Genomic DNA, 72,089 nt, shown 5'->3' on the forward strand with positions numbered 1-72,089 from the left:
ATTATAAAATATGCCAGTCTTGTCTTTTCTTTTTTCTTCTGTTTTCTTTCTTTTCTTTTGAGACAAGGTAGTTGAGGTTGGCCTTGAACTCACTATATAGCCCAGGCTGGCCTCAAACTCTAGGAATCCTGCTTTAGCTATCTGAGTGCTGGAATTACAGGTATGTGCCACCACACTTGGCTCCAGTGAATCCTTTTTTTTTTTTATTTATTTTAAAGATAAAAGGAGGGAAACATTAACAGACATACAACATTTTACAACATATCACAAGCACAATACAGACAATACAGAGTTACAAACAAAGTGGTAGGGAATTAACAATGGTGGTTGTATTACATATTGATATCTTCAAAGTGGCTTCTCATGAAAACAGATATAGACTGAATCCTTTAAAAGGTTTATGAACTATTTTAAACATTCAGGAAAACTCAAGATCACATCGGTAAAATCACCATTTAGAGTTTAAAATGTTCAGTGTTTTGCCATTTTCATGTTTTAAAACAACATACTTGAACCTCATTGTATTTTTTCTTTCTCCACTCCTGTTTTTCACTTTCTTAAGTATTATTCCTATTTATGCTTGCATAGTATCTGTTTATGCATTTTGAACTTTGAAAGTTTGTATAAACTTGTTTAAAGTTGCTGTGCCACTGAGCTGTCTCCCGGGGTCTGAAAACTGGTATAAAGTTGAAAGGATGCTTCCTATCCTGGAATGAGCCCATTCTCATTCAGCATCAGATGTGGTTAATAAGATGTGGAAGCAGAGGGAACAAAACTACAAATGTCTCAGTGAAAGCAAGGTTGTCCCATGGAGTGGCCAAGCCAAGCACTTCAGTTCTAATAGGTCATCAGCCCCCATTACAAAAAGAATGGCAGTTGTCTGACATGTTGGGTCTTTCCTAAGGGTGAAAACTGCTTAGTTTTTCCTTCCCTCATGAAAATATGAGAGTATATTAATAGTACCTGAGAGATTAATTATATTAATATACCAACATCCTTGTTATTTGTGAAGCAACAAGTTGTTCTTTTGACTTCTTCAACTCAGTCTTTGAAATGACCCTTTTTTGCTTGGGAAATTATCAATTTAAGCTGTAGGACTAATTACCACAGTTTCCTTTCAAAATGATATCTGGCTATCTTGCTTGGGAACTAGCGCTAAGAAATGAAAGCTGCCACCCCTGGGGGCCACAGATAACCAGTTGGACCATTTAGCACAAAGGCACTTTCCTCTTGATCAGTGGCATGTTGTAACAATGCTTTCATTTTCAAAGGATACCCACAGAACTTTTCCTGGGGTGGTTGTAGGGCACAGGCTTCTTAGTGGAGAAATATTTCATGTCCTGACTGGGAGAGAAATTCTGAAGGTGAAAACTGGACAGTTTTGTAGTTTAAGAGGACAAAGTGGAAGAACATGACATGCTCTTTTAACATAGCTCATGATTTGGCAACTATTTTCTTCAAATGGGAAGCACTTGATTTTATTTTGTTGTTTTATCTTCCTTGAGTACACCACTGGAGGTACAACTTTCCAAATTACCTAAGTTATGAAAGGGAAAAATAAAGGTTTTACTTTACTGACCTTTACTATGAGAGGATGTCACAGTTAAGTAAATGAAGGATTGAAGGTTCATTTTCCATGGTTATTTCATTAATTTTCCAAGAAATATTTTTTCACCTCTGACCATACTAGCCAACTATGTGCAGTTAACATAAACCCAAAGAAGCCATACAAATTATACCTACTGATCTCAAAATCACCTAAGTTTGCTTTTCCAATGTTGTAATGAAGTGCCTTTCATCCCTTTATAGGACTTTGTTATAGGGTATTGCAGTAATTTAAAACCTATGTACCTAGACTCCTGACCTTGATGTAACCTCACTTTATAATTCTCAAAATACTTGGCTCATGAAGATTTTTTTTAGCACCAGCTGTGTATTCTTAAATAGCCCAGACAATTCATCTTCAGTGTTATATTACCCATATATGCTCAGCTGTTAAGATGCTCTAACATTCTTATGAGTCACCTGACAAAAACTTTTCAGTTCTTTCATTATTTCACTGCTTAATATGACATTCAGTTATTAGCATTCTCCACTTGCAGTAATCCTTGCTTGGAACAATGGCAATGTACACCTTCATCAAGCTTGGGACGTAGATGTGGCTGTCTTGCTGTGTTCATTGTTACTTCATTAAGACTGCTGGTAACATGGGGAAGCATAGCTTTCCATATGTGACTGCATAAAGGTGATCATTGAAATGGGGGCAAGTGTGCAAACATTTAGCCTCTCAACATGTTATCCTTTGTTGCTGCTCAGGTGAACATTGATCTTTCCAGTTGCTAGCAGAAGTCTAGCATAGGCATTGTTCGCTGAGAGCTTGGCATTTGGTGGTTTGGCAGCCTGTTTATTTAAACTATATGAATAGAGTGTATAGCATTAAATGTGAGGCTTCACCTTTGCTTTGTAGTAAGATGTACCGTTTCAGAGCATCCTGTACTTGGCTGCCAGTTATAACCAAGGATTTTGCTTTTTGTCTCTTATATTGAAACTATCAGAAATTTCACTTGAATTCCACTAACAATTTGTGATAAACTGACAGGAGAAAAATAAATGAGAGAGGGAGTATATTTAACTCCTGAATAGTGAGTTTGTTATGGATATTAACAAATTGTTAGCAGTGGGAATGATATTTGGTGTGTACATTGAATGAGGCTTTGCCTAGAAACACCTCACTAGCTATTCACTTAGCCTGAATATTTCATCTTTCTGAAGAAACTGTCTGGAAACAATGAAATAGACTTACCCAAGTCTTCCCATCTGGTGATTCAGGGAAGCACCATGGAAATGTGGAGAAACTGGCCTCTGGGTGAATTGGGAAATCAGGACTAATGCAGAATTTAAATTTAAAACTTTAATTGGGTCAAGGAAAAATTTTAATTTGGCCACCAGCAAAACTTTCAGAAAAAGTTTTATTAAGAAATGACCTCAAAATAAATAGAACTGAGAGGGGGGTATTTTTTCTTTTGGAAATAATATGAAGACCTATTTGGCCAATATAGTTTCATTGAGTAATTTCTTCTTTTTAATCAAAATTGATTTCTCTCCAAGTAGAGCTTAGTGAGGTGGATGAGAAGAAAAATAATTCAGAGGAAATTATTTCTTAATACTACTTGTTACAGGCATCTAATTGTAGATTTGAAATTAAGGGGACAAATATGCTTATAAAAGGTCCTGCTTTCAGGTAACTCAGCAACATCTTGGCAAAATAGAAGAGGGTGCACTGGATGGAATGACATCTGTGCCAGAGTAGGAGTCTATAGTATTTGTGTGTGGAATTGTCATTTTTGTGACAGGATTAATCTTGTTTTTGTTAGCTCCCTAGAAATATCTAAACAGCATGAATTGGAAACTGAAGGAATCAATTTGAAATAAGCTTCCTTTGACCTGTTTTGGAACCTGCTGAACAAGGGGTATTCCACCTCCTTGGCCATCCAGAGAGTTGAGATCTAAAAAGCTCTGTAAGGCCTAGGCTATGGTGGCAGGCAAACTATAATATGCATGCCACAGTGGGCTGTTTGTATCATTGAAAGCTCTGAAAGGTTTGCCATCACTGGCCTAACTTTTTATTGAATGCTGAGGGTCTCATAGAAAACATGGAATCATAGCCATTTTTCTATTAGAATAGTTCATTGTTGCCAACTGCTTATTGGAAAAAATGCCAGTGGTCTTTCATGAACCCTCAGGGATTAGAAGCCTGTGCTAGACTGAATGATATGAAGACCAAGCCATTTAGGGTCTTATCTTGGCTGCGACTTACAGGAAGTCATGAAGATTGTAATTCAGGGCATTTAGTCTCCCTTTTTCCCCCTCTGTTCCTCTCTCTATGCCTTCTTCCTCTCCCCTGCTATTCTTCCTTTCAATCAACAGCCAGCCAAAGGCATTTGTGTAAAAACCGACAGGAAAATGTGGTATTGGTTAGTGGTTTTTGAAATAGATCCTTGAGATTCCATTGTGCCATTTGGTTCAAGTGGCAGTAGGTGGCAATAGATAAATCAGCTCTTTGCATGGATATGAGCCCACCAGTTGGATCTGGGGTATGTATGCCACCGCAGCTGGGCCTTTTGAAGCACAGTGACACAGCCCATTTTTATGGTCAGTGCATTAAGACCATAGACTATATAATGTGGGGGAGTTCCTCCAGGCAGTAGCTTAGGTGTGCAATGATCCTCACTGCTGGACCCAGATTCGGTTTAGCTGAATGTGGGTTTCCGGGGGACAGTGTGATGGGGCACACTGGATGTTAAAAAAATGCATATTAATAAGGGCTATTTAGCTGGTATATAGATTTTCCAAGTTGTCTAATTTTGAGGAGAGGAAGATGTTAGGGAAAATATTATGAGGGTTTTTTTTTTTGTAGTGGGGATTGGACCCAGGGCCTCATGCATACTAGGTAAGTGCCCTACCACTGAGCTATAGCCTCAGTCCTGTGAGTTCAAGTGAATTTCTACCCTGAAATGAGACATTATAAGAAAATGTGTAGTAGTGGTCACAGCTTTGGGCTAGTTGTCAGGAGACGTTGGCTCAGGACATCTTGTTTAAAGACCTTGAGTTACCTTGTGACCATATTTCAGTCATAGCTTTAATCACATCCTCAGCTGTTTGAATTATTTAGCATCTTTTTGAGACTACATTTTTATTTTTAATTATATGACAAAAATATATACCATGAAATATTCATTATATAATTATGATTAAAATGTGCAGTCTCCCCCAAAGATGTACTAATTTTTAAGTATTTTAAAAGTATTCTATATTTAAGTATTCTAGGAGTCTGGTTGTCTACTAGGTCAACTTGGTTAAGCTGAGAACTGCGCTTCCCAGCATCCCCGTTCCTGTTTGATTCTGGGGTAGAATTGGCTGGAAGGGGAACAGATACACTAGGAAGGCTGAAGGAAAGCAGAGGCTTTAACTTTGCCAGTGCAGTGATGGGTGACTGCAGAAGGGCCTGTGAATTCTTGCATGTCCTTACTCTCTTCTCTGGCCTGATACCCAACTGATGTCCATGGCCCATCACCAAACGCTTCACTGCAGACCCACAGGACATGAACTATACAGAGATCTCTCCCTAGGTCACCTTTGAAGTCTTTTTGGTGACTGGATGTGACTACGGATTCTCCAGCACCCTTCAAGCCCTTCACCCCACTCCCCCGCCCCCCACTCATTACCACCCAGCTGTATAAGGTCAGATTCCTATAGTGAAGCGCTACTCCAGAGCAGTTGGTGTCACCTGATCTTAACTCTGACAGAATGAGTAAGAAACGTAGAGGCAAACACAGTCTTTTTCCAAAAAAACTTCCATTCTTTCAAAAACCTTTGCTTTTAAAGTTGTGAAGGGCAAGTATTTAGAGGCAGATGAAGTTCCTAAAAATCTGGCTTCTGTAGTCTCTAGTGCATAATTAAATATCTTTTTTAATATAAAGATGACCTTTCTGATCCATTGTTTCTAAAGCTGGGTTTATGCTGATTCACACAAATCGAGTTTTGTGAAACCTCCTCAACAGAATCAATACTGACCACATGTTTCTTTCTTTCCTTCCTCCCTTGAATATGAATGACCCTTATGCTTTTGAATCAGTGACGGATTATTTTTTCTTTTTTTTCTAGAGGTCCAAGTTCGGCCAGGGATATAGCTCAGAGGCACATGTGACTGCCTGGCAAGTCCAAGGTTCTGAGTTTGATTCCTGGTACGAAAACAAACAAACCAAAAAATAGACATCCAGATTTTAGCTATACTGGAAATACAGTGAATCCACGCCGTTGACCTCAATTGGGAGCATGCTTTAATGTGCTAAACTCACTGACCACTAAAATATTCTCTTAGTGAGCCCTTTTTGTTTTCCTAACAAGTTAATTTTTTCATTCATTCATCTCTGAGCCTAGCTTTGGACATAGCATTGAGTTTGGAAGGGCAGACTCTATTAGACCTGTAAAGTTTGAGTGCAGGGACTGTATCTCACTACTTTTGGAATTTGGGGTTATTGCTTAACTTATGAGCTTCAGTCTTTAAGTGGTGATGACAACAGTGCCTATTTCATAGGTTTGTTGTAAGGATTAGATAAAATGCATATATAAAGTGATTAGCACAGTGAGTGGTATATTATTGCAGTGCTAATTGTTATTATGCAAAGATAGATCATATGTAATTTTTGTCTTCAAGAAACTTAGATTTTTTGGGGGTAAGAAATGTGTACAAGCCCAGCAAAGTGGCCTGAAGCTGAGAGAAAGGAGATATTATTTCATAGCATTTAAAAATAAGCTCTTTTTTGACTTTAAGAGGGATGTGAATGAGCATACATATTAAAGCAAGTCCCAAAGTTACCCAGTCTTTCCCAGTTTCCCTATATATAATTTCTTTTGTATTGTCACATTTTTGTATTTCCTTTCCCTTTATATAAACAGGCATTTTTGTTTTAAGCCAGGAGATACTGGAGATATAGTGTTATATATGAACACTATATCTGAATGTTATATATGAATACATACAAAATTTAACATAGAGCATAATCATAGTAATTATTAAAAATTTCTCGCAAATTATCATTGTCCCAACATATCATTTGCACATGGGCTTTTCAGTCCTAAACCAAGGTCCTTCCTTGAGATTATACCCAAAGACACAACTACATACATGACCCTTCCTCTCAATTTTCTTGACATGGGGACAAAATACATGACATAACTTAAAGAAGTTCATTTTGGCTTATGGTTTTGTGGGATTCAGTCCATGATAGGTTGGCTCCAAGGCAGAAACATCAACTGTGGAAGGGCATGACAGAGCAAAGCTGTTCACCTCATGGAGGATGGGAAGGAGAGAAAGCAAGCAAAAGCCAGAGTAAGAGATGTACACTGCAAAGGAGTGCCCCCACAGATGGTTAACCCACCTCCTCCAACCAGGCTCTGCCTTCTATCAGCACACTCAACTATGAAATCATCCATGGATTAATCTACTAATGAGAATAGTGCCCCCATGGTCAAATCACCTTCCAAAAACCCCACCACTGAGCACATGAGACTTGGGGGGGCATTTTAGATCTAAACCATAACACCTTCTTACCTCCCCACCCCTAATACCTCTCTAGCACATTTAAATGGGTTTGAGATGATTTCTTGACTCAAGGGCATTTGACTTCCTGGTTGGATAGAGGATAGTGACCTGGGACTTCTATTCTTGAGGAAGATGAGCTAGATCAATTAGAATCCATTTCTGGGGCACTAATGTGGTGAAAATGATCCTATTGGTGGTGGGCCCTATAGTTGGATGGAGGGTCTTGTAGATTTGGAGTCTAGAGAAGCCAATTCTGGCCCACATGTAGGTAAGTTAAGGAGAAGAGAGTAAAGGAAGTAGAAGTGTGCATTGAGGGGCAGAGACCATGGGGTCCCTCGGAAACAGATTGTGCTTGCATTGAGACTTTGGCTTAGGGACATGTTTTCAAGTGACAGTGGGGGGCTGGGGATTTAGCTTAGGGCTGGGGATTTAGCTCAGCGGCACAGCGCCTGCCTGGCAAGTGCAAGGTGATGAGTTTGATTCCCAGTACCAGAAAAAAAAAAAACAAAAAACAAATCAAGTGACAGTGGACTGAGTCTTCTATTTCACTTCCTACATACTTTGTAGGGGCCTCTGGGATGTAGTTCAGTGGGCTTTATAGGCACTTTTCTGTTCTACATTATAATTAAAAAATCAGTTGACTGCTGCTAATCACAAGATATATGCTGTCCTATTTAAAAATCAGGAGCTTTATTTTGAGAGGTATAAATCCTACCCAAATGTCTCATTAGTTTGTATGGTGGTCCAATCCTATGTCTTCAGCATTTAGCGTGTACCAAAAACTAAAGGAGATCAGTGGGGCATGTGCTCTGTTCTTGTCTACATTCTCTTATTTGGGTTCTTCCAGTTGATGAATGTTAGAAACTAACAGTTTGTACTCTATGTTTCTTAATTATTCCTTCATATTTTAATTTTATTTCTTTCTATGCTGCAATCTAGGTGAGTTTCTTAGAATTCTCTTGAGTTCTAATTTACAAATGACCCGTGTCTAGTCCAGAATTTATTTTACTTATTAATTTTTTTTCACTTCTAGAATTTCTATTTCATTACTTAACTACCTTTTGTTTTGTGTTTTATTTTTGAACTGTTTTTAAATGAAGTCATATCTTTTACTTCCTTATGTATTTTAAATATAGTGTCTTTGCTGGCTGAAACTATCAATTTAATCTGGAGTAAATGCAATTTTAGAATTTGGTGTTGATAACTGACTTGTAGTTTGATCTTCAGGCTTATTTTGAGTGGAGGTTTTAAAAGTTCGTCCTTTGTGGATTGTCCTGTCTTTATACCTGCCTCTTCCTGCCTAGCAGTTCACATTTGCTCAGCAGAAATTAAACTTGCTGCTGCTGCTTCCAGGTTCTGGCTCATAGAAATCAGCAGTTCAACTCTGCAGAGATGTTTATTTTTTATTTTTATTTATTTAATTTTATTTTTTATTTTGGGGGTTTTTGAGAAAGGGTCTTGCTATATAATTCAGACTAGTCTTGAACTTACTTTGTAGCTCACGCTGGCCTCAAACTCACAGCGGTCCTCCTGCCTCAGCCTTCCGAGTGCTGGGATTACAGGGGTGTGCCGCTACACCCAACTTATTTTTTCTTTTAGAGTCTGTTTTTTTCTCTCTCATAATTTAGCCATCATTGCTGTAGTGTTTGAAGGGTAATGAAAATATGAGCTTATTGTATCAGTTTGACTAGTTAACTCATGTGACTTAAAATATTTTGCTTTAGTAATGACATAAGACATATTATCTGACTGGAAATAACCAGAAAAAAAAGTCTTCTCTGTTGCCTACATTGAAAACAAATAAATTGCCTGGTGAAATGAAATGAAACAGGATTCAAAACATTGTTTACAAACTTTGGGCCAGATAGGTCTTTTCAAAATTAGTTCTGTCACCACCAGTATGAGCACTAGGTCAGGACGAGGGGTCACTGGTCCTGGTTGCTGGTGGTAGGATGTTTCTGTCTAGATCATTTTAAGTTTTGGTGTGAAATGGGGATTGTGGCATCCCAATCCAGCTTGTTGGAGAGGTACTGGGAAAGGACTGTGAAGTACACTGGGAAGCGCCGTACCACTTGGGTAACTATTATTAATAGTCTTTGTGTATATTCCTCGAGGAAGGCAGTATCATGTGGCCTAGGGCAAGAGTTTTGGAAGCAGGTGGATCTGTATTCTGATTCTGGGTCCCTCTTATTTGTCATACAGGGCTAGTGGGCCAATAGGTTAACCTGACGCATCTCCTGTGATAACATACCTGGAGCTGTCACTACTGGGTTCTTTTATTTTGTTCCACTTGCCTGAGACAGGAGTTGGCTTCCCCTCCGGCCTTCTCTCTGGAGAATTCAGTAGTGTGAGGTTCCATCTCAGAGTTAAATGCGTGGCCTTAGAAAGCCCACTACATTTTGTCCATCATGAGCCTCAATTATGATTCATTTTCCAGAGCTTTATCTGAATGAAGCTTTTCTCATCCCTGAGGAAACCAACCAACTGCCTTGTCTTAATCTTTGATTTCTGGGATAGCGGACCCTAGAGCTTCCGAGTGATTCTGAGGCACATGTCTAAAGGCCCAGGAAGGCAGGTGAGGCTCAGCCACCCCTCCCCATCTTCAGACAGCTTAAGGAAGGTATTTGTGGTGAGCACACCCACAGTGCTGGCATTGCCACCTCTTCTTCCTGTCATTCCTGTGTGCTGCACCAGGAAGGAATGCTTATGGGTGCTCGAACCTCTGAGTGGGAGAGAATTCAGCTGTGATGTGGTAGATTCAAATGCTTCTCCTGCCCTGTTGAGAGCTGACTGTGATGGCCACAAGGGAAATGAGCAAGGAGCTCTGTGGCCTTAGGCTGGTTGTAGCTTCTTCATTACTAAGATCAGGGGTTGCAGGTAGTAATGGCTGCAAGTCTTTGGCTGATAGAATGGTACTTTTCATTGCCTGGTCCTTATGTCAGGTTGAGGGGGTGTGTGGTTTCTTGTTGCGGGTGATCCCCAGGATCCCTTTCTTGTTTCCAGTTTTTCTTTAAAGTGACCTCTTTAGATGCTGCTTTGGCCATTTACTACGAATCTGACCAATACCAATTCCTTTCTGAGTTTTACTTGCTCTAAAGTCAAGAAACTAAAAAGAAGCAGTAGATCAATGTCCTTCCTTCTCCTGGTCTCCTGGGTAAATAAAGGTTAGTATTGCTGGAAGGTGGGATGATTGTATTAAATTCACTGCTTTTCTGCTAAATCTTGCTAAATATTAAAAGCAAAGGGAAAGAGGGGAGGGGCCCTAACCCAAACCCGGAAACTTTTGAATGGCTAGAAAATCATTGCATTAAGCCACAATAAACATCAATCTGCAGGTATGTTATAATTTTATTTTTTTAAGAGAACATCAAATGGCTGTAACTTCTTTTGTATTGGAACAGAGAAGCTGTACCCGGACTAGAAAATCTTTCATCTGTTATCCCTAATACACACTCACAAGTACATTGCAGTCTTGAGAAAGTACAATTAAAAAGGGGGTAATCCTTTTTTCAAGTCTTCAGGTTTAATTTTCCTGATTACGGTAGATTATGAGTCATTCTGTGACTTGGTCTCCAGGAGAGACAGCGCCTTCTCTCCAGTCCCTTTCAACAGTTGTTTATGGCAGTTTCAGCCTCTTTCTGCCTCTCGGAGCCTCTTTATTTTTAAAGCAAGGCAGACAAGGCCTAAAATTATTCCATTAAAGAGGGGCAATTTTTGTAATGGGACTTAGAGTGCTTTGCAGAAGTGCAGGCAAGTTTCTTCAATATCCTGAGCATTATTCGCTCATTTAGTTAAATGATGTTTCTAATTCTCTGGTAATTACATGTAATGAGGCACTTTTTCTCTTCTTGATGAGACTTTAGCTTAATATGAGATGGCGTATTTTTTTCCTTTTTTTTTTCCCATGGGGATAATTACCCCTTCCCAGGAAAAGCAGGGTTTGTTGTGCAGAATATAGCAAATTATTTTATTTCCTGCCATCTTGACTGCCAGTAAATTATAAAATTAAGTTTCAGTGGTGCATTAGCACCATTTTGGAAAAGGCTTGAGACTTTTTCTTTCTTTTCTTTCCTTTTGCTTCTTTTTGAAAAATTCATGTACTGCTGTCCACTGGGACTGTAGAGGCTATTATCCATAGAATAGACATTTTTCTGCCAATTCCTACTATTCAGATGTATTGAAGTAGCAACACTGGTTTAATTTTTCTGGATGATATCCATGTAGAGTGTTCTTATAAGCGCTTTTGTGCTCAGGTAATTATTATCGTAAAGTTAAGTAATATGTTCCCTCTTCTTCTCTGCTCTTCTCTCATTCCCCTTTTGGACATCAAATTACCTCTTCTTATGTAACCCTTCAATTAGATGCAAAGCAACTAAATTTGAATCACGTGAAGGTGGTGATGCAAACTATTAAATGCGAGAAATTCAGAGTTAATACAGTCACTCTACTTAGCTCATCCTGTTGTTAGAAAGTAAAGTTGAATAGAGAAATGTATGGGGAGAGCATCATTAATTAAGGACCATGGCGTGTTGATTTTGGTCTGTTGGACTCAATTATTTTCACTGATATTAAGGATAATGCATGCATGTGTGCATGCACTTTTTAAGTTTTTCTTTCTGCAGAAGAAACATTTGTGTGGATGAAGTGGCAGACTGGGGCGGAGAGAGGGAAAGAAGACTGAGAGCCAGGGGCTGAGGATAGAGGTGGACTTAGTTTACTCCTGCCCAGCTGTGTGGTTTGGGCAAGTCCACCCTCTCTGAGCCTTAGCTTTCTCCTGCGTAAAATGCATTGTTTCCGGCAGATGGTCTCGGGCAGATGGTTTCTCTTTAGAAACTCCAAAGGTCTTCAGATCACATAGCCATTTCACTTTTCCCCTTGGGGTCACCAAGGAGGCTCATGCCTCCTCCCTGCTGGGCCTTTCCTGTGTAGGCGTAGCTCCAGGCACAGCCTCTGTCTGCCTGACTCATTACAGGAGCTCCTGGTGACCACTTGGCAGTGTAAACTTTAAATCGTATGTTGGGGTCCTTCCAAAGTGGCCTAGATTTGATGTTTGTATTTTTTTAATGTGTGGTTCCCACCTATTCCGCTACCCCTTATGTGATGCTGTTTCCCATGGCTCCAGGTGTCTCCATCCCTTCGCTTGCCACTGGCCGGTGGTTGTTTGGTGTCTAGTAAACTCCAAGGCATGAAAGTGGGGAGATTCTATCCAGTGTTGTGCTCCCCACCGTGGGCCAAGTATTTCAGGTATGAGTGAACCAGAGTCCTCTGTGTAGCATGGCTTCCCATCCCTGGGACTGTGTTCCAGTGGTTTCTGACAGATGTCCTAATATTTCCCTCTTTCTGAGGTGACCAAGACTTTTTGTGTTGTTGGTTTGCGTGTTTGAAGTCAAGGCAGTATATTGGAAACAACACTTTCCTTTTCAGATAGGATGAAAGAGCCTGCTGAAGTGGGCTGATTTCTCCACATTTTGAGAATGGGCATGTTTACCAAAGTGATGAATCTTTCTCACTTGTGTAATTAGCCTGCAATAAAAACCTCCCATCTGGAGTTTTTATTTTAAGCAACTGATGTTTGGGGTAATTTTGTTTTAGAGTAGTTACACTGGTCATTTCACTTTTCCCTTTGGGGTCACGGAGGAGGCTCAGGCCTCCTCCTTGCTCGGCCCTCCTTCTGTCAGTATAGCTCCAGGCGCAGCCTCTGTCTGTGTAGTTCATTACAGGAACTCCCAGATGACTACTTGGCAGTGTAAACTTTGAATCCCAGCAAGACTAAAGGGTGGCCCAGAGTTGAATAAAAGGTCTGAGTTTTGGGTCTGCCATTTACAAATCCTGTAACCTTGAACAAGTTGCCTATCTTCTCTGCACCTGTTTCCTCATCTATAAAGTGGGCCTCATAATAATACCTTATAGGTAAAAATATCTTAAAATAAGAGTCATGTACTTTACCTGCTCCGTAATGTGCGCTATTGCTGTGGTGATTGTCATTATTATCTCACCTTCTGCTTATTTAACTGTGTGAAAGTGATATTCTAGCCACCATTCCCTTAACTCGTTCCTGCTCTCCTGTCCTTGTGCCTCTGTTTATGCAGGCCCTTCTGCCTAGCATCCTTTCCCTTTCTTATTTCCTTTGCCATGAATTCATGCATATTCTTATTTATTTATTTATCAAATATTTATAGTGCACCCATTATGTGTCAGTCCCATTTGCCTGTCCTGTTCATCTCGAAAATGTCTCTGGGGACTTCCCTGGCAGGAAAGGTCCTGTGTTTCCGCTGCAGACCCATAGGTCCATGCAGAGGGAGGGGAGGGAGCAAGGGGAAATAAAAAGGATCAAGATGCAATATGTATATGTACCAACTTCTCCACAATGAATGTATTTACTATGTATCACAGTAATACTCTAATAAAAAGATTTTTTAAAAAGAGAGTATCTCATGTAGAAAAACCAATACTTTTTCTGTGATCCAGTGGTTATTCATTAATGTACTATTTAAACTTCTGCTGGGGCCACATATGCCACTCCAGCCTTTCTTAGTCACTCTTGCTTATATCTTCTGCTAACTCAGTCCCCAGTACAGCATCTCCCACGGAAGTGCTACATGAGCAGGGCTGAAGGGAAAGTAATCACTTCTGGATTCGCAGTTCTCAGACCCACTCACCCCCAAGAAGCCCTGCTGGAGCAGGAGCTATCCTGCAAATGAGGCCCCCTTTTCTGAACTCTCTTGGCTCTGTGAGTCCCCAGGGTGGTGCTTGCACCCACTGTTGCCACGTGATTGTATTTGTGCTGAAGTGGTCAAGCACTAGCTTGCAGCTGAGGATCTCTTCCTAGCAGCCTGTGGCCTTAGGCAAGTCATGGAGCCTTTCTGCTCACTCCCAAGACTTCCCCATGTTCTGTTCTGTCAGTCCACATACTGATCCCTTGACTTCTCTCTTGCAGAGAGGCAGACTGAATGGGCATGTAAAATAGCTCTGTACTTGGCTTGGTGATGTTAACTCCTCTTGTTTTCATTACAATGATTATTATTGGTTTTTCTACATGAGATATTCTCTTTTTAAAAAATCTTTTTATTAGTATATCATTGTGATACATAGTAAGTATATTCATTGTGGGGGAATTGGTACATATACATACTGCATCCGGATCCTTTCTACTTCCTCTTGTTCCCTCCCCATAACCAGATCCCCTTCCTATCTTGATCCTTCATATTTTTTTAGTCTCAATTTCATTAATTTTCACTCTGATCTTTATAATTTCCTTCCTTCTTTTAGTTTCAGATTCGGATTGTTTTTGTGTTTGTAGGTCCTTGAAATGCATCATTAGGTTATTTATTCGGGATTGTTCTATTTTCTTTTTGTGTGCATCTACAACTATAACCTCCCCTCGTAAAACTGCTTCCATTGCTTCCCATAGATTTTGGTATGTTAGGCTCCCAATGTCATTTGATTCTAGGAACTTTTTTTTATTTCTTCCTTGATTTTTCTGTGATGCAGTGGTTATTCATTAATGTACTATTTAAACTCCATTTGCTTGTATAGTTTCTTTGGCTTCTTTTGTTGTTGATTTCTAGCTTCTTCCACTATGATCTGATAGCATGTAGTGGATTATTTCAATTTCTTATCTATTTAAGCCTGGTTTATGGTCTAAGATGCGGTTGATTTTAGAAAAACTCCATGTGTTATTGAGAAAAATGTGTATTATGTTGCTGTTGGATGAAACACTGTGGATATGTTAAGTTCATTTGCTCAGTGGTGTGGTTTAACTCTGATGTTTCTTTGATTTTTTTCCTCTGGTTAACCTGTCTGAGAGTGGGGTATTGAAGTCCCCCACTGTGATTGCATTGGTATCTATCTGTTCTTTTAAGTCTAGTAGTTTTGTTTTATGAAATTGGGTATGCCAGCATTCGGTGCATAGATATCTACATTGTTATCTCTTCCTGCTGAATGGTTTCCTTTACCAAAGATAGTGGCTATCTTTGTCTCTTCTGATCAGTTTTAGCTTTAGTATGCTATGTCTCAAAATAAGATAGCTACTCCTGCTTATTTTCTGGCTCTACTTGAATGGAACATAATTTTCCATGCTTTCACTTTCACTCTATGTACTTCCTTTTAGATGAATTGTCTCCTGTAGGTAATTTTTTATTGTAGTTTTACATCTTCCAGCTCTGTCTTTTGATTGGGGAGTTGAGACCATTGACACTGCAAGTTATTTTTGTGTGATGTTTGCTGAATCCTTGCTCTTGCATTATTTTCCCAGGATTGATTCTTGTACTTTTTCCTTTTGTTCAATTACTCTTGGATATATACAGTTGGATATATACTTCCCTTTGGACTTTTTGGTCCTGGTGGCTTCCCTGTCTCAGGATTCCATTAAATATTTCTGCAATACTAGTTTAGCAGTCATATATTTCTTTAGGATTTTTTTGTCATAGAAAATCTTTACTTCTCTGTCAATCTTAATATATGTGCTGCTGAAGTGAGCACACATCTCTGTCAATTTTGAAGGCTAATTTTACGGGATATAAAAGTCTGAGTTGACAGTTGTTTTCTTTTAGAGCTTGAGAAACTTTGCTTCAGGCTTTCCTGGCTTTAAGGCTTGTACTGAGAAATCTGTGGTTATTCTGATGGGCTTGCCTTTGTAAGTTATTTGCTATTTTTCTCTAACAAGTCTTACTATTCTTTCCTTTTGTTGAATTTCTGGAATTTTGGTTATTTTTTTATTTTTTTATTTTTTATTTTTGTCTTTCTGAGACGGGGTCTTCCTATGCAGTTCAGGCTGGCCTTGAGTTCACTTTGTAGCTCAGGCTGGCCTCAAACTCACAACAATCCTCCTGCCTCAGCCTCCTGAGTGCTGGGATTACAGGCATGCACCACCACATCTGGCTAGGAATTTTGGTTATGATATATTGTAGAGAGGTTTTTTTCTGGTCCTGGCTATCTGGGGTTCTATATGCCTCTTATACTTGAATAGTGAATTCTTTTACTAGATTTGGAAAAATCTCTGCTATTATTTCAGTGAACAAGTTTTTTAGACTTTTGAGTCATCTTCTAATTTTTCCCTTATTCCTATAATTATAAGGGATTTTAAAAATTTTTTACTTGAGTCATTTTTTTATTTTTCTTGAGTTATTTTTGTTGGATCGAGCTTGCATAGTGCCTTGTCATTTTTAGGGCATTCTTGAGTTTAGAAACCACTACAGGTACCGTGTCTTCTATTTCTGACACTCTGTCCTCATATTTGTCACATCTGCTACCATGCTTTGCATTGATCATTTTCATATCACTGATTTCTGCTTGCTTTCTTTTCACACTAATTCTTTTTCAAATTGGTAATTCATGTTTTGTTTTATCTTCTTTAACTCAGTTAGTTGATTGTTTATTTGTTCTTTTTTTTTTTTGGTTTTTTTTTCCGGTACCGGGAACCGAACTCATGACCTTGCGCTTGCCAGGCAGGCGTTGTGCTGCTGAGCTAAATCCCCAGCCCCTGTTTATTTCTTCTTTAAGCCCACAGAATATTTATTGGTAAAATTCTTTTATCTATTTAGTTAAATCCTCCTTGAGTTCATTAAACATCTTATGCACTTGCTTAAATGTTTCTTTTTCTGTATCTTCAAACATTTTGACAACTTGGACTTTGAGTCCTTTACCTGGGGCTTTCTCTACCTCAGTGTCCATGAGATCAGCTTTTTGACTGCTTTTTCTCTTTGTTACATTGTTGCTTTCAGGATGTCTTGATTCCAGGTTTGGGAGAGACAATATTTTACTGTTAGCTTTTGCTTCATCCTTTTTAGTCTCCTCTACATGAGATACTCTCATACCTGCCTGCTATTCATAAGAATCACAGCCCTTCAACATAGACTCCTGGATCCCACTCTGACCTTCCAAGTCAGAACTGCCAGCGTGGGGTCTGGGAAGGTGTTTGTTGCTTGTTCTCTGGCTCTCAGCCCCGAACCCATGAGGCACACATTTCTGGCACAGGACAACACTTGTGTCCAGTGAGTCCAAATAATCTCCAGTTGAATTAAGAAGTGTGTTCTCTACTGAATTGAATACTGTCCCTTGCCCCTGCAATTTTTCTATCCTTTCAAAATGTTACCTTATTTAGAAATAGGGTCTTTGCAGGTGTGATGAAGTTAAGATGAGGTCATACCTAATTAGGGTAGGTCCCAAATCCAATATAACTGGTATTTTGATAAAAGGAGGATAACTGAATACAGAGACAGTCATAAGTGGAAGTTGGCCATGTGAAGGTGGTCACAGGTTAGAGCAGTGCTGCTGCAACCAAAGAACATCTGGTGCTGGGAGAAACTGAAGCAGGCAGAGATGGATGGATGACTCTCCTGAGGCTTGCAGGGACTATGGTCTTGTTGACACCTTGATTTTGTTCATGGCTCCCAGAGCTATGAGAGAATAAACTCTTATTGTTAGAAGCCTCCCCACCCCAGTTTATGGTAATTTGTTACAGCAGCTGTAGGACTCTAATACAGGCTCTAAGTTACCATCTGACAATTGCATTGAGGCAGAAACTCTGCTGGTGATGTCTATTTTATGAGTAGTTTGACATGCAGTGGGCATTTATAAACACCTGTATAAACTTTAGGAAATAATCTCACCCTCTGGGCAAAATGGGAATTGAAACATTTTTTAAAAAGTTAGACTTAAGTATTGACAGTAGGAGACACTTCTGAGTCTCAGGTTTGTGCCTGTCCTGTTAGGTCTGAGCATCCACAAGGAAGAAGCCAAACACTTGGCAGGGCAGATAAGCCAGCAGTCATTTGTCACTACCTTGAGCATCGTTGGATGTTTCATGGACACTTTAGGGGAGCTGAGGTCAGTAGAGCAGGTTCTAGTCTTGGCTCCTTTTCTTTGCAAGGCCTGAATGCTCCTGGGTGAGTCATGAGCTTGTGCACCCCTGGTTTCTCCACCTGTAATATGGAACTACTAACACACTAACCTGTTGTAAGTGAGCAGCAGATGAAATCAAGCACACGTGATTTAATTCTGTGCATAATTTTTGTTGTCATTATTTTGATTCCAGTGTGATAAGTGGGTTACTCCTGGCTTTGCAGTGGACATAGACGGACAGAATTTGTGTTGCAATCCCAGGTTATGACTCTGGTGCTTTAACTGAAGAAGCAGGAATTTTTTATTTGTGAGAATGAAAAATAGGAATGGGAACTGACATGACACAGAATTCAGGAAATGGGGCCACTAAAGCTAGTGGCCAGGACACTGCTGTCAGTTCTGCAGAACTTGCTTGGCTCCTGCTGGAGTTAGTTCCTGTTTACTGCAGTGAGCCCTTGACGGTGTCCTTTTTGGACGTAATCAAGTTCCAGAGTATAGACTGAGGGAGTATGTAAAAAGGCAAGGGCTGGAAAATTCCTCTTAGCATAGTAATAAACACCAATTTGAATATTTAGTCCTCAGGGTTATAAATAACTGTGAGTTTTCATTGACGTATAAGCAGTGATACATTTCATACAATAATTAGTTATTTGATTACTTTTGTTTTAGCCTGAAGTAGAGGACAATTGACAAATGTGAATACCTCTGAGACTGATGGGGCGTAGTAAACTAAGTTTATTTATTACAAAATGCAATTTTATTAATATGAATTGACAGTAATTAATTTGCTAGTGTTGATGTTGTTAATAATTGCCTGTAATTTATGAAATATTCATGCTAGAGTGGAATAAAGTAATGCATAGGTCCTCTGGTTTATTTGTTAAAAAGTCTGAATATTTCAACAAAGCCTCTCTAATTCAGTATATTCACACTGCAATAATTTGAAATCCCCTCAAAAACCCAAAAATATCTTCACATTTCTTAACTAACTTCTAGGCACCTCCAGGAATTTTATATTTTAGAGGATCATAAAACTCTCTGAAATTATATCAGAGAGTATAGTTTGTTAGAGCTTCCCTCAAAAGATTAAGTAGCACTGCATTGTTAAAATTCATCTTCATAAAAGTTTTGAAAATGGTTAAATTCCCATTTCACAGATAAGGCTAAGGGAAGTCTTTTGTCAGAGGTGAGACTCAGCTCCAGGCACTCTGCCTCCTAAATCCTGGGCTCACAGGGTAATTTTAATTTTACTTTTCTTTCTTTTTTTTTTTCCTCTCTGAATGAAAGTGTAGACTGTTTCCCCCTTCTAATTCAGTTTGGCCCTCTTATTCCTAGAAAAGGATTATAATTAGAGGGAATCACAATTGAATTCAGCTAATGCGATCAGCGACGTGGGGGCCCCTGCTGGAGCCTGTGGTCCGTCTGTGTCAAGGCGCCTCAGTCTGCAGTGTTGCCGCTGAGGACGTTTTTTGGGGGCTGCAGGCCGGGAGCCAGAGGTTCAGCAGAGGCAGCTGTAGGGTGCTGGAACATGTGGTAGCCCTCTGAGAGTTCCAGCTATCTTCCAAACTCTCAGGGCTGACTTCTGGGGAGAGTGATCCCTTCTGTGCCAAGAAGGACCTTCATCGGATTTAGTGCTCCACTGCCGCCATCTTGAAATACTAAAACATTTTTGAACAAGGAACCTGACTTTTTCATTTTGTACTGACCCTGCGAATTGTGTAGCCAGTTTTGTATTCCTTCTGGAACTCTGAAGAACTAGATACCTTCTAGTTATCTTGAGCTTCACTTCTTCACCTGTGAAATGGAGATAAGATGTTTTATTCTGCCAGTCTCTGGAGCAGTTAAATGAGAGCTTGTCTATATGCCTTGTCAATTCTGAAGCCTAGGGCCAAGACCAAGGATTTGTATTAGGTTATTTTTTAGCCTCTGCCTCTTCTAGTGCTCATGGGAGTGATCAGGAGCTGGAGCTTCTAGAAGGAGGACAGAGAGATGGAGTTCAGGCTAGGGCTCTTTCTTAACTCCCTACTGGGCCTATGTCCCAGATCAGAAGGATCAAATGGAGCCTTAAACATAGATAATCGAGGATGATAAGTGTGCCTCACATTCTTGGCCAGGGAGCTTGGAGATCAGCTCTAGAGTCACAATTATGTAGACAGGTTCAAAGTTTAAGACACCATCATCATTATCTCCATTGTTTTACCCCTTGTGCATGCGCCTTGTTGGTTTTGAGAAGAAAGTAAAAGAAAAATTGTTTCTAACTCATAAGCATTTTTCCAGCTGCAAGACCTTGGCCATGTTTTCTTTTCATGCTCAGTTTTCTCTTGTGTAAAATGATGTAATCATTGCAGTTATCTATGGGGCTACAGTGGGTCTTAGAGAAGAGAATGTGAGTCAAACTGATGCCACAGTGCCCAGCCCGTAAGCAGCACACGGTAAGTGTTTAAATAAAGCTTTTCTTTATTTTCTTCTTATTACTATGAGTAAATCAAGTTTGTGCTGCTCAAAATCTGTTATCTTTGACAGGGTAGCTGAAGGGTTACGGAGGGGGTGATTGCTACTCTAGGCTTGCCCAACCCCTCTTGTCACCCAAACCCCATTTTCTTACTCTGTTAATTTTTAGTAGGCCAAGAGCGACTTCCACCCTCTACTCCTCTGCCTCCATCACCTGGGGCGAGATCTCAGGGGACTGGGCTACCACCTGCCTTCTTGCCTGACCCCAGAATCTCCCTTCTTGGCCCTCACAGCAATGATCTGCCTGCTCTGGACCTGTGACATAGGTGAGCTCCTAATCCACACAGGATTTTATTCTGCATCTTATCCAAGCTGCTTAGCAGACACTTCCCCCCGCTAGTTCCCAATGGCTCTCCATTGCACAAACAAGGAAACTGAGGCTTGAATCAAAAGGAACTTCTACCTATGGGTAACACTTAATTTTACTCCTCACTTTCTCCTTTACTGTTTCTCCCTCTGCCTTCTTCTTTATCCCTCCCTCTCTTCCTTCCATTTTAACCATTGTTAAATATACAGCCCGGTGGCATCAAGTACACTCACAGAGCTGTGCAGTCACCAGTCGCCTCTCTAGCAGCGGAAATCTGAGGGTGGGTGGTATGGGCGGAGGAGGCATTGTCTTCTCTGTCTCCCCCTGAGTGTGCACATCCTCTTCATCCTCCTGGCACTTCTGTGGTGCTGTAAGCAGGCCCTTTCGGATACCTGCCACATAAGAATTGAGTGAGGGTGAGGGCCTTGAGAGGCAACAGTCTGGGAGGAGACATGAGCAGGAGAGACTGGCTGACACTGTTCAGAGAGACACCAGGACTTTGCAGCGTACAGAGCCACGCTCATGACTTGGAGGCCTGGCAGCAAGAAGCATCCTTTCCATCCTGTTCAGCTGTAGCCTCTTCCTCCACATTCCCTGACCTGCAATTTGAGATGGACGAAGGCATGACTCCTGGAGGGCCCTGGAGAGAAGGCATAGGCCATGAAGAAAGTAATGCTGAGTGTCTGAGGGAAGAAACATCAGCTAGAGACAGAAGAGTGGGCAGACGCTCATATGGTGTGCTAGTGCCACTTGGCTGGGGTCCTTGGGTCAGGCCCAGGTAAAAGCTTGGACGCTAGCTTTGGGACTCCTGAGGTGAGTCAGCATAGCTCAGTGTCCTTGTCTGCTTGGTGATTAAGAAATCAGCTGCCACTTTTGTAAATAAAGAGGGGAAGAAGGGCTGAAGGGAGGGGAGGGGAGTGGGAGAAAAAGAAAAAGCAAGATATGGAATCTGTACCATGTACAGGTACAAATTCCCTATGATGAATGTTATCACTGTGTATATCTATTTAAAAAAGAATGAGAAAAGAAAATAACAAGGAAAAAAAGAATAAGCCTCCACACAACAAACCATCTCATACTTAGAGGCTTCAGACAAAAACCATTATTTCAACCAGTTTCTGTGAGTCAGGACCCAGGCATGGCTTAGCTGAGTGGCCCTGGCTCAGGCCTCTCACAAGGCTGCAGTGAAGCTCTGGAGAGGCTCCTGTCATCTCCAAACTCACCTGGGGTGGAAGAATCCCCTTCGCATGAGCTTGTTCATGTGCCTGGCAAGTCACTGCCGGATATTGGTAGGAGGCCTTAGTTATGTGGCATCTCCTGAGCTGCTTCAGTGTGCTCTCTACATGGTTGATGGCTTCCCTGAGAGCGGGTGACCCAGGAGAGAGTAAAGTGAAAGCAGTGACTTGTATGACCTAGTCAGAGAGGTCACATCCCATCCTGTCCACAACATTCTCTTGGTGACACAGGACAGCCTTATTTATGGAGGGGACAATACAAGGATGTACACAGAGGGAAGGCAATTGGAGTCATCCTAATGCCTGGCAACCACACCTGGCCTCAGCATCCTCACCTGTAACGAGCAACTGAGCCTGCCCAACACCGTGAGAATAAGGGAGATCCTGTGTGGGGAGGGTAGGACGCACTGTAGTATGTTAGAGCTCAGGACAAGACAGATGTGATGTTGGGTTTATGTGTCAGTTTAACAGGGTCAAGGGAGGCCCATACAGCTGCTTAAACATCATTTCTCAAGGGTTTGGGTGAGGGTGTTTCTGGAAGAGATTAGTATTCAATCAGTAAGAAGATCTACCTTCACCATGGTTGGTGGACACTGTCCAATGCATTGAGAGCCTGAATAGGACAAAAAGGTGCAAGATGAGTGAATTTTCTCTCTCTGTTTGAGCTGGCACATCCATTTTATTTTTAAATCATCGAGATTCCCATGCCCAGGTCTCAGACCTTGGAGTTGTACCAGATTGAGAGTCACACTACTGGCTTCCTGGTTCTCAGGCATTAGATCTCAGATTGGCTTATGTCTCTGGCTTACCTGGTTCTTCGTTTTGCAGATGTCATATCATGGGGGCTTCTCAGTCTCAATAATTACATGAGCCAATTCACACAATGAATCCACTTTTTTTTTTTTTTGAGACAGAGTCTTGCTCTACAGTTCAGGCTGGCTTTGAGCTCACTTTGTAGCCCAGGCTGGTCTTGAATTCTCAACGATCCTCCTACTTCCACCTCCTAGTTGCTGGGATTACAGGTGTGCACCACCATGCTCTGTGGTTATGAATCCTCTTATATGACAGGTCTGGGACATGCATCTGTAGTCCCAGCTACTCAGGAGGCTGAGGCAGGAGAATTGCTTGAGTCCAGGAGTTTGAGGCCAGCCTGAGCAATAGACTCTATCTCTTAAAAACAAAAATGAACAGTCTTTCTTATATTCCTGTACATATCATCTTGGCTTTATTTATCTGAAGAAGCTTAGTACAAAAAGATAAGATTGAATGTCTGAATTGAAATATAATGTAAATGGAAAATGAATCTGGAAAATTACTCCAGATTCTAAGACTTAATATGAAAAAGATAATGAAAATTACCTCATTCACATGTTGAAATGGTATTTTGGGTAGCATGTTAAGGAGATGTTTTAATTAAAATTTTACCTGTTTTTTTTTTGCCTTTGTTGATATGACTAGTAAAATATTTGAAAACCTATGTGGCTGGCATTCTCACAGCCAGTGCTGGCCTTGACTACGAACCTAGGAGGGTAGTATTCTCTTTCTTATCACCCCAGAGCTTCCAGAGAACTCAGTGCATAGGAAGTGCTCAACACATGTACAAGTGAATGCTGGGAATAAAGGAGGTATATATTCCCAGCATTCAGTTGTATACAACCTGGGGCAGAGGGAGCCCCACAGTATTTGGAATCAGACAAACCTAGATTCAAATCCTGGCTTAACTCCTGTAAATGAGTGCTTAACTTTTGTGCCGGGGTTGCACATCTGTAAAACAGGCTTGCTAGTGTCTGCTCAGCTCGGTCCTCTGTTGAGAGATGTACCCATGGGAGGGCTTGTCATGCGGGCTCTTAGAGTTGGTGCATGCTAGCTTCAGGCTGAGAGTAGCTCAGACTGGGTGCTAGGGCAAGGCGAGGTGCAGCAGCTCGCGCAGACATATGTACATCCTGGGCTTGGGCGGTTGCTAGCCACATGCTTGGCTGTTAGCACAAGCCTTCGAGTTTTCTCACCTTCCTGTGCCCTACTGTGGCCTGGACTTGCTCCTTGATGGAAGCAGCAGCTGCCTACTAGAGCGTGAGAGCAGAGTGGCCTGCCCAGCATTGTCCTATCCCCTTAGCCCAGCACGGGTGACAGCTTGGAGGAGACACCTTCTGCGGTGGAGACTGGTCCCAGGGCAGCACACAAGGGCATGCCAGAGGGGCAATCCTCCTCAGCCCTCCTCAGAGTCCTCCCCAGGGGTCTGCCTACCCCATAACCCCCGTTAAGCACTAGTTCTGAACTCCACATCCCATGTCTATTTCTAAAAGGACTGGAGACAGACAAAAGGGAGCTGCATTTTCTGTTATCAAGGCAGAAAATCCCTATACTTAATTAAAATGTGCCATGGCAACCAGCGAGGTATGTGTAGCCGGGTGCACAGAGTGGCGGTTGCCGCTGAGGGCGATGCCCACGTGCCATCCCTTTGTTCCAGGTTCTGGGAGAGGTGATGGCGCAGTGCCTTTTGTGAGTGTGGCCTTTGTCTGCAGTATGGGGTGGAAATGCAGGGCCTCAGTGGGGTAGAGCCTGTAGCCTTTTGGGTCAGTGCCTTGTCAGGCTGGGATACCAGGCAATCCCAGAGCAGGCTTGACCCAGTCTACATCAGCTGAGGGCCATGCTGGGGACACAGGGGTGATTCGACAGTACTGCTTGTGGAGGCAGATGTGCAGGCAGATTGCTATAAGACGGGGGAGAAGGACTTTGGTAGGTAAAGGAGGAGAGGCCCTGTGGACCTGAGGCAGAGGGCTGAGATCAGAGAAGACTTCCTGGAGAAGTCATAAGCTTCACGGAGTAGCTGAGTACAGCAGAAAGGAGAAGAGTGAGCGTAGGGTGGAGATGAGGAGGGAAGGGATGTTTCTGGTGGCAGGAGCAGCACGAGCTAAAGCATGGAAGCGAGAGCTTGATGCAGGGATGTGCACTGCTCCCAGCTCCTGTGCTATAAAGCGTCAGGAGGACCAGGTGGGGACATCTGAGGTTGGGCCAGGATCTTGGAGGACCCTGTGTACCAGGCTGAGAGGCAGGGATATTATGCTGTGAGGGTGATAGGTAGCATAGAAACTTTCATAGAAAGTTTCATAGAAACTATGATCTGACGTGGATCAGTCAGATCAGCGGCTGCTGAGCCTGGTGGCAGCCTCGTTGTGCTAGGAAAGCTCAGATGAATCCTCTGTCTTTCTGTGGGGCTCCAACTCATTCTGCAGGTGACAGTGGGGGGACCTCAGTGTACACTCACACACACACTATGGAAGGGTAGTGCAACGTGCTCTCCCAGTGGATGGCAATTCTGCAGGGACCTAAGAAGGGGGCAGCTGAACATGAAGGGACCGGAGCAAGTCTTGAAGTCAGGTATCATTCTGGCTGTGTGATCTCAAAGAAGTCACTTAACCACCCTGAGCTTGGGTTTTCCATTTTTAACTTGAGAAGGAAATGACATCACTTGCAGGAAGCACATAACAAGGGATTGCTGCACAGCAGTCTTCCATGTATGACACTTGTTACTGGTTTGGAGTAACACACAAGAGAACAAACCCCACCAAAAAACCAAACAAATAAACAAACAGCAACAACAAAAAACAAAAACAAAAACCAGAATGGAACCCAGTGAAGCTCACGTCAATTAGAACCTATCAATTTAGGGTTCCTTCAGATTCTCGGGGCTTCGGGGCTGGCTGCCAAGAAAGAAGGACCACTTTCAGAACACTTTCCCTTTCTTCAGCAGTAGTAGAGAACCCAGGAATACAGCAATAAGATCACTCTCATGAAGCCAACCAAGTGCCTCCCCCGAGAACGTGAGTCTCAGTAGCCTGAAACATGAGTTGCCCAGGGCAGGGCTTTGTCAGCCTCATCCACTGACTGCATGCAGTGGCCACCAAGTACCAAGAGGATGAGTGAAGAAGGGTGCTGTTGCCTCCATATCCTGGGCTTTTGCCTGGCTCAGAGGCTTCAGCAGGTGTCAAGAGGTGCCAGACTGCTGGTGACAGCGTTGGCTTCAGCCAGACTGTTGTTAGACTGAGATTTGGGATCCAGGAGCATGAGGTCATTATAGGTGCCTCAGTACCCTAAATTAAAGTCATGTTAAGACCTCATAAGTGCTCTGGATGCTTCTTGATTGCCTTTGAACTGCCTGCCTGGAGAATGGGAGGCTCCTGGCTTGTGTGTATCATGACTCCTGGCTTACACCCTGAAAGGCCCAGCGGGGGAGGGGACACACAGGGCCAAACTGAAAGCCTAGAAACCTCAGCTGGCAACTTCTTGGTCCAGAGAGAGAATACACATCCATACAAGGGCTGTTGCTGAGGGAGATGGCTTTCCAGGATCGTTTAAAAGACATCAATACAGAGGCTGTACAGCCCCTAGGATGGTGATTTTTAAAGTCATTTATTCAGTATGAGACTCTCCTTGCCCCATCCAATTTTATCCTCTATCTTCTTAAGGCCGGCCTAGAAAGGAGGAACCCATTTTCTTTAAATAAATAGGGGCTGCTGCATCCAATTCAAAGGGTTTAAGGTCCCTTGGGACTTCTCAGTTCCCTTGTAAGGTTTAGGACTTTGGAACAGAATTAAAACACTAAAGGCAAGAAGCCTGGAAAGGAGAGATGAGGATCCCTGCCAGTTCCTTCAGGCTCCTGCAGGGCCTGTGGCAATCTGCCCCACGGGGAGCCCGTGCCACTGAGAGGGAAATGGTCCAATTCAGGACTGGTTAGAAATTGGGCTCATATACCAGCCATTAGGGAACTTTACTAGATGTGAAAATGAGAACTTTTTGTAGTTGCTAATGAGAGCACCATTCTTAATCTGACCTCTTCTTGGCTGTGGGAGATGGGCACTTTATCTGAAACTCAAGTGCCCAGACTGAGAAGAAAAAGGAAGCCTGCTGGTGTGAGAAGGGGAGGCTGGCTGTGTCCTGTTCCCCTGTGGCCACATGTCCATGCTGTGTTCTTGGTGTGTTGTCTTTAGAGCAAGTGCAAGTGCAAGGGGTAAGACGGGGCCATCAGCAACCATGTGTCCATCGGACAGGCAGTGATGCTCTTCTCTTTGTAAGATGGGCAATAATAGGATAACGTGGAGTTGCATGAAGGCCTTCTGATTCGTGAGCAGTGGAAGAAAACTGTTCAGAGCAGCAGCAGATAAATCTATATTGGTGTTTAGCATTACACTGGAATAATTTGGTGATCTGGCTTATCCTTTTGGTCAAGTTGGTTGCCCGAGGTTTATGTGGGGGTGCAGTTCCGTTAGACGAATAGAGTTGGCAGTCTCAGTATCTGTGGGTTCCACATCCTTGGACTCAATCAACTGTAAATTAAAAATATTCAAAACAATAATTGTAATTATGCCAAACATGTAGAGACTGTTCCCCTTGTGCTTTATTCTCTAAACAATACATCATCTACATTACATTAGGTATTATAGGTAATCTAGAGATGGTTTACAGTATACAGAGGGTATGCACAGGTTGGATGCAATTATTGCTTCATTTTATATCAGAGATTTGAACATCTGTAGATTTTGGTATCCAGGGGACTCTGGAATCAAGCCCCGTTGGACCACAAGGGATGACTGCAAGACTGAAAAGAGGCGGTGAGAGGTTAAGAGAGAGAATCTGGGAGAAATGAGCTCTGGACCTTGCTCCAGAGCTGTTTGATCTTGGACTTTGTACTTCACCTTTCTGAGCTTCATTTTCCTGGAAGATGAAACATGGATTCATGGTCAATATTGTATTTGGGTCCAGGTTTGTAAGTCTGTAATGGAATCCACTACCCCAGGCTCTCATTAAGGCATGGGTCAGCTTCCAGGAAACCATTCTTTTTTTTTTTTTTTTTTTTTTGAGACAGGGTCTTTCTATGTAGTTCAGGCTGGCCTTGAACTCACTATGTAGTCCAGGCTGGCCTCAAACTTGCAGCATTACACCTGCCTCAGCCTCCTAAGTGCTAGAATTACAGCCATATGCCACCACGATGATCTTTCCCTCTCTAGGCAGCCAAGGAGCAGTTAGCCACAGATTAATAACAGCATCTCTACAAATGTTTGTTGAAGGTTGCATGTCAGAGACAGTTGCACAATTATGACACTGGAAAAATGTTTTAAGCATGATGTACAATGACTCAAATCACCAGGTGGTTTAGTCTTGTCACAGATAACCTTCCCAAACAAGGTTTGAAAGATGCTGTTTGGCAGTAGCCTGGGACAAAGCCGGAGTCCAGCAGGGGAGGAGCGTTTGGAGGGGGACACACTCGAGAAAGGCTTTCCTTTCCATCATGACTGACTTAGTGCCCCCACCCACGCATCTATGTATGACATTCTGGGGCAGATTCAAGGTTGACATTGGACTTTTTGCCTTTTACCGTTCTGCTCCATACCATTGTGTTTGAGTCTCAGAAATGTGGTGACTTTAATCTCAGAAAGACAGTGTTTTTAGAAAATAATCGAGAGCTTCAAACCCTAAATCCTTTAAGAAAACTTCATTGCTCCGATAATTTTTTTCTCCAGATTTATCTTCTTGCCCAGAGTCTGTCCCCTGCCTTCCTGAGCCTCTCAAGAAGCCCTGAGATCTCTTTGCAGTTTGGAGATGGAAATCTCAGCGCCCCCTAGGCACATGGAGGTGTCACTCTTCCACTACTTGAATGCTTATTAAGTGACAGTTGTCCTCTCCTGAATATTTGCACGGCCCCAGAGTGTACCCCTATTTGAGAGAAATACCAGAGTATCTCAGTTCTTAGATTTTTATTTGTTAATGTAGATAGGAGCTATTCTTAAATAAAGCAAAACAGCTAATTTTATTTTATTTTTTATTTTTATTATTTTAAAGAGTAAAGGAAGGATAACATAGTAATGGGGGGCTTACCGAATTACAGACAAAGTGGTAGGAAATTAAAACAGCTAATTTTAAAAGCTTTTGTTTTTGTAAAGATTAAATTTTCTGCTTACTTAGTTCTTTTGTTCTCTCTGTACATATTCCTATGGTTATAAAGGTATCACAGTGCCTTGCACATAGGAGGTTTGCAGTATATGATTTTTAAATGAACACAATCTTTTTAAAATGAACATAATATTTAAAAGTTTTTTTCAATTTATAAAAGTAAAGTTCAAATAATATACACGAGACTTAAATATAAATATCTCCTTGTCCCCTGCTTTAGTCTTACTTCCTAGAGTAACCACACTTGGGTATATATTATTCTAGATTTCAAAAGTGTAAATATACATTGCATATACTGAGATTTTTCTCTCTGAAAAGTGATCATTTTATCAATAATGTGTTTTCAGTTCACTTTTGCTGACCCCCGATATGTCATGGATATATTTCCATTCCAGTTAATATACATTGACCTAATTTTAATGAGCGTAAAATAATCTATTTAGTCAATCACATTGTTTTCCCATAGCAAACAAGGCTGCGGCCAGGGCTCGTGCTGCTGCCCTTGCACAGCTGAGTAAGTGCCTCTGTGCATAGATCCCTAGAATAAGATAGGACCTTTTAATTAAAGCCCCCAACACTGGCCCCAAACCTTTGAGGGCTGCTCCATAAATACTGGTTGATGACAATAGTAGGTTGTCATATTAATTAGAACAGGAAAAGACCCATTAGGGCAACAAATGCACATTCATAGGGCGAACTGGTTCTTGGGGAGGAAGACATAACACTTAATATTGTCATCTGTAAAAAGACAAACCACATTAAATGTATTAAGTAGCAAGGTGCCCGTGTACTAGCATGTAAAATATTCCCAAAGGAGTGTTAACTTGACAGAATGCATAAAGATTCTGCATTAACGATAAAACAGAGGGATTATTTACACAGCATAGTTACTGAGAAAGTATACAATTTGATCTAGCTAAAGGATTTTACTGTATAAATTATTGTAGCCTCTACTTCAATCACAAACAGCCTTCCAGTTGGGCAATTGCCTTATAAAAAAAAAAAAAAGAGAAGAGAACAGTTTCCAATTGTCTGGAATGAGCTTCAAAAACAGGCAACTCAGTTCTGATAGAACAATTTAAACTGCCCATCTCCTTATCTGATGTGGACATCATTTTTCAGAAGGGGCAACTAGCTCAAATTAAATAGTTCTGCTGCAGACAGTCTGTCTGTGCCCCCATCCCCACCCTCTTCCCTTGCAGGGTGCTGCAGGCCTCTGCTAATTTAAGAAGATTGGTCTGGGCAGTGGTAAAGTGAGATGAATAGAAACAACTTTAACAGAGAAAAAAATGGATGATATTAAAAAAAAAGAATAATGGGTAGTCTGAAGCTGATTTGACATGGGAGACTATATTCCTGACTGGTTGATTGTCTCATAAACCCTTTTGAAACCCCGGGCTTTATTTACAAATGATCTTCACTGTGGACCAAGAGTTCAACAGGAAAAATAATGAGCAAAATCTATGAGTTGGCTTGAGCCAAATAGGGCTATCGTGCCATTGTGAGAAGAGGTGAGAGAGAGCATCTCAGGGACCATTTTGATCAAATTGTCCTGCTTCGGGTTGGGGCTGGCTGGCTTATTGTCTCAGGTACTTCAAGGACTTGCCTGGTCCTCCTCTGGCCATGACCATTTTCACTTGGACAGAATGAGCTGAGCTGCAAGGAGAGGAGGGGCCTCTCCTTCCTGCCTGCTGAACGGCTGGGCAGCTAAGCCACATGCTGTGGGCTGCAGAAAACACATGTGCATAGACAACTCCAGGAACTGGAAGAAAATTTCCCTCTTCCTTCCTCCTTTCTTTTTTGATAGGCTTCAGATGTGACAATGCAGAGTCTGCCTTAAAACTCTTCTCTGTCTGTCTCTGTCTGTCTGTCTCTCTACCTAGCTATTGATTTTAAAAGCTTTAAATTTTTAAATAATCTTAAATTAATGGAAAACAACTCCCATGTTACCTGCATTCACCAGTTGGCACCATTTTGCCACATTTGCTGCTCTTCTGCAATTCCTCTAGTCACAGGGATTTTATTGTGTATCTCCTGAGAACAAGGAGATACACAATACACACCACAGTGAGGTTATCAACATTGGGAAATGTAGTGTATATTCATGCATACTATCTGATGCACAATTCACATTCAGATTACTATAATTTCCCAATATGTTCTTTATAGCAAGTCTGTCTGTCTCCCCTCTCCCTACCGCTTCTTTGGATACAGGAGTCTATCAAGGATCATACATTGCACGCATTTTTCTGTCTTTTAGATCTGGAATGGTTCTTCAACCTTTCTTTGGCTTTTATGACCTTGATACAGATGCTCCTCAACTTACAACAGTTATGGTCTCTATAAGCCCATCAAAAGCTAAAAATGTTGAAAGTAAAAAATGCATTTAATACACCTAACCTACCGAACATCAGAGTTTAACAACAATACACTTTAGAAAATGGTTGTTTCCCTTCATGCTTACACACCTGAGTAGGAGAAATGGCCACTGCTATTCCCCAGCATTGCCAGAACACCATACTGCATATGGGTAGCCTGGTAAAAAGTCAGGATTGAAAAACCTATGATCTTTATTGGAAGCATATAACTTTCCCACTATTGTGAAGTAAAAACAAAACAAAACACTATGTTGAACCATTATAAGTTGAACCATTGTAAGTCAGGAACCACTTGTATTTTTGAAGAATAAAGGTCAGTTTTGCTTTTTGTGTGTGAAATGTTTCTTTATGATTGAATTCAAGTTATATGTTTTTAACAGGACACCATAGATCTCATCTTCCTAGTGGATCATATCAGGAAGCACATGAGGTTGATTTGTCTCACTACAAGTGAAATTAATTTGGATTAGCATCAGGTAGGTAAAGTAGTGTCTGCCACTGTTAAATTACTATTTTTTTCCTTTATAATTAAGTAATAATCCAAATCTTACCAATATCCTGTTCCCCGCTAAACTTTCACCCAATAGTTTTAGCATTCATTGATTATTTTCACATGTATGTTTTTTACAGTTAGTGGGATGTAACAGCCAGATTCCTGGAGATGCAGCTCTTGGACAAAAGAATGTGTCTCTCTGGACAACCAGATTGGATCCAGCCAGATCAGAAAGAAGCCAGCTTTCCTGGAGTTTATTAGAATTTACCCTGCTTTTCCTTGCTTTAGGCCATGACATTCTTCTTCCAAGTGGTGCAGGCTGTTTTGTGATGGAACCAAGGGCAAAATACAACCTCTTTCAGTCATTTGACAAATACTTACTGAGAGTCTACTTTGAGTCAGGCTCTATCTGAGGGAATATAAAAAAGAAAAAAATGGGTTAGACTTTGCTCAGAGGTTGGTGGGAAGACAGACATGGGGACAGGGCTGTGGATCAAAAGGCAGATTTTTGAAATTGATAAAACTCTTGAAGACATAGGCATTAGGCAAGAGTTTCCTGAATAGAACCCCAATTGTACAAGACATAATACCAAGAATCAACAAATGGGATTATACCAAATTAAAAAGCTTCTGCACAGCAAAGGAAACAACCAACAGAGGGAAGAGACAATTTGCAGAATGGGGAAAATTTTTTGCTAGCTGCTTTTTGGACAGAGGACTAATATCTAGAATATATAAAGAACTAAAGAAAAATTAAACCACCCAAAAATGAAAGATCCAATCAAAATATGGGCAGTTGAAATAGGCACTTCTCAGAAGAAGCACAATGGCCAATAAATAGGTGAAAAAACATTCAGCATCTTTGGCCATTAAAGAATACAAGTAGAAAAATACTGAGATACTATCTTACTCCACTAAAAATGGATATTGTCAAGGACTCGAAAACAACAAATGCTAGTGATGTTGTGGTGAGAAAGGAACCCTTTTACATTCATTGTTGGTGGGAATATAAACTAGTATGACCACGATGGAAATTAGAATGGAGATTCCTCAAAAAACTAAAACTAGAAATTTCATTTGATCCCACCTTCCCTTTTTGGGTTTCTTAGAGTCATCCTACTACAATGATCCATGCACACCATGTTTATAGCAGCACAACTCACAATAGCTAAATCTTGGAAACAGCCTATATGCCCATCAACAAATGAGTGGATATCGAATATGTGTTATATCTGCACAGTGGAATGCTGCTCAACCATAAAGGACAAATCTGAGTCGTCTGTAGGACAATGGGTGTATCTTGAGATCATAACACTAAGTGAAATAAGTCAGACACAGAAATTTAAATATCACATGGTTTCTCTAATATGAGAGACCCAAAATATACACGACTTAAAAAGCAAAATAAAAGAGGGGGTAAGAAACAAGGAGGTAGACTCTGTGGAGATGAGGAGGGGATCAGAGGAAGGAAGGAGGGGCAGAGTGGAGTGGAAGTGGAGAAGGTAGAGTGACCACAATATGAATACCAATTCCCCAAGATGAATGAAATTACTATTTATTGCAAGCGTATACTAATACATTTTTTAAAGGGCAGGCTTTGGGGGAATTGAGGACAACTTCACAGAGGAAATATCTTATTTTGAAATAATTATCAATTCACGGAAGGTGCGAGGGTGATACATGAATGTCTCGCATACTCTTCATCTAGTTTTTAATTTTTTTTGAGATAGGTTTTCACTAGGTAGTCCAGCCTGGCCTATATTTTTTTTTTTGAGACAGGGTCTCACTCTGCTGTTCAGCCTGGCCTTGAGCTCACTTTGTAGCCCAGGCTGGTCTCGAACTCGCAATGATCCTCCTGCCTCAGTCTCCTGAGTGCTGGGATTACAGGTATGCACCACTATGCCCGGCTCAGCCTGGTGTCTAATTTGTGGCAGCTCTTCTGCTTCAACCTCTTAAGTTCTGGGATTACAGATGTGCACCACCATGCCCGGTACATCCAGTTTACCCTAATGGTTTACATTTTGCATACAGTACAATATCAAACCCAGGAAATTTGCATTAGGACAATGCTAGTTCTGTGCTACTTTATTATGTGTATACTTTTGTGTCCACTATCAAGATACAGAACTATTCCATGACTATCGATGGAAGTATTCCATCATATGAACTATTCCATCATGTGAACTATCCATCATATGTGTCCCTTTAGAGTTTCACTTCTCCTCTCAACCCGTCCCATCGTCTCTAGTGAGTGGTAACCACCAGCTTCTTTAATCTTGCTTGAAGAATACTCTATAAAGGAAGTTATGCTTTATGTGACCTTTTGAAATTGGCTTCTTTTTTTACACAACATAATGCTCTTGAGATAGATCCAAGTTGTTGCCGGAATCAACAGTCCTTTTCTCCCCTGAATCACATTCCATGGTATAAGTGTATGGCAGTTTGTTCAACCATTTTGGTTGTTTTCAATTTTGGACTACTACAAATATAGCTGCAATGCATAATTATGTATAGGATTTAGTGAGGACATAGTTTCCATGTCTCTGGTATATGTCCAGGGGTGTAATTGCTGGGTTTTGTGGTGTCTGTTGGTTTCAGAATTGTTACGACTTCATGGTGGATGGATCCTTTTATAAGTGTGTAATACCTCTCTTTGTTCTTAGCAATTTTCTTTGCTAAGAAGTCTATTTTTTCTGATATCAATATAACCATAGCTACTTTCTTTTTATTGATCTCTGGATGGTATATGTATTTCCATTACTTTCAACACATATGAAATACACATATACATATTATACATATGTATCTCACTATATTTGAAGCAACTTTCTTACAGACAACATATAGTTGGCCATTTTTTGTGTGTCTTGGCATTCTCTCTTTTAATTGCTGTGTTTAGATCACTTGTATCTAATGTATTATTGCTACGTTAAGAATAAGTCCAGTACTTTATTATTTGTTTAATGTTTGTTCTCTTTTTTTCATTTCCTTATTTTATTTTCCTCATCTTCTTGTGGGTTGCTTTACCACATTTCAAGACTCTATGTTGAATCTTTTTTTTATTTTAAAAATAAAAGGAGGAAAACATTAACAGACAGAACCTTTTACAAAATAGCAAAAGAACAGTACAAACAATACAGAGTTACAAACAAAGTGGTAGGAAATTAACAATGCTTGTTGTATTACATATTGATATCTTCAAAGTGGTTTCTCAAGAAAACAAATAGAGACATGCAATATTGATCAATCAAGGACTCATTGACAGTTTCTTTCAGCAAAGAAATAGAAGACAGTAGATCAACTATGTTAACTACCTGTATATACACACATACAAAATTTCTCTTTCTTTCCCTTCTCTTTTCCCACATCCCAGTTGCCCTTTACCTTTGAGTGTTTTCCTATCATTTCACAATGTCTATCATACCTCCAAGTTTAAATTAACTCTTTCAGGTTTTACACTAGTGAGACAATGCAGTGCTTGCACATGCAGGTCTGATTTATTTCACTTATGAGTATGGTCTCTAGTTGTGACCATTTACCTATAAAAGCCTATGTTGAATCTTGAGTATATCAGTTATGCAACTTTTTTTCTTCTTTACTGGGGATCAAATCCAGGAGTATTCTCCCATGGAGTTACATGCCCAGCCTTTTTCATTTTGAGACAGGGTCTCATCAAGTTGCCTGGGCTGGTCTTGAACTTTCGATCCTCCTGCCACTATCTCCCAAGTAGCTGGTAATGCAGTGTGTGTCACTGTGCCTGATTAGTATTTTTTAAGTGGTTATTCTAGATAGTTCATTTTATATATCAAAATTCACTATGTCAGTATTTACTAGTTGAAGTAAATTATAGAGACCTTAACTCCCTTTATATTCCTATTCCATTCCTTGCTTATAATTGTCCTAAATATTTCTTCTATGTACATCCAGAACCACTTAGGGAATTGTTTAATTTTTGCCTTATTGCCAAACATAGTTTAGAAAGCTCCAGAGAAGAAAGACTATTGTATTTGCCTGTGCTTTTGCATATCTTCCTTCCTAGTGTTCCAAGATTTCTTCTCTTCTCTTTTATTTTCCATTTAGAGGACTTCATTAACTCATTCTCTTTGAATAGATGTGCTGGGGACAAATGGTTTTACTTTTCCTTCACCTGGGAGTGTCTTGACTTCTCCATTCATGCAGAATATTTTTCATTGGATATAGAATTTTACATTGACTACCTTTTGTTGTTGGTGTTCCAGTGTTGAAAAATGTCATATCAATTCCTTCTGGCTTCCACGGTTTCTGATGAGAAATCTGGTATTTCAATTGTTCTTCACCTGTAAGTTATGTGTTGATTTTCTTCTAGCTGTTTTCTATATTTTTTCTTTCCATTTAATTTTTAGAAGTTTAACTGTGATGGATATCTTGAGGTGATTCCTTCTGGTTAATTTTATTTGGGGTTTACTGAATTTGTAGTTCTATGTCTTTTGCCAATTTAGGAAACTTCCAGCTATTTTTTTCAAGTTCTTCTTTTTTTTTAAGGCTCTACCCACTTTCTTCTCTCTAACTGGGACTCTAACACTACAAATATTTGATATTTTTTTTTTGGTACTGAGAATTGAACTCAGTATCTTGTGCTTGCCAGGCAGGTGCTGGGCCACTGAGCTGTGATAGTTCTATGGGTTTCTGAGGTTCTGTTCATTATTTTTCATCTATTTTCTCTCTGGTCAATAATGGGTAATTCTGATTGTTCCATATCTTTCTGCTTCTTTGATAGGAGAAATGATAAAACCTAGGTATTTGGGGCATGATGTTATGAGACGTGGCAACAAGTGACCTAGGAGGTGCCTTTTTTAGTGTGAGGGAAAGTTAATGTGTCCTCTTTTGCTAATGGGAGTAAGACAGGTGGACTGCTGGCTTCCCAGAGAGAAGCAGGACAGATGACTTTGACAGCGAACAGGCAAGATGCCTGTGAAGTCCCAGCAGCCATTTGATCTTGGAGAAGTACTCTGGCCTCATCTGGTTCCTTACCATGCTTAAGCCTTGTTTGATCATCTGGACCACAGTGATGAAGATTCTGACCCCATAGACCATCCTCTGTGAGAATTAAAAGAGATGAAATACACACTGTGCTTGATAGCTATGAAAAGAGTCGTAATGTTGATTCTTTTCCTTCAAAATGGAAATAGGATGGAGCTACTTTTTATGTCCCATGGCTCTGTACCATGGCCTCTTCCAGGGCTCCATGGCTGATATCCCAGGGGGAACATGGGCCTAGTACACATCTTCATCCCTGATTGTGAGCTCTGTTGAAGAACTTCTCCCAGATCTGCAGGTGCTCTGGATGCCTTAGAAGCTGTTGAGGGGTTCAGCATGATCAGGCTTGGTGCAAGGCAAGCTGGGCGCTGTGTGAAATGGAAACCAGGTAGTTTTTTGTGGGGGTACTGTCCTGTAGGTTTAACAACATCCTTGGACTTTATTTAGTAGATACTAGTAGCACCCTTCTCTTGATATGACAACCCAAAACATCCTCAGACATTGTGAAATGGTTTTAAGGTAGAAAAATCAACCTATTTGAGAACCACTGATATAGACCAACAACTGAGTTGCAGGGGCTGGAGAGCAGTGAGGAAAGATCCTCTGGGACTGTTGGGTGAGGCCTCAGGGTGGGAGTTACCTGTCTTTCCGAGGGAAAGTCTGACTTTCTCTCAGCTCTTTCACTTTCATCCAGAAATGGTCTCAGGGCCTTTGTGAGAAGGAGAGTGGGGACATGGATCTCTTCCCCCTGCTCCTGCCTCCTTCCTGATTGATTGCCCATGCCCTGACCTGCCTTATTCTCCACCACCTCTGTGGCTCTCCACTGTAAGCCAGCCATAGGACTTGTGCTGCAGAAAGGGTAAGAGAAGTTCCAAAGCCATTATCAGAGAGCACAGGGCCTTACATGGTACATAAATATTAGATACCGTTGTTATTATCATCATCAACATCAAAAATGATTCTATGTTAAAATGTTTGGTAAACTGGGGTTCTGCATACATGATAGTTGTAGAAAGGAGGTGTGTTAAGAGACTCAGAATTGCCTTAATGCTGTGCCTTCATTTAATGACCAACTAAATGCATGTTTCCAGCCTCAGAAATACCTAAGTTGTCTCTTCTAGGACCAGCAAGCATAGAACTGCTTTGGTACTGACCTACTTCCCTGGATGAGACTGGGCAGAATGGAAAAGAAAGTTCGTGACTGGGTAAGTGGCAAGGCACCCCTAGAAATGGGAAGCATTTCCCATGCAGATAGTCCAATGTGACATCTCCCCTGAACCGGTTGGATCCCATTCGTCCTGGGTCCATCACACCTCAGAACATATTTCTATTATGAAAGTAAGACATGGTGCCAGTTTAACCCAGTTCCCCATACCCTGTGACCACAGCTTAGCTACGTGGAAACAAATTAGAAGATGAATCTACCAGCTGAGAGTTATAGGTTGGTTCCCCTGCCAATAATTGCACTTGACACAAAAGAAAGGGTCTGAACCTCCTGCCCCTGGTGATGGACTGGATAAATTCAACTCACTTGAACTTGGTGGGAACTTTATAACCACGTCAGTCACAACTTCTGCTCCACTGGCTTGTGCACCCCGGAGAAACTTGGAGCTGTAAGGCCCTGTCTCAGTGATCTTAGAGTCCCTGTATTCTCAGAGGCAAGCAAGAGATGGCCCTTCCTAGACTGAGGTGATCTTCTCCTGGTGTTGATTGGAAAACCTCCCAGGATGATCTAGTTGGGATGACTGCCTTTGGCTTATGGCCTATGGCTTGGTCTTTTCCCTCCAGGTGAGCATTGTGAAGCCACATTTACCCTTACTACCCAGTACCCAGTTTAACTTTGTTCAGCTTGAAAGGGGTTTGTTCAATTTTGGAGTTTTTTTTTTTAATGGGGAAGGGGTAGGTGGAAAAATTCTTACACACACACACACACACATGTGCATGCACACACACAGATGGGGCTAGTAAGAGAAGCCCACTCCACACTAAATAAAAATGGACATTGTACATAATTCAGGATTACTCAAATTACTTCAAGTCCTCATGAGGAGGGGAAGCAGGTATTCGCGAGTCATGCACTGAGGTCATGTCTCCTGAACTTTTCTTCCAGCTGCGCCTCCTAGCTGAAGATGACTCCCCCATAACCTGGAGAGTTTACATGCCTCCATTTTAGTCAGTCTCAGGGACCAAGATGAATATACTCCAAATTCAGTTCTAACCTCCTGTCAATCTCATGGTCAAAGGCCTAGAGTTCCATATTGCCAACATGGTCCCTTGGGTTGGGAGTAGTTCTAACAGAAATGAGTTTTGACACATTTGGGAGATGCTTGTTTCTGTTATCTATGATTATATAGAAAAATACTCCAAAATAAAAGGTTAAAGTGACAATCAATTTTGTTACTTCCCATGACCTGTCAGTTGAGAATTTTCACCTAGCACAACAGGGTTAGTTTGCCTCTTTTCCATGTGAGGTCCCCTTGACTGGAACAGCCATAATGATTTTTACACTTACATGTCTTCTTTGCTCAGCTGGGATGTTCTGATAATCAGGGCTACAACAGCTGGCCAGGATCCTGTCTCAGGCTGTCTCTCTCCATAAATGCCTCCATCTGGAGGCTCCAGTCATCCAGCTGGATGTTTACATGGCAGCACTGGGCTCCAGAGAGGTTGAAAATAGGTGAAAAGCTTCTGGAAGCCTGGGCTCAGAAGGCTTAGTGTCACTTTTGCTGCATTCTATTGGTTAAGAAGGCTGCATGCTCAGTCCGTGTTCAAGTGAAGGGAACCACACTTGAGGCCTGGACACCAGGGGTATGGTTCACTGGGAGCCACTAAGGTAGCATATTATCAGGATAACCCCAGGTCGTCCACTACAGAAAACAACCAGGCTAACTTTATTTGTCTTTTATTTGTTGCATTACCTGCTCTAAGAAGGTACACACATTCTCAATAGAGCAAAGTTAACTAACCTCATTTACTATGGAAATCAGCTCTAATCTATAGCCTTGTCCTTTACCCAGAAGGTAAGTTCCCACTTTGAAGTACATCCATGAAATGACAGAGCTGTTTAACAGTTGGTTCCCCCCACATCTGACCTCCACACCTTGCAACAGACTGCTCTATTGTTTCCTAAATGGCCTGTGCTTCTTCAAGTGTGTCTGTTGCAGTTCATTCTCTACCCTGCTGCCAGCTTGATCTTTCTAAACTGGTGCTTTTACTGTGTCCCTCTCCTGTCCTAAAACTTCCAATGATTTCCTTTTTATCTACCAATGAACTCTAAAATCTTATCCTGATGTTCAATGTTTTCTGTAGTCTGGCCCCAGCCAACCATTCCAAAGTTATGGCTTATTGTACTCTGACTCAAATCAGTCTTCCAGCCACCGCAGTTTTCTCTCTGAGCCTGTTCTGACTCTGTCTTTTTATTCTCCCTGGCCCCCTGGGCTCTCACATACATCCACATTGGCCTTTCCTCCCGGGCTCCACATCTCACGCCTCTCTCAGCTACTCCAGGACATAAAAGTCTTACCTTCTCCCGGGAGGGGATCTGTACCTTTTATCACAGTTGTATTTAGCTTGGTAGTTAGAAGGAATGTAGGAGGGTGTCTCAGTTACTTTCTCTGTTGCTGGGACAAAATACCCAATGCCCACAATTTAAGGAAGTGGGGGTTTATATTAGCTTATTGTTTGTAGAGGTTTCAATCCATGGTCAGCTGACTCCAAGGCAGGAGGCATGACAGAGGGGCATGGTGGAGGAGGTTTACTCATGGCATGGCAGTCATGAGGCAGAGAGAGGGATCAAGGGAAATGGTAGGGAGACAGACCCAGGTCACACCCCAAGTGACCCCCCTCCTCCCACCAGGCTTTACCTCCTAACATCACATTTAACGATAAACTAATCCAGTCACCTTCCTCTAGCTCCACCATATGAAGATTTGGGGGAACATTTTAGACATAAACCCTCACAGAGGGATAATTGAGTCTCTACAAAGCAGAAACCCCTTCTGTAGTAGAGAGGATGGGTACGCTAGTGGTTAAACTCATGAGTTCCAGAGTTGGGCCAGCAGAGCTGCATCCTCGCTCTGCCCTCACCAGCCATTTGCTTGGGTTTTCTGTTTTGCGACTGACAATGCTATCAGGATAGCCTCACAAGAAGTAATGAGGCAGCACCAGTGAAACAGACGGCAAAGAGATCGGAAAAACACAAGCCTTGGTGTTCATCCTATTGTCTGCTTTTTGCTTTTAGGAGGCCACCTCCATTTCCATAGAAACTCGTATTTTAGCTTTGTGGCCCAAGTCTTAAAATATTCTTTCTTTATGGAGCTTCAGATTATTTTTTCTACTTTAAAACCATTGGTCCTTGCTCGGGCCTCTGCAATGACACAACAATTTAGACAAACTCTTTTCTGCCAAAGTTACACAAATATCAAAGGCAGTGCTATGATCTGAGTGTTTGAGTCCCTTAGACTTCATGTATTGAAACCTAGTCCCCAATACCACGGTGTTAAGGGGGGCACATTTGGGAGGTGACTAGGTCACAAAAGAGATTAAGGTCGTTATAAAAGATGTCTAAGGGAACTTGTTTACGCTTTTCCTTCATGTGAAGACACAGTGAAAAGGTGCTGTCTATAAGAAATTCGCTGCCACCTAACACATAACCTGGTAGCATCTTGACCTTGGACTTCTCATCCTCCAGAACTGTAAAAAATAAATGCTGCTTACTTATAGGCCACCCAGTTGACAGTACCTTTGCTGTAGCAGCCTGAACAGATTGAGATAGGTGGTTCTTATGTGCCATGAAATCTCTTTTCCAGGTACAACTCCCTATTTCCCTGGCTTAGGTTTGAGATCCTTGGCCTCCAGTCTGGTTAGAGCGTAGCGTCTTCCCTACCATTTGGTCCTTGGGGTTGAGTTTACAGATCTATCATTGCCACTGTCAGAACACATCAGAACAGCAGGTGCTCCTTAAGCATAGAAGGCGCTTAAGAGGCGTTTAAGCAGCTCTTCTTACTCTCCCATCCCAGAAGTGTCAATTTCAGAATACGAGGTAAAGAACTCAGAGCGTACCCACTCATTGGGACATTTTAAATTCTACATTTTGTGTCATGTTGGATCATTGGAAAGTGACATGCCCAAATCACCTTAGCACATGCTCATATAGAATGGCCTTTCTGAATTAGATTGAAAATCAATTTCCCATTTTTTAAAAATACGAAAGCAGTGTGGTCAAAGCTTGTTTGCACTTTTTGCAAGCCAGTTATTGCCTTCTCTTTGTCCCTGCAGTTCCGCTGGGAATCTGTCTGGGACCACGGGGACCTCACACCAGGAGGACGGACTAAGCCTTCAGCACTCCCTGGCTCAGCACCAGTTAGGGTCCCTCACCTGACACAGCAGGCTTGGCAGAGAGATCTCCTTCCTATCCGTGTGTGTCTGATGGTCAAAGTGAAGTCCTCTAGTTTATATTGGTTTCAAAAACACTTTAAAGTTTTTTTTCCTAAAGGTAGCTTCAGGCAAAGGGAAAGGAAATGTTTTCATAGACTTGCTGGACATTTTGGGATTTGGAATTTCTTTGGAATTCACAGAGAATTTAGCATTTTGTGGTACCCCATCCCCTCTGGCTCTTCATGTTTATGCTGGTTCCAATTTGCTTTCCTCTACGCAGCTAATCAAACATATGCTGGGTTAGCTCGCACAGTTGCTAATAACAAGGTTGTGATAGATGACATCCCAGCTATGGCACCCTTCAGACCTTCTGCGGTGTTGCTTATGTACGAAACAGCCCGTTTGTTTTTGTAGAGGTCAAATAAGCTTAATTCTGAGACTACCCAAATGAAATACGAGGGCCTTCTTACCTGTATCGCGGGGAAAGAAGTGGGTGATAATGAAAATCCATAGCCAGGGCCTAGAGCTCCAGAGATTTCCAGGGGAAATCTGGCATTTCTCCCTAAGGAACAGATTAGCTGTGCTCGCTTATGAATTTTAAAGTATCTTAACTGAAATCAATATTTGTTGATGTAATAGAAAAGAAACCCTCAGTTGTTCGAATGGAGAAAAGCTCTTTGATGCAGCAATACAGGAGGCCCCGGCAGGTGCCCTCACCCTGTTCCCTCCCTGCCTCCCTTGGGATCCCCACCCGGCTCCCCCTCCGCAGAAACCCATCTGTAACCATTACTTGGGTGTCATGTTTGGTGATGAAGTGCATTCCCGCCCTTTGCCTCCACGGCTGCGTGCAGGAACAGGTCTGGCCACAGAGGTGAGTAGAAGGCCAGGCTGCGCTGCTCCCTGCCCAAGGCCCATGAATCATGTCAGGCCGGTGGGTAACCTGAGCCCGGCTCACCCCTCACTACAGACTCCATGACACTCCTTCCAACTTAATTTCAGCCTAAGGGATGCTTTTAAGAAGATTTTAGAGCGCAAAAACATCTCAAAAGAATTGTAGTTACATTAAAAACTAATTATCGGAGCTTAGGGGTATAGATCCCCTGCCATATTTTACACAGAGAGCTATTCATCTCCCAGACCCTGAATATCATTACATAAGAGGCTAAGGACACTAACCCAGGGGACACCGGGGGAAAGGCAGTAAAATCACCAAATGCCAGAAAATGATGAGTGAGATGATTATGACAGAATAACTCTGCCCTCTTGCTAAAGCAGTTCCTAATATGACACAATTTAAAAAGAACACGTCCAAAATGAGCCTATGCATAGTGTGGGCAGTGTGGTTTGTCTGGGGACCTCAGGTTAAATGTGATATTTATCTTTGAAAGCTCTTGGCTTCTTTTGGCACAAAGAACTAGATGTTGCAGAAAGAAACAGAATGAAGCAATGATCCCGGCGGTTCGTAGGTGGATTAGAGGGCTTACTGTGTTCATGGCCATGCCAAACATTCTTATGAGCTACCCGAGTCTCCTAACATACTAATGAAGGTGGATGAATTTATTATTACAAGTAATAGAAAGATTCAAGTTAATGGCAGGTTTGAGTCAGAGATTCACCAGGTTACCATGGACTCAGTTTCTTTTTTAAAAAAATGCTACATTAGTACATGTGTGCAGTACATAATGATTACTTTCCTCATGGAGATTGGTACACGTACACAACATATCTTAATTCTTTCCTCAGCTCCTTCTGTCTCCTTCCCAGTCTAATCTCTTGATCTCCTTTGTATTTGAGAAAGATCTTTTTCTTTTCTCCTCACTCCCTCAGATATTGGACCAGGGCCTTGAACTGAATTACATTCCTAGATCTTTACTATTTTTTCTTTTTAAACAGGCTCTTATTGAGTCTCCAAGTTGCCCAGGCTGCAATCCTCCTACCTTAACCTCCCAGAGAGCTGGGATTACAGGCATGTGTCACTATCCCTGGCTTAGATTTAGTTTGTTTTCACGTCTCTGCCTTCTAGAGTGTCTTCTTTTTCCTCAGCTCAGTTCCCTTGATGGTCCCAAGATGGCTACCAGCAGCTCCCAGGATGCAGTGCATCCCCATCCACGTCCAGTGGGTTATCTTTGGGCCAGCATTCCCTTCAAGAGTCCTGGGGATTCTTTCTGACTGAAGTAGCTTTGGTCATATGGCCATGAATAAATCACTGAATGGGCTGATAGGCTTAATTGAGATCACTTGTGCTACCACCTGGATCTTGTGTAGTCTTTTTGGTGGGGGGGTGGCAGGGTCTTGATATGTGTAGTTCAGGCTGGTGTTGAACTCACTTTGTAGCCCAGACTGGCCTTGAACTCATGGTGATCCTCCTGCTTCACTGTTGTTGTTCTTAAATCCATGAGTGAAGGCTATACTTTCAGGGATCATTTATATAGTATGTTAAATCCATGAGTGTCCCAAATAAAAGTCTGGGGGATAATTGCTGGAGAAACCTCAGATGTTTACCAGAGCCAAGGGCAGAAGACAACTGGTCCATGGTTCATGAAGGCAATTAGTGACAGACCTGAATTTGAACTTAGCCTTATTCAAGGGTCTTTTCTCTGATCTGTGGTCCTTCTAGAATTCTCTGACTCTTGAAGTCTTGTGATGGCTACCTTATGCTTATCTCTGTTTTTTTTCACTAAGAAAGTCACTCCTTACCTACATGATGCTAATTTTTAGCAAACAATTCCAGAGAAACTATAGGATGTGTTATCTTAAGATATGAAGTGGTAGAAAGGATACTGAGTTACGAACTGAAACTTGGTGGCTTTATTAACCTTACAAACCTGACTGAGTTGTTCCAGGGTTCAAGCCAGGCAGTGCTGTTAGAAGCCAGCATGGTGGCACAGACCTTTAATCCAAGCACTCTAGGAAGCTGAGACAGGAGAATAACAAGTTCAAGTCAGCAATTTAGTGAAATCCTGTCTTAAAATAAGTAAAATAGGGCTGGGGCTGTAGCTCAGCGAGAAGGCTCTGGATTCAATCCCTGCTACTACCCCCACCCCTGCTGACAAACAGTGCTGTTTGAAGGGACCTGAAAAGTGCTACACATGTAAGTGCATATGACTTACTATCTTTATGCATAGGATCATGACCTCTTTTGTTCCAAATGTGAGAAACTGACACTGAAAGAATCTCTTTTAAGCGTCAGACACCTATTTTAATTCGACAGAATTTCTCATCCATATAGACTATGAATATCACTTAAAGAGAGAAACCTGCAGATTTTCAGGAGTGTTTCAGGAAACTGATGCCAATGTGGCTGCAGGACACGCATTCATAAGAAGCTCTTAGCTGCCTCTTGTTGAGATGTGATGATTATGTATGTAAATGTTATTCTACTTTTAATTAAACTACAGCCTCATTGATATGGAAGGTGGAAAGAGCCTGACCAGTTCTATTTCAAGATACATACAATATACCTGGCCCATAGAAAAAAAGCATGGGGAAAGAGCAGGAATCAGAGGAAACTCCTACACCCTTACCTGTCTTCTCTGTGGCTTCATTATGAATGGAGTCTGACAAATGAGGCCCATACTTTCAGCAAAATGGAAGGGTCACCCAAAGATTTGACACGGATTCTCCAAGAGATGGTTTCAAGGATAACCATGGGCTTTTAAGAATTACTTGCCACCAGGTATGAGCGTGTGCACAGACAACAGTATAGAGTGACCACAACAGGGAATCATGCACAAAAGGGAATCATGTTGACCTCCCTAGGTCACCAAGCATCCTCCGTTCTTTGCTGGTTTCTATTCATTCCACAGTTATAATTGAGCATGTACCATGTGCCAGGCCCTGTACTCAGTGCCAGGGATATTTATGGCAATAAACAAATAGAGAACAGCTCCTGTGCTTGGGGTGTTGTAGCCAAATTGAGGGACTTGGGCATTGCATATGTTTCCTTTAGTAAGGTGTTAGACCAGGCTTCCCTTGAGGCCCTGGTGCAAGAAGGGGACATCACATGCTGATTTATGGCCCTCCCTGAAGGGCTGTGCTTCCAGGACTGGATGGGTGAGGCGTCTGGAGATATGCCAAGGGCCTGGCCTGGTTCATCTAGGACATTGGGTGGGGGCGCAGTGGATACATTCTCTATGATCCCTCCCCAGCTAGCTTCATGAAGCTCCTTGAGATTCCAAGCCTCCTCTTTGTCTGAGCTCTGCACATGCTCTTCCTCCTGCCTGAGTGTAACCCTACTCCTCTTCTCTTCCAACTTACTTAACTCTTGCTGTCAATCCCTGAGCCCTAAAATTTGGGTTAGTGTTCCCTGAAGACTGTTCCTGGTTCTTCGTCATTATTGTAATCAAATAAGTATTTACTTAGCTATCTACTGTCCTACTGGACTTTGAACTTGAGGTCAACTTGGACAGGATGTTTTGGTCAGTATTCTAAAATGGATCTAGCATGACACCCTCCTCCTTCCTGGCTGTTCTCCAAGGAAACCAAAAGTCCATACTTTTCCTTGTCTAGACTCTGAAGACATGCACAATTGCCAACACGGTAAGACGTTCTGACGGTCCAGAGTCCTTTGGTACTCTGCAAGACAGAATTTGTCCTGCAACCAATCACCGTGAGTTTGGCCCAGTTTTCCAAAGGAGACACACTTCCACTCATGTAAATGTAGGGGGAGCCCTTCTCCATTCCTAGGGTGGTGTGGTATGGGCAGAAACAAAAGGAATTCACAGAAAGAACATTAATGGAACAGCCCACCCAGAATCAGTGCTGTCTCAAGAGGCAGCACCACTGAATGGCCCAAATATAACCTTGGAAAGTAGGATATTTCTTTCTTGGGTTGGACTCCACCCCTGACTTGTTACATGACCAACAGAGCAGTTTGCGTTTTCTTGCTTCCTGGGAGCAACTTCTATCCTCTTGTGACTGATTCTAGGATACTTTAAGGGACGAATTTAGCAGCTAAAACAGTGATTCAATAGCAGATTCACTTGTTTTCCTCAAATAATTTAAAGTGTTACTTAAAATACTTACAAGACTGTAATTTGCACAGAGCTATCTATTTATTGAGCACATAGTCTGAGGCAGATGCTGTAAGAGGACCAGTGGGTACAGCCTGAGAAGACAGAAACCTTTCTCCAGGGAACATGTGGTCTAGTCCAGGAAGTGACCAATGCAAACACGTTGATTAAGCACTTATGAGAATGAAGTACAGGGGGGTGACTTCACTCAGCCTATATTTACTGAGTGTCCCCAGGGCCCCAGGGATTCAGTACTGAGGATGAGACACCAGTGAGCGCTCTCTTTCTCTGTACACATGAAAACCGAGGAAGGGCCAGGCAAGCACACAGCGAGAAGGCACTGTCTGCAATCCAGGGGAAGAGCGCTCACCAGACACTCAGCCTGCTGGCACTTTGATCTTGGACTTCTACTCTCTAGAACTTTGAGAAAGTAAATTTACATTATTTAAGCTACCCAATCCCTGGTATTTTATTATGGCAGCCTAGACAGACTAGTGTCTTCACAGTCTGAAAGCAGGGGCTGGGGCTCTTCATGCCAAGGCTAGATAGGAAATATGCTAGGTTTTGCAGGCTGTACCGTCTCCATCTCAAAACCCAGCTCTGCACTGACAAGTGAAAAGAATCAAAGATAACACATAAATGACTGGGCACAGGTTGTGTTTTAATAAAACTTCACTGATGCCCACTAACATTTGAATTTCATGGGTTGCGGATGTAACTCAGTGGCACAGTGCCTGCCTGAATTTCATATACTTTTCACATATCCAGAAGTAGTCTTTTCTTCTTCTGATGTTTATAAAGTTTTAAAAATGTAAAAAGCTGTTCTGAGCTCAAAGGCCATACAAAATCAGGTGGCAGGCCAAGTTTGTCTGTACTCTAACTCTATGCTAAATTGTAAAAGAATATGTTAAACCATCAGTAATCCTTAGGGAAAAAAGAAGATTTAAGATTGTGGATTTTTTTGTTTTGCTTTGTTTCCTTTTTTTTTTTAAGAATAGTGGGGTATGAACTCAGGACAGGGTCTTCACACTGGGCTATACCCCCAGATCTTTTTTAATTTATACTTTGAGGCAAAATCTTGTTAAGTAACTAAATTCTCAGGCTGGATTTGAACTTGCAATCCCTCTGTCTCAGCCTCCCAGAGTGCTGAGATTACTGGCATGTATCACCACACCTGGCTTGGATAGGGAACTTGACCTGGGGTCACACAAATGACTCCTGAGAAATGATTGTCTGTAGACCTGAATATTTATGTATGCCTTGTATGCTGGCTGACCTGTTGTGAGATTACTGAATAGATCAGATGACAAGTTATATACATAGCCTGTTTTTCAAATCCTAGTTTAGAAATGTGGGCAAATGGAAATTTGAATATATTCAAGATTTTGAGGTTATAAAAAGTTGAATTTGAATCTGGGTAGCTTCTGGGACGCACTTCTTAGCAATTACTTGAATTCCCACTTCTGTTTGCTTTAGAAGTAGGATCTTGCTGAGGGGTGCATCTCAGTAGTAGAGCACTTACCCAGCATATGTAAGGCCCTGGGTTCAATCTTCAGCCCTGAGAAAAAAGGTAGGACCTAATGTAAGACACTTGTGGTGTGGAGAGTTAGTGATAAATTTTTAAATCACCATATGTGCTTCATGTTCCATATGCATTCAAGTTTATCTTTCTGTGCTTGCACTGTTACCATCAATGGAAGGAACGGCTTGGAACGGGCTTTCCATTACTAGTATTGCTTTTCTATTTAGGGGACATCTGCCAGCTCAGCACCCCAGAACCCAGCATATTTGAGGAGTCTGCAGCTGCACTATGCTGAAAATGATTATTGAAAGGAAAACAAAGCTAAGTGTGGTGATGCACGTCTATAATTGCACACCGAGGCTGAGGCAGGAGGATTGCAAATTCAAGACCAGGATGAGAAATTTACCAAGGCCTTGTCTCAGAATTTAAAAGGTACAACTTGATAAAGCTTGGAGATGTACCTCAGTGGTAGAGCACTTGCCTAGCCTGCATGAGGCTCAGGGTTCAATCCCTAATATTAAAAACAAACAAACCAAAAAAAAAAAAAAAAAAAAAAAGGAAAAGAAACGTAACAGATGGAAGTATGGAGGGAATTAGAGAAGGGAGGGAGAGCGGGAAAACAAGCAAGCAAGTGGAATTTCAGCATTTCTTTGAGGGAAAATTTGAAAATTGAAAGCATATTGGGTTTTTGAAAAACTGGATGGGCTGGGAGCCCACATGAAGTGTGAGAACAACCTCATGGGTCACCTGACATGGCAAAGCTCTGCTTTCCCACCCTCTGCTTTTCCTTTGATGAACAGAGCTTTCGCTTAAGTAAACAGTTAAGGCCTAAGTGGATCATTGGTGTGGTGTCATAGTAATTACCTCACAGCCTGGAGTAGTTACGTAAATGTCAGCTTGAGCTGGACCAAGCGCTGCTGGGTAAGTGGAGGGGGCTGTGGGTCCTAGCCAACAACCCATGCTCCATTGTTCTTGGTGAGGAGTAAGAAATATCAAGCATATCTCCCAGATACATGGTGTATTATTCAGAGATTTAAAAAAAAAATGCCTGTCTAGTGATTAGGGTGTTATTATTATGCTTTGCTAAGAATAGGTCGAAATGATTCCAAAGAGAAAAAGCAATAAAGCAATGTTCTCATTGATTTTGTGTCTTGCTCATTGGCTAAGGCTGAAATGTGGAAACCAACTTGAGCAAGTTTAAATGGAACAAAGGAATTCATTGTAGCCTTGAGGGAGGGGTATTCTGTTGGGACCCAGGTATGGAACAGCTAGACCTCTGGGAAGAGTGGCCTGAGGTTAGGGAAGTGTGGTGTGCTCTACCTCCTGCCTCTGGTCTGTGTAAGCCTACTGCCTCATTTTATGACCTCTGCCTAGGTATTTTCTTCACTGGTGCTCAAGTAAATGTTGAACACTCAGCTGTCTGGTGAAAGAAAAGCCTTCACTTGGAGGAGTGTTTGCCAATTTCCATGGTGTAACTACGTCTGCTGTGGACATTGGCAGACACTGATTCCACACTGCCAGCATGAAGGCGTACCGGGGAGCAGATGTACAGCAGCGCACCAGCATATGGTATTTCTACTGCACAGATGTACGGCTGCCAATAATCTTAGGAATGTAGATAATAATCAAATGCAGCAAAATAACCAGGAGGTGATGTGTTCTGAGTAGTTGTTACTTTATTTTTAATACAATTTAATTAAGTTTACATAAGTTAATTTTTTAAGTGCTAGAAATTATACCCAGAGCCTTGCACACACTAGGCAAGAGATGTCCCACTGAGCTATACCACCAGCAAGTTAATTTTTAGTATTGGTTGTGTTGAACAATTTTGGTTTGTAAAATTCCTGATAACTTAGTAATTAGCTCTTGGGATCTTGTATATATGAGCTGATTCCAGCACATCACTGTTTTCACCACTTTTCAGCAATAACATGGCTGCACACAGGTATCTCTCCCAGGGATTCCCTGATGGTCTCATTTTATCTTCACAATTCCATATCCTGGCCATTATCGCCCCCATTTTAAAGATGAGGAAACTGAAGCCCAGAGAGTTTTAGTGACTTAGAACAGCACAGAAATTCATACCCAAGCCCACCCTTACTCTCAGATCCCTCTTTCCATCAACCAGGTTATCTCTCATGTGGAGGTAACATGTAAAATCAGATGCTTGACCAATAGCAAGGAAGTTCCTGACACTGTGGCAGAACTGCAAAAATTGTGGTACAAAAAAAGGGGGAGAGGTAAGAGAAGAGAATCTGAATAAGACAAGAGCAAACACATGTGTCATTTTTACCCATTTCCCCTCACCCAAACTCTGTGCAACTACCTCTCTTCTTTCTTCTAATCTCTGGAGGCAAGAGGCAGAAACTGACTCCATTGTAATTTAGGGTTTTGTTGCGGATCATGTTGAGCTGAACAGGCGTATGGATGCTCGTGTTTACCTCCTTCATTGTTAGTCTTCTCTGACCACTTTTGTGTGCTTCTGCCTCCAGGTACTGGGCACAGTTAATTCTTCCTGCAATTAGTATTCATGGTCAGCTAAGCAGAACTAATGCAACAAACCTTTTTTACTTTGAAGGTTATATTACATGTTTCCAAGCCGCTGCGAAAAAGGCTCTTTATGAATAAGATATTCTTGACTATCTCTAGGAATTTAATTTTCTCTTTTCTGAATTTTCAAGCCTGCCTATTGAATTCTTTAATGTGATTCCTCAGGAAGCACCCAGAGCCAGACAGACAACAGGACAGAGTCAAATTGTTAATATTTAAAGGCATTTCCTTCTCTGAGAGTGCAGGACCGGAGTACATACTCTTGCTTGTCTGAGAGTGGCTGTCTCTTCATTTTCTCTGTCCCTTTGATATATGTATATCATTATTATAAATTGCTTTGGAAAAAAAAGACAACCACTCATGTAAAATAGATACAAGGAGGGGCCTGAGAAGGCTGACTTCTGATCATTTCAAGAGTATATGTAATTATTGCAGGTAATTTACCAGATGGCAGAAGCAGCAAGAAATATCCTTTTAAAAAGATTATTAAAAAATAATTTTTGTAGAATACCAAAGTGTGACCTCACACTAAAAGCATGATATCAATTAATGATTTAAATGGCCCCAAATGGTCAGAAAATTCATTTAGCTGCTTTGTAGAAATTTTAATGGCTCTAAAATGATGACACAAATCTGCCAATTCAGTCATGTAAATATGGTTCAACACACTGGTTCTCTTTCTCAGCTCTTCAGCATTTAAGATGTGCTGACAATATTATTTTGCCTTATTTTATTTTTATTTTTTGGCCCTTCTTATAACCTGAGGCAGCACCAGAATTTCAACTGACATTTTCAAAGATTTATATTGCTTGGAAAACCCAAACAAAATCTAGGAAAGAATATCTGGTTTTTAAAAAGATGTCTTTAATTCTTGGCTTCCAAATCATAACATATCAAATTTTGTTCATCTTTTCCTTTCCAAACTTATTTTTTTTTTTTTCTGATTTTAAAATTTACATTGTGGAACCCATGAGTCCTATCTCTGTGGGATTGTGTTTCTCATTCTGCTTTGATCACTTGGAAGCTCTGGACCAAACTTTTGGATGGCTTCTGGCAACTTGTAGGACTGTATGCTGCTGAACCTGATATTTAGACCCTATCTCTAGATTCTGCTCCAAGGCATGCACACTCATTCATTCTTATCTGTTAAAAGTATTGTGTATGGATTTCTATAATCACCTACCTGTCTTTTCCGCCTTAAAAAAATAAGGTGAAATACCTGGAGTGTGAGAAAATAGTGACAGATTGCCCAGTCTCCTAAGAGGCTATCATTTTTTTCTGCTGAGGGTGAGGTTTCCCACTCAGGCATCTCTGCTTCATTCATCTACCACCAGAGACCCCACCCAGAGACAGGCCCTTTAGTGCCCAGTAGAGAGGGCAGTGAGAAGACACAGTAGGGATGATAAGAAGGCTGGGAGTTGCTTAGCAAAGAAGGCTATGAAGTGCACTTTCCAAAGGAATTTTAGACATAATGACAGGAAGTGATTCTGTTCTCTGTAAGGGAGGTCTCCCTAGTGTCCAGCTGGGGCACATGAGATGGGCTGTTTTGGCTTGCATGTAGGTGTTCTACACCCAGCTCGTAGACCGGAGTCTGCAAACTCTCCTGGGGCAGAATATGTACATGCAAATTCAAAACTATCACTTCTCCTCCTTCTTTATTTCCCAGGAGATCTCTCTCCAGGCAGTCTCCATCGGATGCCCCAGAGGCCATATCCACTTAAAGGGAGATTGCAGAGTCGCATCTACCACCCTTCCCCAGGCCACGCAATACCCTCACCCCAGGGGATAAAGGGAGGTCCTGTTTGAAAATATCTATTTTCCCTAGAGGATTCATTAAAAGAACTGGATAAATCTACAGCTACTTCTGGAAGAAAAGGTAAAGCAGAGCTCTCGCTCCTAAACTGTGTTCAGTTAGTAAAATTCCCAAACACACATGCACACACGTGCGCACACACACCTCTAAACATAATGCAAGGCCATAATTTGCAGTGATTAAAGCATAGAATCCATTCTCTTGCAATATAGCCAGTGATCATGGCCTTTCTCCTCCCAGAGCATGCATCAGATGTGTTATCCAGTCTACTGATGGCTCACTTCTAGAAAAAAAAATAGAGAGATGTCTGTTGGTGGACTTCTCAAAATGTGTGACTAGGACAACAGAAATTTCTGACAAGTCAAGTACAGGTGATTAAAGCTTGCAATGTAAATCAGTTAACATCTATAATTTTCCTTGTTCTCCAATGCTATTAGTTATTTCAAGGGTAAAAAAGGATGTTTTACTTAATTTTTTTGAATCTTACTAGGTACCCATAGCTTAACTTAATGATTTGTATAAGTGATAGTAATTGCTGGGACTACAGTTGAGTATTATTAGCTATAAAATGAACATGGTTACATGTCCAACAGAACTAGCAAGGGACAGAAATGCAGTTGTATCCAAGAGAAAATAATTACAGCAATAATCAGTGTAATTCATGATAATGGCTGAATTGAATTTCACACCATAGCTCCAAGCACTTACATTTAATGAATGTAGTTTGTGCTTGTTTACTAAAAAGGTTTTTAGCAGAAAATCGATAATGTAACTTCAGTGTTTCTAATTGCAAATGCAATTATTTTTTTTAAAGTAGTGGTTCAATAAGGATTTTGTAGAGAAAATTGAGGTATGTGAGTGCTGCAAATGCTGGCTCTTTAATTAGTCTACCTGTACATTAGTGCCATGGTGCCTTAATATCTATTTATTACAACATATTGATTAAAATGGATTTGTATTCAGTTTTAAGGCTAGCTAATGTAATGGACATTGAAACTTTTCTGGAAACATTGGCTGGGATTACAACATGCCACTGGATAATGAGGCTTTTTGCAAGAGGTGATTTTAGAACTCATTAGACAGAGCTGGTGGTGGGACCACGGCGGGCAGGGACAGGGCATGCACACTCTCTATAGGGCTAGTGGCAGGGTCACGTGTCCTGTAACTCAGGAGTGTGTGTGTGCAGGTGTGCGAGGTGTTCATAGTCTTACAGATTCCTGCATACTTAGGATTGCTGTGTGTATCTTTTTAAGCCTGTCATGTGCCTGAGGTGGCCACGCTGAGTCCTTGAGAACCCTCTGATGGATTCTTAGTGTGGGAAATCACAGTTACTAGTTAGCTTGATCCCTTAGTGGGAGGAAGCTAAGGGAACATGTACTGCCTGAGATCTCAGCCTGTGAATAAATTGGTTGACTCTATTTAGTTCTGGTGTTCTTGGTCCACACTGATGTAAGATGGATCGGTATTCCTTGCCTAAACACATTTCTTGCTCAGAACTAGCCCGGACCTTTCTTTTCTTGCTTGCATAAGGAGTCCTGTCACCATCACACCACTATCACCACCATCATCATTGTCACTTTCCTTTACCTTGACGTCTTATCGTGGCCTATGGTTGTTATAGGAGCCTTATCTCAACAGACAGTAAAGATGATCTCTTGAGATGCTGAAAATCTCTCCTAACTACATGCATTGGCAGGAATTTCTAACTTTGCCTTGGTCATCTCCTGGAGTTGCTAGCTCAAAATCACATTAACTTTGAACATACAGGAAGGAGCAGAATTGTGTACGTATAACCAACACTACATACTATTGAAATCCAAAGAGGTTTTAAGTCCTGACTCACATAGTCTTGCTAAGAGTCTCTAGGAGAAGCAGGCTTACTTATAAACCAGAGCTCTAACAGGGTCTTCCATCATAGTTGCATTATACATGAGCTTCTGGCAGGAGGCCCATTGAGTTTCTGAGTAGCCATGGCCAGGCCCGGGGTGCTAGCTTTTTCCCAGGACCTCCAAGCAGCCTCTCATAAGAAAGAAAACCCTGTGGGCCCTCCCTCTTCTGGCCCCTCCCTCTTCTGGCCCCATGTGATGTTTCAGATAAGAGACATTTAATGTGTACCTTCTGCATGTGATATAGATGCTAGGTATATCTCATGGATTATCTACTTGTACACCAACTCTTGAGCCAGACAGTACTGTCATTTGTATTTTCCAGACAAGGACACTGGGTGAAAGTCAGTGGCAGAGCTGGAGGTCCAAGCGCTACCCCACTTATCTCACTGGCTTCCTGGTGTCTGTCCAGTGTTCAATACCAACACCACCTAGTATTATTCGGTGGTGCCTTCAGGTGTATATTTTTCTAATTTCTGGGCTAAAAGTGTGCTTTCTGTCTATCCCCAGCCCTCCTCCACTCCTATTCACTAACTACTAGAGAAGTGAGTGAATGATGTTAAGGTGCAGGTGAATCTGACTTGATTGTGTCTTTGTGTGCATAGGGAGGATGCTGTTTCCCATAGCCCAGTAGGTCCGTGCTCTGTCTCCCTAGAGTTTGGAAGGCAAGGCACCCCACCCATAGTCCTGCACAGAGGGCCATCTTTCTGTGTTGAGAAGTGCTGGCACCTGCATGACAGCAGATGCACGTAACTTTCACCTTCACAGTGCCTCTCAAGGAGTAATTCAGATGGAGAACAGGTACTCAGCTGGCATTCTCACTGAAGGAGGGCTCAAGCCCCACCCTCATATCAGCCCAGTGCTCTCTTGGGAGTTCTTCCTTTTTTGTTTTGGTCTTTTTGAGACAGGGTCTCGCTATGCAGTTCAGGCTGACCTTGAGCTCGCTTTGCAGCCGAGGCTGACCTTGAACTCGCAGTGATCCTCCTGCCTCAGCCTCCTGAGTGCTGGGATTACAAGCGTGCACCACCATGCCCGGCCCCCCTCTTAGACCTTGATTTGTACATCTGCGAAGTGGAGCCAGTTATCCCTGTCCTGACTTCCTCCTCAGATGGGACCTTTTATTCTTCCTGTTTTGGAAACTTTAAAGTGCTTGACTAGGGCAGGGCATTCATATAATTAAGGCGGAAGATAACAGTTACAGGTTGCATTGGGCTTCTGGCGTCTGACTTGGTCCAATCCATAGGTACACAGCCCATGAACGCCCAGTCCTTTGCCACCCCCCAATCCTGTGATAGCTAGACTCATTAATCTATGCATTGAAAAGCTCATGTTTAGCCTACCAGTCTTCATTTTTTTCCGGCGCCCAGTGTAGGTATATACAATATGGCTCCATGGAGCCAACCAGGAGCCCTTGCCTGGTGGAATGATCTCTCTGCCAGGCTGGAAAAGACAGACAGCCTATTTGACCAACAAATGTATAGAAAATAGCAGCTGGTAAGTAGCAATTACATAATAATCTTGTCCAAAGAAAATGTGGACTCAAATTAAGATGATTTCACCAGGAAAACATTAAGGTATACAAAGAGTTCTTAATAAATAGAAATAAATAGTGCAGGGTTTGCGCCATGGTTATTTTCGATGGTTATCTGCTCTCGCCGCTGCTGCTTGGGCTGCATTTTCCGTAAGGCTCAGCGCGGCATTTTGCTCTACAAAAACAACTAGCTCCTTTCCAGCCAATGATTACTTGTAATTATGCTTTCCCCTGCTATTATTCTAATAGACCTGTCATGTTTCTCGGAGGACTCTGGCGTTTGGAATATACAACAGCTTTTATGGATGGACTGCTGGAACACTTAATATAGCTCTATTTTTGAATTATCAAGTTCTATCCTTTTGAAGTCTGTGTTAGTGGAACTCCTATTTATGAGATGTGCTGTGCTTAAGGGTTTGCTATTGATGAAGAGGTCCAACAGAGCCTTTATCGTAAGTACAGCAGCAGTCTCCCTGAGAGATAAATAGCCGTGCTAAAAGGTATGGTGTGTACCTAGGCTGCAAATTACTAGCCAAGTACCTCGTAACAGTATACTTCAAAAATACCTTTATGCTTCTTGTTTGTTCTCTTTTCCATAAAGATGAATGACATTTCTTAAAACAGAGAGGGGTGGAAGCATGCTGGCCATCGCTGGTCATCATCATTAATTAGGCCGAAGGACACATTTGTTCTGACACTGGGTGTCTGTCTGCAGACAGATGCAGAAACACAGCCCGCAGCTACTGTGCTTTCTGTTTCAGGGATTTGCTTTGCTTTAGGTTCCTTTAGCTGAAAGGTAGACATGGCTAGATCCAAGTGCTTTTTGGAGGGAAAGGAGGGTTTATGAAAATGGGTCAGCCAGGCAGTGGTGCCTTTTCAGAGTTGGGGGTGGGGCTGAGAAAACTGCTGGGGGCTGAGCAAGGGTCGAGAGCTTCAGGCAGTGGTGAGTGCAGTGGGCAGTGGTGGTCTGTGTCCGGCAGACTGGGAGGCAACACCAGTGATCTTAGGAAGGAATGGTTTGGTGCAGAAATTGCCACCCACAGCGGTTCTCAAAGATCAGGTTGTCTGGACACTTGGATGACCACCAGCTTGGGTTGAAGTTTCCTTTAGCAGCTCCACGAAATAGTTTGCTTGTAGGCCCAAAGGTTGGAGGCTTGAGACTGGAGTAAATGGATAATACAGGCACCTCTTTTGGCCCTGGGTAGCTACCATGTGGAAGGTCACATTGTGCATTTGGTGCATACAGGGATTTGGGGGGAATATGTGTCAGAAATTCACTTGAGAAACTCCAAGCATCTAACAAGGGTCTTGGAAAAAGACCTAATTCCCTGAAAGCCAACATAGAAAACACAGAGACAGGCCCACAGAGCAGCTTTTGACCATGTGGCAAGAATTCTCCTCTGTTCTCCAAAGAAAGCAGGCTATTGCTCCAGAATGTTTGCCTGTTATTTTTCATTTGGAACCTTTATGCATCAGAACCCTGACTACACACTCCCTGTCTAATTCATCTTCACCCATATATTTTACCATTACGGATAGCCTTCCCCTTAAGCTTGTCTATTTACTAGCTGGTGTGACAGATGACAGCGACTCTGAGCCATGTTAGATGGCATTTGTATGGCTCTGGTGCCAGAAGCATTCTAAGCGCTGGTGTTGCATATTTATTGATCTCCATATTCCCAATAATCTGATGCCCGTCACATTTGACAACATTATGTGGAGAGGTCAGCTAGATGGGGCTAATGAAACTGTTTCCAAGATGGATGTTGTTTTCCACAACATTACCCTTGCAAATAGCTGTCAGTGGGGGTGTTTCCCTGTTGCACCAGGCATTTGAGAACCTCCTCCTTTTTTTGGTTTTTAAATAGTTGACATTAACATTAAACAAAACCCGAAGCTATTGAATCTTAGTATTTATATATGATAGAAAACATGGATGCCCTGGCATCTTTCCAAATGAAAATCTTATTAACAGACCTGGTGCTTGTGGCAAAGTCCTCAGCAATTGGAGATTGGCTTGGCTGTCTAAAATGCTTGACAGATTAGTCCGAGATGAATGTGAAGGACCAAATGGGATACGGTAAAGTCTGGAGGATTAAACCAGCAAATAGAAAGGCTTGCTGCAGTCCAGAGGCATGCAGCTCTTTCTGTTTCTTTTTTACGCGGCTGTGAGCAGTCAGCACAAAATGCACTGAGCTTCAGGTAAAGGAAAAAAAAGATTTACAAAGAGGATCCAATTTGATGAAGTGCTGCTCATGAATTAATGACTCTGGAAATGCATTGGGGACAGTAATAAAAATATTACAGATCCTCTATACCTTACCTGGATCCAGAGCCCTTTGAAAATCCAGCAAAGGCTTTTAGAGAGTCTTCCCTACAGGTCCTATGTTGGACAGTAATCCTGAAGGGTCTTTCTAATGAGTGGATCCTGGTTATATTCTGGGTGGATATTTAGTCTGCCAAAATTCATTGAGTAGTTGTAAGCACTAATATGTCCTTGTGTTTTTTTCTTTTCTTTTCTTTTTTGCATATCTTGGATAATTTTGAGTTCTTTAAGAAAAAAGATAGTAAATCTAGCAAATCTTTAGTTTGAAATGCAATATTTTACAACAGCAGGTATATTTAGTAGACTTCTTCATAGAAATGTTTCTCTTCCAGCTCTACCCTGGGGCACACACATACAGGGATGTGTATTAGAGTGAATAATCCTTGGCTACGGGCTCATCCAGAACTTTTTCAACAATGGATTAATTTATCCAGTGCTAGCATTTAGGAGCATTAATTCACCACATTTCTTTTTTTTATACCACATTTCTTATAGTCAGAAAAATTGAATAACTTCTCGACTTGTTTATTTTGTAGGGTTGAGGGGAGGATGGCAGAAAAGAGCTGATTAACTATTGAGCCTTTTTCTCTTGTGATTTTCAGTACTTCTTTCTGTGACATCCCTTTTCAGGTTATGCCTTTTGCATTGTGTGGAAGGAAGAGGCACAAAAGAATTGTTGAGTTCAAGAGCAGTGATGTTTAGTGCTAGGCAGATGCTTATGTTCTTTTCAGATGGAAAACTTGTTTCTTCTTCATTCTTCTCCTTCACTCTTGTAGAATATCTATCATCAAGAAAGTGTGTCCTCTCTTTGATGAATACTTAAAACTAATAAGGGAAACAAAGTCAGGCAAAAATAGCTCCAAGTGAGGCAGAGTGGTACAATATACTGTCTACAATTTAAGAGGCAAAATTCTCATGAAAGAAAAACATCCTCAAAAAGTAGTATGTGAGAGATGCAAGTTAAAGCTACCCTAGGTAGCTTTAATTTAGGCTTGAGCAAATTACATGGATAGTAGTTGCTATAGTAACTAGTAGACAATATGGCATTTATGTTGCTATTGAGATATCTTGTACTTCACTAAAATAATGGGGGTGGGAGAGACTTCCAGGAGCATGCAAACACTGCACAGAAGGAATGATTCTCGTAAACATTTTACTTCTTCCATTTTAGTGTTTATTTATAATGGAATGAGTATCTACAATTATATATAGCCCATGGGTTGATTTGTTGTTATTATTAATATTTTTTCCCAGCTGAGATGTTCTTTAAAAAATCTAGTCCCTGTTGCATAGCTGAGGGCATCATGGCTGCTAGGCTGCCTGGTTTCCGGGGGGAGACTTCTCTGTTTCCAATGGCATGTGTACCAACGTGGGCCTGTTGAAATCAAATCCAAAGACCAAAACAGCTAAAGAGTTCAGAACAGGAAAGATGCTGTCAGAGGTTGTGATTTTATGCATTTAGTGAATATTTGGTAATTAGCATACTTTTGGAAAGCATTTGAGAACCTTTCTGGAAACCATTAAGATGTTTCAAAGAGAACTTGTGCTCAAATGTGTTGTTTCACATGTAAGGCTGCGCTGAGGCTGTAAGGAGTCATGGAGAAGACAGTGAAGTAGGCAGTTGTCATTTTCGCCTTGAGATTCTGGCAGGTAGACCCAGGTAACTCAAGTCCCATTTTGGGTTTTGGAGTGTGGTAGTTAATTCTGTAACAGATTACCCAGTGGTTGAGCTGGTTTTTCACCACTGCATATCACCAACTCCAAATTTGGTTTGGGCAGACCCAGCATGTTTTCACTCCTTTCAAATTCTTAAAGCAAAGCAGATTTATACTAATTTAAAAATTTATGTCAATCAGGATTTCTTGCACTTGCTATGGAAAGGGGGAAATATTAAGAGGAAATGTAAAGGCCCTAAATCAGTGATGGCAAAACTTTTGGAAACTGAGTGCCCAAACTGCAACCCCAAACCCACTTACTTATCACAGAGTGCCAGCACTCCAATTAAACCTGAATGTTCTGCTTTAATGGTGGTGCTGGGGCAACTTAGCTCATGTGTCAATAGAGAGGGCTCACCATGCCTGCTGTGGCACACGTGCCTTAGATTCACCACCATTGCCTTCCTGGGAGTCATGGAAACAAAGTATGGATGCACTGAGATGTCTTGCGTCTGTGCATGTTCTGGGTTCACTTTCTTCTTAGCACCACTTCACATGCAATTTTCCCTCCACAAAGCAGTGTGAAATAGAAGACTAACCATAGCCTTTGGTGCTAACCCTGAGGTCTAGTCCCAGTCCTGCTATTTCCTAGGATAGTGGCCTAGGGAGGTGAAGCAGTACTCCTCATTTGTAGAATGTGCCTAATAATGCCCACCTGGTCAGTTGGGACTTGAGTTAGCTTTCTATCATTATAAAAAAAAAAGGGAGATAATCAACCTATAAAGAGAGAAGGTTTAGTTTGGCTCACAGTTTTGGTTAATTGATTGGCTCTGTTGCTTCTTGGCCTGAGGAAAGATAGAACATTATGGTGGGACAAAACTCACTTATCACCAAAAAGCAAGAGACAGAGGGAGAGAGAAAGGACTTGGCGTCTCACAACTGCCTTTGAGGTTATGCTCCAATAACCTAAAGACCTCCTACTAGGCTCCACCTCTCAAAGATTCTGCCACCTCCCAATAACACTAAACTGTGGTACAAGAAATTAATTAATTAATCATACTGCAGATTGACCCAGGAACTTGCACTGAGCTATATCCCCAACCCTTTTTAGTTTTCATTTTTTAAGATAGGGTCTTGCTAAATTGCCTGGGCTAGCAACTGCCTCAGCCTGCCAAACAGATAGGATTACAGGTGTGTGCCACTGTGTTCAGAAGGAACAGGATTTTAACACATGGATCTGTGGGGGACACTTAACCAAACCACAGAACTTTCCTGTGTGCAGCAGAGTGCTGGGATGCTCAGGTCCCAGATCTGGGCCATGAATTGCACCTTTCAAGAGCTGTTCTTTACCTCTGCTCCTACTCTGGCCAGTCTGGCTGTCAGTGAGCAATTTAATTTTCTTGGCCTTAGTTTTCTCGTATTCAAAGTGGTATCATCCGCCTTGCTAGTCTCAGAGCATCCTCTTGTTTCTCACGCTCTATGCTTATATGGCCTTCCCTTTTCCAGTTTTCTAAATTCTGTATCTTTCCCCTAAAAAATGTGTGCAAAGACCTCTTCTGTCTTCATGGTCAAACATAAACTCCTCTTTCTCTGCCTTGAAAAAGTTGCTCAAATGAACGGTTTATTTGAAACAAAGTCATGTGTCTATCCCAGGTATGGATCCTGGAGCTGGAAGGAACAGAAATCATCAGTTTGAGCCCTTTGCCTTCAGGCTGAAAATGGATTTTAATTTCTATTTTATAAATGAAGCAATTGAATTTTCCCCCAGAGTCCAAGTGACCATGCCATCTCATGACCTTCAGTAATTTGGGGGCATCTATTTCTGTGCATTTATACTCCCAGAGAATTTGTAAGGGGGGGGGGAAGTTCCAAGGGAAAATGTTGAAAGAGTGAATGAGTGAATTTTTACTCAGTTACTGACAAAACAAAGGATGTCACCAAGAAATAGATGGTGTGCCAAGAACCTTCAGGAGTTGAGGAGGGTGGAGAAAAAGGTTCACAGTGCTGAAAAGCAGCATTTGGTTCCCTGTATGGATTCTAGTCCATCTCCCAAGCCTTCAGTGCCTGAGACACTTCAGCACCTCACTGAGTGGGACTCATTAGACTGTGGCGGAAGTTGACTAAGAATCAATTTTTGGTCTAGTCCCAGAAGTTTCTTGGAATAATATGTCAAAATGGTTATCTCATCTGTTGAAATTGGCTGGAAAATAGCAGAATTTCTCTGGATATTTATGAGATTACCATGTATCTGCAGGTCTGTACATGTGAATGTGACTACACAGATGCCCAGAGAATGTATAGGCAGCCAAGTACATTTATTTTTACAGAGGGTAATTATTACAGTCTCTCCTCCCAGAAATGAGCCTTTTGTTTTATGTTTTCAGTGAGAACTTGTGAAATATTAAGATATTTTACTGCCTTAATGTTCTGAATTGTTTGCCTCTCCGTATTGCAATCTAAAACTCATTAACAGTTGAACAATTTAATCAGAATGAATCAAGTTGTGGAATGGATACACAGGCAGTTCACACAGTCATAAAGCATGGCTGAAACTTTTCTGAACAGCTTAATAAAACTTAGAAGGCAGCAAGAAATAAATGATTATCCCGGACAGTATCAGGGTAAACAGAACCTGGAGCCATGAACTTGGTAATTGTTCTCCCTCACTCAGCACATTTGCCAAGGCTTGGTCTTAATTCATGAGATGGACCCATGGTTATAGGATTTAAATTGGCAGCCCTGTAAGATTTTCCTCTTAATAGTGGGCATGATCAAGGAAGCAAAGTAAAAGTAAGCACATTAGGCTTGACCTCAATTCTGGGATTATTCCTTAATTAAACATACATCCCAGTTTTGGAAGAAGGCTTCGATTTCAAAAGTGATCTTTTCATTGCACTTTAAAAATATTATTGATCCCAGAATTATTTCTGCAGAGGCAGTTAAGTGCGTTTCATAGAAGTGCATTTCTGTTTCATTTGGGTTGTACCCCCATCAAATACAGTGATACCTCCATTCACAAACACTTTTGTTTGTGAACAATTTGGTTTGCAAACAAAAGCATTTGACAAAATTTTGTTTTTATCTGCAAACTCTACATCAGGTAACAAATATGATCATGGCCATGTATCCCACACAAACACAAATGTGGCCATCTTTTCCAAAATTGTGGAACAAATCAAGTTCAGAAACTGAGGTACCACTGTACTCCAAAATGTGTGACAGACCAGTGTTATCATGCATGTGAATTCAAGGCCACCAGTAGGTGAGCAACTTGACCTATATTGCCCCAGACTGTCTCTGTGTTAACACAGAAAGTCCTCTGTCCTTGGAGTCCACTGATTCTCAGGCAAAAGGAATTGGTTTCCTGAGATAAAGTCCCATATTCTACATACTTCCTGGCCTCAGTGCCTGAAATTATCCTGCCTCTTAACTCAAAAGTTTTGCTTACAATCTCTTACATAGATGATTGTACAGATTATTGTGTTTTTGCTCATAGTTCCACTTCTTCCCTGCATCTTTTTTTGAGAATGAATTGAAGCATCTATACAGTCCTCCAACACAGGTCTGCATATTTGAGGATTCCCCATATCTCTGTGGCCAGTTAGAACTGGTAAAATAACAATATGATCTACAACCTTAATAGTATAAATTCAAGTGGTATACCACGTGTCTTGTTGTATACACCATACCATGTATCTTTGTTGCTTTTATAATTTGCATTAGCAAACACCATTCCTACTTTGCACAGGATTTGGTGGCTCCAGAGTAGAAAATTCCAGTAGTCTTGTTGCTTTGATTCCTATTTTTATTATTGAGATTTTCCCATCAGGAATAGGTTTATTCAGACAGACGCAGGCTTCTCAACATCCTCTCTTACTTTTTTGAAGGTTCAAGTAAATGAATCTTCACCTTACTACTTCTTTGCTGTGCCACAGGTACAGTTCATTCAGATGAAAGCATTGGTGCTTGAGAACTTGCCAGAAAATAGCTTGGCTGAATCTGACTGGTGCTGTGGGCTGTCCCTGCTAGTGGGGGCCTGTTAGCCACTGACTGAGACATACTGATTATGGCATAAGCAAACTCTTAATCCATGATTCAGGGATACCTCATGGCCCAAGGCCAATGAAGAACCATTACAGCAAGGGCCACCTCAATTCCTCATGAATTATTGCTGGGCTTGTGGCATGCTTCTGGTTCACAAGTTGATTACTGTATAACAGTTTACATATGGAATAATTTCTTCTTAGAGCCTTTATTTGAGATTCTGGTCTACTTGGGTTTACTTCTGATGCTTTTTCTAATGTCCTACATTGGATTAATCAAGATTTGGAAGTTGTATGTATTATTTTTGCTTGTTTAATGGCCACCTCCCACATTTCAACATGCTTATATTACACTTAACATACTTATATTAACAAAAAACTTGTTTTATAATCCTTCTTCTAAACAATATGAGGTCAATAGACCATTACATCTCAGTCAGTAGTAACACTCATTATTACCATTAATACTATTGCTGCTATTATTATAATAGAGTATTTTATAGTATTTATGTCTTTCTGCATAGAAATACTGTAGCAAACAAGAATTTTTTTCCTTTTCAATATAACCAGTATGCTATTAACACAGTAAACAAAATTAAATAAAAATAAAACAATGCTCGCCTATGTCTCCGTATTTAAATTTCCCCAATTGTCTCAAAAATCTCTTTTATAGATGGTTGGTTTGCATAAATAGACAAACAATTTTCAGTTTTGATATTTTATTAAGTACATCCAAGCTCTGTGCTTCCATTTTAAAAGTCCAATTGTATTTTAAAGGAAATGTGAATTGCTCCATAGTCTGAATTTTGCTAGTTGTTTCTAGTTGGTGTGGCACAAATCATCCTCTTATTCCCTTAGATAAACCAGTGCTTGAATTCGGTGACTATTTTACATTCAAGACTTTTAGGGTAAGAGGACTTTGGAGAGGTGACCATGTACCTCGAGAGGCACAGAAATACCTTGTTTCCATTTGTATCGATTGATCAGGGTTTGGGTGATATCAGCTGAATCCCTCATTATGTAGTCAAAATCCTCACTTCATATTTTATTTTAGTGTTATAAAATATGCACACATATATTAAATATGCATGTTAAATACATAAATAAAAGTGGTTCAAATGTACCATTACCATGTCATTTACATTAGCATAAACTTTATCATTTAAACCATTATAAAGTGTATAGTTAGTATCTTTAAATATAGTCACATTGATGTGCAACCATCACCGCAATCCATCTTTAGGCCTTTTCATCATCCCTATGGTTTGCATGTGTTTCTTCCAAAATGTAAGTATTGCCAACATGGTAGTATTAAGAGGTGAGTAGGTCAGAAGGCTTTTCCCCCCTGAATAGGCTTCACCCAGTGTGAGGCTCACTTGCCCTTCCACCCCTGCCCTATGGAATGCTTGTTACCAGTGGGCTCATCTCAGTGCTTCTCCTTCCACTCATGAGGATGGAGTCAAAGGGTGCCATCTTGGAAGCAGAAAGTGGTCCTCACAAGATATTGAACCTCTGTTGTCTTGATTTTTACTCCTCAGCTTCTAGAAATGTGAGAGAATAAATAAATTACTGTATTTTTGTTTTGTTTTTTTGAGGCAGGGTCTTCTGTGATTCAGGTTGGCCTTCAACTTGTGGCAATCCTCCTGCCTCAGTCTCCCAAGTGCTAGGATTACATGTGTGAACCACCAAGGCCAGCCTAAATTACTGTTCTTTACACACTTGTCTGTTTTGTTATAGCAGTACACACAAAGACAGTACTCCCTGAAACCCTGTACCCACTGAATATTAACTCCCCATTCTCCCATGTCCCTAGATCCTGTAAACCACATTTGACTTTCTGACTCTAAGAATTTGACAACTACAAGTACAGTGGACCCTTGATTTATGAACTCAATTAGTTTGTGAGGGCTAGTTGTAACTCAAGTTGGTTGTAAGTCAAGACTATTTTTCCCATGTGAAATAATGGACATACCCATAGTGTGTTATGACCCTCCCAAAGCACCCCTTAACTAACGTTTTCCTAATACAAAAGGGTTGTATAATGTATGTAATTTACCAGAAACACCAAGAATTTTCATGGTGTATTTACCAAAAATTTATAAAATGTGCCTAGTTTACCAGAGACAACAATTTCATTCTGTACTCACATTCAAGTTGACATTTTGGCTTGCGGGAAGAGAGGATGAAATGGAAGGTGGTTACTGTTTGGCAGGAGAGTCTCCTCCCATAAGAATATCAGGAATCTGGCTCTCTGCTGTCCTTTCTTTCCTTGGGAGAGTCTGTAGCCCACTGAGACCTGCTTCTGACTCACTAGGTCTCAATCTTTTCAGGATTAATAACTGGCCTAAGGTTGTTTGTTTGTGTCTTTTCTTAGAACTGTTCTGTGGTATGACATGACATTGTCATTAATCAAGTGAATGCAACAATTGGCTTTTTCTCTGTCTTGGTGGGTCTTCTGTAAAGTGTTTGTAGCTCTGTCTATTTTTTCAGGATTTCCTTCATTTCAGAAGAAAAACTTTGCTTCACTGATTGTTTTTCCTCTTCAGAAAGCTCCTCAGCTGCCATTCTCTGTTGCTTAGCCAGAAGTTGCTGAAGTTCCTCTGTAGAAAATCCTTCTGAGTGCTCCTCCACCAATTCTTCAATATCACCATTGTCTACTTGCAAGCCTATGGACTCTGCTGTAGTGATAATGTCATCAATCACAGGGTTAATTGAAGGCTCAGGCTCCTCTACACAGCCTTCAAAGTCTCTCTCCTGTATAATTTTAGGCTACACATTCTTCCAGGAAGATCTCAGTGTCCTCAGAGAGATGGCCCAGGATTTCTCAGTTATCTCCACATGGGAAAGTATGTTGTAATGTTCCTTCCAGAACTCCTTAAGGGTTAAATCTGAGACCATCTGGAAGCACTTCAGTAACAGTTCCTTGATGTATAACTTATTAAAGTTAGCTATAACCTGCTGGTCTATAGGTTTCAGAAAAGGAGTTGTATTAGGTAGGAGGAACTTGACTGAGTGCCATGGGAATTCTTCAGCCAGTTCTTCCAAATCTTATGGATGAACATGAGCATGGCCTGTGATAAGGACAGCCTTGAGTGGTAAACCTTTGTCATCTACATATTTCTTACCAATAGGACAGAAAGCCTCTCTGATCTTCAACAAAAAGTACTCTTGTTACCCAGGATTTTGCATTAGATCTCCACATGAACACTAGCCTATTCTTCATGACTTTATGTTTTTTTAAAACCCTAGGGGGTCTCAGAGTGATAAACCAAGAGAGATTTTATCTTGAAGTCACCATTCACATACCCACATGGCAATAAGGTTAGCCTATCCTTCATAGGCTGTGACCTGGCATTTTCTTTTCTTCTTGGGTAATGTATGTTCTCCTGGGCATTTTCTTCCAGAAAAGGCCAGTTTCATCACAGTTGAAAACTTGAGGAGAGCAAAAGCCTTTTGTCTGTATCATCATTTCAAGGTGATATATGTAATTTTCAGCAGCTCTTATCAGCATTGTCTACTTCACCATGCCTAGTTACACTATAAACTCCAGTTCTTCTTTTAAAATTGTGACCCCCTTCCTGGCACAAAATATTTCACCATTAGCACTCATTGATGGATTATCCTTTATGAGATCTGAATTTATAGTCCTAGATTTTTCACAAATTATAGACTCAAATAGGCTATAACCTGTTATCTGTCTTTCATTTATCCACACTAATAATAGCCTTTCTACCTCATCTAACACTGCTGATCATGACTTGCTAATTTGAGTAACACCTTTAGCAACACTAGCTTCCATATACAAATCTTTCCCTTTAAAAGCATGTGGATTTTCAACATGCTGTACATATTAGCAAGATTGGTCGCACAAATGCCACTCTCATATATTTCCACAATTTCCTTCTTCTTTTTGATTGTGATTTTTTTCTTTACCTTCCCTTTCATCTTTACCTTCTTTTCTAGATTTTTAGGGGGCATTTTGATAGCAGTAATCATAGTGATTATATAAAACACTGACTGAAATCATGTCCACAAACGTGCATCTGGGCTCAGAATGACACTTGCATACACTCTTCTGGCACTGCAGGTGTTTACAGCCACACAAGCAGCTGACATTCAGGTTGTAATTCAAGACTGTGGTCATAAATTAAACCTAAAATTCCAGTTGTAACCCACGTTGTTTGTATGTGAGGCTCAGGCTGGTCTCAAACCTGCAATGATCCTTCTTCCTCAGCTTCCTGAATGCTGGCATTACAGGCATGCACCACCATGGCTGGCAGGACTTTTTTTTCCTAAAAAAATTCTTTCAACCATGAAAAAAAGGTCTATTGGTCTATACTAAAAAAAACAAGAAACTTTACATATGTAATACAGACATCCATAGAAGTCTTAGTTCCATGTTTTCTCCCTCTAAATTTGTTTCTTTTTTCCTCCTATATGTAATCATTTTCATTAGCTTTTTATCTTTTTATTATTTCCTTTTGGAAATAGAACATATACACACATACTCTCTTTTCTTAGACAAAAGACAGCATACTTTTTGGTATGCATGTTACTCTTATGACACCATTCTAAGTGCTGAGTGTTTTGGTAATTTGTACCATTTGGCTATAGTCAATACTGAAATCAATAACTTTGTGATTATATGGCTTTGCATTTTTGTTAATGTATCTTTGTGATAGAGTTTTAGAAATGGGATTGCTGGGCTAAAGGGTAATGCAGGTAGATTTGTCAGATGGTACCAATTCCTTGCCATAGGGTTGTCCTATTTGTGCCTGCCCCCAGCAGCGCCCTCTTTCCCACAGCACCAGCATTAGTAGAGAGCACTGTAGCATCACCTCAACCACTGGGACAGTCCAACAGTAATTGTTTTGTCTTTAGAACCCTGTACCATGTGGACTGTACAGATTTGGACCGTTTACATCAATGTGCTTGAGGTTTTGATTGCTTGGAGAATTGGGGGATTTTTTCCCCCTCTGTTCCCTGAGCCTCATCAGGTGACATTAGTTCTTTAGTGCTTCCTGAAATGGGGATTTTCCAGCCACACTTTGACATGTGAAGCAGCCTTTTGGGGCCCCACTGTTCTGTTGTTTCAGTGGAGGATTCCTTCTTGGTGAGGGTCGACTCCTTCCTCATCATTGCATTCTGCCCTAAGCCCTGAGCTTTGAGGTTGTGTGTGGATCCAGTGCCCTACTGGCTCCCACACCGTCCCCTTTTCTGTTTGCCATTCTGGTTTTGAGCACCCTCTTCAACGCTGGCACTTAGAGATTTCCCTTTGCAATCTGTCTGCTGGGAGTTACATTATACACAGCATTTCTATGTATAATAAGTGGGAGGATGTTCTTCAGAATTTTAGGTCTTCTTGTTGCTGGAAGAAGCATGATCCAGATTGACAGTAGTTATGCCAAAAGGGGAAAATAGAATGGGAATTGGGAGGGCTGGGGATTTAGCTCAGCGGCAAAAGCGCCTGCCTGGCAAGCGCAAGGTCGTGAGTTCGGTTCCCGGTACCAGAGAAAAACCAAAAAAAATAAATAAAAAAATAAAAGAATGGGAATTGGGAATGATTATTTGCTATGTGAGTTTCTTTTAAAGGGGGACTTAGCTTAGAGTGTTGAAACTCAAATTTTGTCTTTAACCAAAGCTCAATTTGTAGGTATTGCTCTGTCTGTGTCTTGATTGGGAGGAGCTGGGGCTGTGGGCATACACTTCTGCATTGCAGGCCTGAGGAGAGAAAAGTCAATCACTAAATCCTTTTGGCCTCATTTCAAAGTTTAAACACTAAACACACCACAAAACAAACTGTAGGAGATAGGCCTCTGGGAGAAATACATCACACAGAGAAAGGAAACTGGGATTATCCCTAATGGGATAATTAGGAAAATTCTTTTGTCAATACTGTTTAATTTCCTTTCATATTCCTAGTTGCCCTATTAACAATGTAATTAGTGCCTTCTGATAATTTCTAATACGACCTAGAGTTGACCTTTCCCCTTTCAAAGCACAGTGGGCCTTTGGTTTTCTTTTCTGAAGCCCCAGATATTTCTAAACACTGGACTCTGTTGGCTGTAATTTTGTGCCAGAAATCCCTTTAGATTGACATCAGCCCAAATGGCGGAGGATGGTGTATTACTATTGAGGTTTGCTAGAGCACAAGATGAGCTTGGCTGAGCCTTGCCTGCTAACAAGCCTGGCAGACCATCAGCGACTGAGTTTATAAACAGAGAACAGGTTTTGATGCTGCCTGTTGCTGCTTTGTTCCCTGTAACATCTCCCGGTATATCCCCTGTTAGGTGTGAAACTTCAAAATCAAGATTTTGAAGAAAGGTGTTTAGAAATTACTCCTAGCCCAGAGAACTCCTAACTGGTATTCCTTCCTCTGATTTATCCCAGTTTTAAAACATACTAAATGAATAGGGCAAAATAGAAATTCAGTTTTCTAAACAGAGACCTGTCAGATTGCTCCCCTGCTTCAGACTTTTGGGTAAGTTCCCAAAGAGCCAAGGCTAACTTCCTAGCCTGGAGCTGAGGCCTCTCCCATCTCAAGTTCAAGCCCAGCCTGGGCAACTTAGTGACTTAGTGAGACCTTATCTCAAAAAGAAAAATAAAAAAGCCTAGGGATGCTGGGGATGTAGCTCAGTGTGAAGGTCCTAGGTTCAATCCCCAGTAGTGAGAAAAAAATGGAGGAAGGGAAGGATTTGTCCCTTCTACCTGCCTGTTGAGCTATGACATCGTCCCTTGTCTTCTCTTGTCCTCATAGCATCAACCACCCTGGTCTCTAGGATTTTGGACTCAGAGTGAAACTGAACAACATCCCCGGCTTTCCTGGGTTTCCGGCTTGCAGATGGCAGCTTGTGAGACTTTGCAGTCTCCATAAACCAAACCCATAAGTGAGTCCCTTTCTTTATACATTGTATTGGCTCAGTTTCTCTGGGTAAACCAGGGTACATCTGCCTAGCCAATGCACGCCTGCCTACTGCTTAGGAGTCACTGCCCTGGCTCCCAGAGCATGTGCTCTGTGTCTATCTCTGAGCACTTGCCATGTTGAATTACAAACTTTTCAATTTCTGACTGGTGTCCATGTCTGAGGAGGCACCTGGCCTGGTTAGAGGACATCAATGGCAACAAAATGAATACAACAATAAATTCAGGAAGTGTTTTCAGTTAAGTACATTTGCCTCGAGGAAATTGGAGCAGAGGATCTCGCCCCACCTCTCGCCTCCCCCCACTGGTTGTGTGAGTAAATGAGGCAGATTTTACCTTGATATAAGCAGTTCATTGCCCTTATTCTGGGCTACTGTGCCAGTTCCCAGGCTGAAAGTATCAGAGGGCAGAGACTGGAACCTGTCAGTGTTCCACGAGGGTAACTGTTCCTAACAGAGAGATTGAGTGAGCTGATGAATGGATCATTGTGAGAATGTGAAGAGATTTGAGAAAAATCCATTACTATGATGAAGAAAAGAAATAACCTATGGGAACTCAGGAAAGGACCTCAGGACCTATATGAATGTGATGAGTAATACAGGATCACTCCAGTCAAAAG

At 41.4% G+C, this 72,089-nt stretch overlaps 1 long non-coding RNA gene across 1 annotated transcript; it reads left to right on the top strand.

The window, feature by feature from the left end:
• The first annotated feature begins 20,187 nt into the window (after positions 1-20,187).
• Positions 20,188-32,166, top strand: LOC102027178. The gene is made up of 3 exons (XR_263651.2): positions 20,188-20,724; positions 31,707-31,802; positions 31,957-32,166. It is a non-coding gene; the product is annotated as an uncharacterized LOC102027178 (long non-coding RNA).
• Positions 32,167-72,089: the final 39,923 nt, after the last annotated feature.

The sequence above is a fragment of the Chinchilla lanigera genome, unplaced genomic scaffold (genome assembly GCF_000276665.1).
Source record: "Chinchilla lanigera isolate Chin_1 unplaced genomic scaffold, ChiLan1.0 scaffold00076, whole genome shotgun sequence".
In the NCBI taxonomy this organism is placed as follows: Eukaryota; Metazoa; Chordata; class Mammalia; order Rodentia; family Chinchillidae; genus Chinchilla; species Chinchilla lanigera.